Source organism: Scatophagus argus, chromosome 19, assembly GCF_020382885.2.
Source record: "Scatophagus argus isolate fScaArg1 chromosome 19, fScaArg1.pri, whole genome shotgun sequence".
Taxonomy (NCBI): Eukaryota; Metazoa; Chordata; class Actinopteri; family Scatophagidae; genus Scatophagus; species Scatophagus argus.
Genome location: NC_058511.1, coordinates 207,906 through 276,088, shown reverse-complemented (window position 1 = coordinate 276,088; position 68,183 = coordinate 207,906). Strand labels below are relative to the sequence as shown.

Here is a 68,183-nt window from a genome sequence, read left to right as displayed (position 1 = left end):
CGGGAACTCAGAACCCCTGCCCCCCCCCACTTCATAGGTTATAGTTTGGATTTTTATGGGCACTGAAACTTATAAACTGTGACTGAACAAAAAGCAGCTGCTCATGTAGAGGAAAGTAAAAAGGAGAGGCTGTAGTAATTATCCAATTATTATTGAAATGAGGTTTTATATCATCAGAGCTAGCAGCAGAACTTTAATACTCAAATCTGACATTCAACAACTTTTTGAGAAAGTGAAAGAGAAATAAAACTCATCTCTTCTGGATCGAGAAATTAACATATTGATGACTTTTTCCAAAATGTGCCCCCATCCATCACATTGTGTGATGATGGGATGAAAGCGGCTGTTCAATACAATATTGTCATGACTGCTGAGCACACTGAAGGTATGACTGCAGCAGGAGCACAATCACAATCACAAGCTGCTCTCCTCCCTCATGTTTTACTGCATGAATTTATCTCTGGTAACATCCGCTCGTGTTATCTGGGACGGTGTTGTCGTACATTCAGCCTCGATGCTGTTACCATACAGCAGCTGATTGTGATTCAGGCAGCCTGCTGGCAGCAGCAACTCACAGGTCAGGCAGCCTGATGCATATGGAATCAGGACTGTGTGATCTGCCTGCCATCAGTCTGGATCTCAGCTCGTTTCTGCCTCATGAATGTTTCATGAAGCCGCAGCGATTCCCGGTGTACATATCCAACTCCAATTATCACCCACACACCCTCCCTCTCCATCCACTACACTCCCCTCCAAAGCACACACACACACACACCTCCTCAATCCTGAGTCCTCGCTCAGCGACCCAGGATGTTTTTAATAATCTGTAATAGCTTGTTGTTTGCCCTGCATGGTGCTGCTTTTGGTTTTACTCTTTGCAGTTATGAGAATGATAAAATTAATTTGTACAGCAGCGATATGACAGCCCTGCATACAAAGCCATTAAAGATTAGACTGAAGTCTTTATGTTGACAGCGGAAGTGTTAAAGCTTTATCAAAGTGAAATGGTTGTTGACACAGAACTGAAGTTTTCAACAGCCTGAAAATATCAGGCTAATTAAAGATAATGAGCCGTCTGTGTATCTGTCTGTCACCTACTGCTACAAGCAACTAAATGAGTTTTTACTCATTTCATCACCCATCAGGCTTCCAGCGGCGCCGTCTGATCCCATCTCCCCTCCCGGACACCTCCTCTCTGTGCAGGAAGCTGGGGGGTCAGTGGGTGGACCTGCCACCGCTTGGTGGCACCCTGAAGGAGCCCTTTGAGATAAAGGTGTACGAGATCGACAACGTGGAGCGCCTGCAGAGGAGGAGGGAGGTGATGGCGGAGTCAGAGGTGAGGCCGACTCCATCTGCTCAGCTTTCTGTTCAGGAGAACCTTAAATAACTCTCAGAAACTTTCAGCTGGAGGTTGAGTCAAGTCAAGTCACTTTTAAATCCAAAGAGAGAAACAAAGCCACTGAGGCTCGTGGGTTCTGTAGTATTTACCATTTTACTCCACATGCCAAACCCAGCCAAAATGTTTAAATAAAAGAAGGAAGAACATTTTATGATTCATTGAACAACTCCAGCATCCAGTTATCTTCACCAGCATCACCAGTCCACTCCAGGCCTACCAGTTTATCATCGAGTCAGTTACAGTTTGGTCTTAATTGGTGTGGATGTGTGTGAAGGCTGGAGGAGCAGGCGGAGGAGGAGGGTGCAGTGATGGATGAAGGTTTGGCCTCGGCTCGTTGGTCTTCATAGCCGTTGCCTCTCTGAGCTAACGGATCATTAACCTTCAGTGTGTCGAGGGAAGGAAGGACATTAATTCAGCTGTAAGGAGATCTGATTTATTTTCAATTAGAGGACGATGAGCTGCAGTTGGTCTCTTAGAGACACAGAGAGTCTCAGAGTGCGATGTGTTCGATCAATTCTCTGTTTTCTCTTCTGTCTTCTCTCAGCAGCCTTTCCATGACGTTGAGAAGGTGAGCGAATTAAACCTTTTCTAATCAGCATATTTATATTTTATAATCTGTTGTTGAGCCTTAAAGTCGGATTCAGTTTGTCAGTGAAGAAAGTTCAACTTTGACTTCAATGCAAATCAGCTGAAGACTTCTGTCCCCTAAAATAAGCAGTTCAACACATCTGATAATCCAGCTGGTAATCTGATTATTGGAAAGGAGAAATAATCACTTGCTGGCTAATTTTGAAATTATTTAAACTCAACTCAGTTATAATAAAATTATATTTAATCCCTCTCTTTTTCAATATAAAATCTTTATCGGAATTTGTATTTCATAACAGAAAAATTATTTCGGTATTTTAACAAGGTTGCAACTGCCACATGCTTAGCAGCTAACTGACTAACCTGTGAGCCTCGACACAGTGTTAGCGGCAACAGCTAGCTAATTTAGAATAGGATTGTAAAGATCCTCAACCACACACACACACACACAAAGAGAGAGAATAATCAGAAGCAGAAGAATCAGAATCAGAAGCCTTTATTGTCATTGTACAAAGACTACAACGAAATTGTAGCAGCCTTGGAGCCTTGTAGTGCTGTTGTTGCTTGAGCTAACCAGCTAGTTTAACTTGCTATCTGAAGACATGCAGAGACTCGTGATTGGCTGAAAGGTGAGAGGACAGAGAAATCACATTCTGAAATAAAATGTGACATATAGTAAATGTAGGCTTTTGAAATAAAATATGACATAGATCGCTTTCACTTGTGGTAACCCATCTTTCCATCATTAATGAACGGAGTAAAGAAATGTTTTCATGGCTAAAGGTGTAGATAAAAATAAGAACAGAAGACTGCCTGTCCGTCTTCTCTTGAACACCTGTAATGAAGTGAAGCCAAGAGGTGACACTGATCCACCTGTCTGTCACCTGTTCGTCCTCAACTGGCCTTAATCCCCACAGATTAAGTCTACAGCCAGCAGATTAGCACCGATGCTAATTTTATCTCCAGCTGGCTTCTAATAAAATCCAGCAGTGGACACAGATTGAAGTCTCAGAGCAGGGTAGCAGCCCCTCCACCCTCCACCTCAGGCCATATGAACCACCCGACAGCCTGCTGAGTTTGGTTCCACATCGCAGAGACTCTGCAGGGAAACAGGACTGACTCTGTGTTCCATTTCCTTTGGTCTCCAGGGTCTGCTCTACTTTAACGCCCGGCTGAGGATGCTGGAGAAGAGGCAGCAGCAGATCAGAGAGCTGAAGAGCAAACACGAGAGGCTGAAGGTGGAGCTGGAAGAGGCCAAGAGCCGGCTAATGCTCCACCCGAGCAAATGGAGCAGAGAGTGTGAGTATTCCTGAACGCTGACGTTACTCCTACATTCACGCTCTCAGCACTGTAGAGGACGCTTCAGCGATGATCTTCTCATTGAGATCATCATGGGTCCACTTACTAAGGACACAGACATTCAGACACTGACAGAATTCTCACATTTGGGTCAGTTGCTTTTCTTTTCGCAAACACACTAAAGTTTCGGATTCACTGACACAACTCAGTACAGTCCCTGAAGGTCCTCTGAATAAACTGCTGCTTTGCTTCTGATCGCCCAATCTGATGCACTTTGAACAGATGGTCATCAATTACTTACTGATTAAACTTTAATGTCTGATATTTTCTTCACTCAGTCATTCGAAGTGTTAAATTCTCTGTATGTTTCGTGGAAGTTCTGTGAAACATTTTGTTTCTAGACGTTCACATTCTGAAATGTAACGTAGCAGCAACTTGCAGGTCGCAGCTGTAGATTAACTGCAGCTGAAGAGCTAATTGCTAACATGCTAACCAGATTACTTGAGATTTCCGGTTCTTCTACTGCTGAAATGGGTGAACTCATGTGCAGATCATTTCCATGATTAATCCTGAAAATGTAGTCTATAAAATGTCAAAAAAATGGTGAAAAACACTCATCATGGTTTCCCAACATGACGTCTTCAAATTTCCTATTTTGTCCAACTGACAGTCCAAAACCCACAGATTCTTGATCTGCTATGAGAGCCGTTTAGATGTTTTGACCTATCTCTTCCTGTCTATGTTCTCCCTCCAGTCAATGTGGACCAGGACCTGGACCGGGAGTCCCAGGAGTACCTGGAGGCTCTGGCTCAGGCCACAGTGGAGCTGGAATACTGTGTTAACCTCTGCAAATCCCGGGTCATGATGGAGACCTGCTTCGACATCTCTGTGGCGACAGCCACTGCCATGCCAGGAGGACAGCAAGAGGTGGCGGTGTGAGAGGAGAGCTGGGTGCTACACCTCCACCCTGCTGGCTTTCAGTGTCTCCATCTTCATGGTGGTGACACAGAAATCAGCTGTGACAACATACAACAAACAGTGAAACAGCACTGCAGCCTTCAGCTAAACAACAGAAGAAGCTGGAGAAGTTTAGAGCTGAATACACTCTGTGAAGTGCAGCAGGTTCTCATCATATCATCCATCAGCAAGGGAAGAGTTTGTGAAGAGAGACAAACGAAAAATTCATTGGTAAAATCAGACCTGTGAATAACTGGTTCCTGAGGAGACGGACTGCTGACGGAAACGTCCTGTCACAGCTGGTCCTGGATTAGATACCTGAAGATGCACTGGAAGTGCCTTTATATTTATTATCTGATTTATTCATTTCGAAGTTATTTTCCTTATGTACTCTTGTTTTCTATTCGTCATTATGGTGCTGATCTTCTAAACTGTTTGTGGTGCAAACAGTTGCTTTGATTTGGTGTTCAGCTGGTAAAAATCGCTTTCAGGTTTGCAGACTTCAGTCTTTGCTGCCCTCGACTCACACTGATGTCTGTGTGTCTTGCATGTTTCATGTTTGTCTTTAAGAGGGTCACAAATCAGAGCTCAGTGTGACATCCACGTTCTGAGGACATCCTCATTTCTGATGTCCATCTAGAATAAATGTCCATAAATCCAGACAGAAGAATCGTCACGTCTTTTCTTCAGTTTCACAGTGAGCCAGTGATGGTCAACATGCTAACGGTAGCTGCTAACAGGAGCTGCTAACAGCCGCTAACAGCAGCCACTAACAGGACCTGCTAACGGGAGCTGCTAACAGCCACTAACAGCAGCCGCTAACAGGAGCCGCTAACAGGAGTTGCTAACGGGAGCTGCTAACGGGAGCTGCTAACAAGAGCTGCTAACAGCCACTAACAGCAGCCGCTAACAGGAGTTGCTAACGGGAGCTGCTAACGGGAGCTGCTAACAAGAGCTGCTAACAGCCACTAACAGGACCTGCTGACGGGAGCTGCTAACGGGAGCTGCTAACAAGAGCTGCTAACAGCCACTAACAGCAGCCGCTAACAGGAGCCGCTAACAGGAGTTGCTAACGGGAGCTGCTAACAGGAGTTGCTAACAAATGCTGCTAACAGCAAATGTAGCCGTTCATGTGAGCAAAGCACATTTCAGCGCTCAAGTTTGTGCTAAAACATGAGAGACGACAGTGAGCTCAGCATCAACTAAATTTTGAATTGTTTATCCTGTGTTCAAACATTCTCAGGCATGAAAACTTCCTTTTTTAAAATCTGTGACGTCCTGCGTGAGTCTTTGTTCCTGTAACAGGAGAAGAGAAAACCTGCTCTTTCCTGACGGATTCAGCTGTGGTTGGATTTGTTGAGTTCTAATGATTTGTAAAGGGATGAGTGCATCGGCTGGTGTCGTACATGTGAATAAAGATGTTTTTGGTTTACTCACTCTGTGATTTGTGCTGCTCAGTCACAGCGTGGGAGATAATAAATGAGCTTTGATGTGAAATCAGATGCTGTCGTACTGATTGGAGGACAGAAACATCAGCCTACTGCTGCATGTTGTGTTTCCTGTCCATGAAGCTAAATATTCACTCACATGAGCTTTTGTAGGATTAAAATGAGAATAAAAATGAAACCTTTGAAAACTGTGACAAAATATTTGACATTTTTAGTCAACCAATAAAAACTGAAGCCTGACATGAAAGATGATTATCAAATGATTATCAAATGATTATCAAATGATTGTTTTAACGAGCTGCAGAATGCCACTCTGTAACTCCTGATTGGTCAAACAGTTTCATCCAGCAGCCAATCAAATCTTCAGAGGTCGGTTGATGTGTTTATGATGTCATGCCTCCATATGAACGTTACAGTTGAGTCAGCTCAGGTTTAACCCCACACAGTTAACAGTAAATTTACTAAATCAGCTTGTGCAGCTAGCTGTACTAATGCTAATGCTAGGTGAGCAGGAAGAGAGAAGGCTGTTTGCTATGAGATTTGGGCTGTTGAATCGCATAGCATCTGTAACTATGGCAACGGCACACAACAAAGATGGAGGAAGCTGAAGCCTCAAAACATTTAAATAATGGGAAAATGCAAAACAAAATAGTTAAAATGTCTTTTTTGTTTTGAGAGAATCAAATGAAAATCAGCATTTGAGCTAAAGTAAAAAAAAAGAAACAAAACTTCTGTCTGTAGGCGAACACAAACTCCAAGTGTGACGAGTTGAACAGGGCTGATCGCTCCGTTCAGATTTGTTTTCCATCTCAGTTGATGTTTTATTTCACATCATGACCAGGAGACATTTCAGTCCACTCTCATCTGATCTCAGAGCAGCAGCAACAGCAACTTTCAGGAGATAAACTGTAAATCTGCCTGCTGCTTTAATTCACGCTGGAAACACACAGAACCACTGAAGATGGAAAGTTTCAGCCAACGCCAGCAGTGGAGGAAAATCCGACAAAGAGCTGAAGGACCGAAGAGACGGACGGCACGACTTCACCTCAGAGCTTTCAGAAGATCTCGCCGAGACAAATCAAAGTCAGGTCCGCTAAAAGAGCTGAGAGTCGGTCTGAGAGTCTGACGACAAGGCAGGAAGGGTGAGAGAGCTTGACGTTCCAGAGGAAAACCCTCTTGTTTAACCAGAAATACATGTGAAGCCTCACCAGGAGGAAGAGCCTCCTCATCAGTTTGGAGAAACTGAGCACAGAAAAGTTTGAAGTCTTTGCCTTCAGGTCTCAGCCAATCACATCCTTATTAAAGCTCTGCTGAGCTTCCTGTTTGTCTGCCTCAGTGCTTCCCTCCGTTTCATCTCTCAGGAGTCTCTCTGCAGGTGACTGATAGAGTCTCTTCTTCTGCTGCTCTGATCTCTGTCTCCCTGCAGACTTCCTGTTTTCCTCTGTTCACTTTGCTGGCTGACATCAGAGGGTGAAGATGTGTCAGCCTTCACTTCCTTCCTGCTGTCAGAGTCTGAGACAATGAAGATGTCTTGACATGTGGGGCGGCTGAACTGAGCCGGAAGTCTTGTCTTGTTTGGTCCGGGTTCGGGTCGTGAGGGCAACAGTCTCAGCATGGAAGCCCAGACTGTCCTCTGCTACCACCAGGTGGGACACCAGGTGGTACACCAGGGGACTCGCTCCATCCTGAGCTAGAAGTCACTTATTAACCCTGAAAGACACTTTCTCATTTACTGATTAAAATATCAGCTTCACAAGGTCATCGTGAAGAACAGAGTGAGTCTGTGACTTCAGCCTGACGTTCTTTGGCTCATTAATCTGTTTATTTCTGGCCTAACCCTTCTGGGAGTCTGCAGCTATGAGCTTTTCTTTTCAGAGAGTTTGGATTCACAGATGTCTGACAGACTGGTTCTGATGTTATTTTTTAAGCTAAATTCAAATAAAATGGGAGGAATTTGTCATGTGGCACCAGACCACAAAACAACCACAGAACTGAACAGTTAAATGAATCAATACAATGTAAAGAAAATGCTCAGAAATTTGTACAGAATTTGGTTGGCGGCTCATTAAAACGTTCTGACTTTTATTTCAGCTATTTAAAAGTTCATCATGTGAGAGTCACACGATGAACTTTCAGCAAAATATTTTCAGTTGCTGAATTTCAGAGGACAGAGGACAGAGGACAGAGGACGTGCTCAGACACAGGGGGACCCGAGGGGGTCAGTTTGTCTCGTGTTGACTCTGCAGGATGTTTCTCTCTCTGGAAGTCACTGAATGTGATCTAACAAAGTAAAATAATGAAAATCAAATAACTTTATTGGTTGAGTCCAGAGCAGCGGAATTCGAGCAGCCTGTGATGCTGTTTCAGGCAGGTTTGGTGTTTCGCAGCCCTGCGGCGCCCCCTGCAGGTCACTGACGCTGTTTACGCCTGTCAGCTGAATCGCTTTGTCCACTCTGAATTATTGACTGATTTATGAATCAGAATCAGCTTTATTTGCCAAGTACGTGTAACCATACAAAGGATTTGACTTCGGATTTGACTTTCTCTCTGCTGTGCACCATACAAAAGACAAAACAACAAATAATAATAATAAAAAATAAAATATTTACAAGAAGAAAAAATGTATCAGGACGTAATTATGTTGCAGCTTTCTTGAAGCTTGCTTTAAGGGTGCGGCAGGGAGGTGCAGTGGTTAGCACTGTCGCCTCATAGCCAGAGGGTTCCAGGTTCGAATCCCGGTCTGGGCCCTTCTATGTGGAGTTTGCATGTTCTCCCTGTGCCTGCGTGGGTTTTCTCCGGGTTCTCCGGCTTCCTCCCACAATACCAAAAACATGCACATTAGGTTAATTGGCTGCTCTACACTGCCCCCTAGGTGTGAGTGTGTGGTTGTCTGTCTTTGTGTGTTGGCCCTGCGATTGACTGGCGACCAGTCCAGGGTCGCCTCTCGCCCGTAGTCAGCTGGGATAGGCTCCAGCTCCCCGCGAAAAGAAAATGAAAATGGATGGATGGAAATAATCAGGTCGATAATGAGAGATAATCAGACCGACCATCAGGTGACCTGATGCATGGCAGCAACCTGGACCAGTTCTCCGGGACCGCTACTAAAGCAGCTGCGTTTCACTTATGTTTACTGCACGTTTGTCTCTTGGAGTTTTGCAGGAAACTGAATGTGACGCTGAAGTTCAGTTCGTGACTTGTTGGTTACTGAAACCGGACGTGACAGCAGATGGAGCCGTTTGGTCATAAACTCGTCTGTTTGTCACGCTGGTCTCATTGTGTTGTGATTCTTCTTCACTTGAGAAGTGATCGTTTTGTTTTTGTCTCTCAGACTCAGAATCGGTTTCGTCTGTTTGAGTTCTTTTATTGTCTTTTCCTTCTTTTTAACCTTCGCCTTGTTTTCTCTTGGAAGTTTCTGATCCTCTTCTTCTTTTCATGATGCACTAAACTTAACATTTTGAAGTGTGAACAGACTTTATGTGCAGACTGCGTTATTGAATTTCCCTCGGGATCAATAAAGTTTCTGTCTATCTATTTTAAATCAGTAAGCGCTTTTCTGCAGCTTGACTCAACAAAATGGCTGCTTGTGTTTCACAAACATCATCATTGATTTTCAGTGGTGCGAGGCAAGTCGGTCCATTAATCGAGTTCTGAATCAGGTTTTTGTACGTTACTTGAGTATTTACACGTCCTGTTACTGGATACTTTTACCTCATCTCGGAGGTGTTATTGTACTTTTACTGCACTGCGTTTATCTGACAGCTTTGACTCTTCACACACTTTACAGACACGTGATCGGTGTGTAAAATCTGAGCAGTTTGTCTGAACCACATCCCTGTCGGTGTGCAGGGTCCCGGCGGCGTCCACACCCGGAACACGGAGTCCAGTGAGAGTCCGCAGCCGCCGCGCCCCGGCGGAGGACAGCAGGATGGAGGACTCAGAAGGGTCACTTATTAATCAAGAAACGGATCTGGTTTGCGTGTGAAGAGGAGGAAGGAAAACTTGAAGCAACAGAGAGAACAGAGGAGGAGAAAAGGGGCGTTTATTGTGTCGAGGAAAGACACAAGTGTGGACCTTCAGACGCGTGATTTTCTCTGCCAGGAGCGGGATCGATCTGATCAACACTCAGATGGACGCCAGCGAGGCGAAGGAGTCACAAAGATCCGCCGGGGGTCTTTGTTCACGCCTCGGATCAGCAGCTGCAGAGATGCCGCAACAGATCAGCGCAGAGAACTGCCTCGAGCTCCTGACAAAAGCCAAGAGCGACGGCGCGGAGGGCGCGACGCGACGGCTCTACCGCTACATGAGCGACCACTACCTGCAGGTGCTGCGGACTCCCGGCGTGTACGGCCGGCTGACGGCGGCCGAAAGGGAGCACATCCTGGCCCTGAGGATGGAGGGGACGAAGGTGATGGCGGTGGCCGAGACCAGCGAGGTGCACGACCGCGGGGGGAGACGAGAGGACAGCCGGCCGCAGAGCCCTCTGCTGTCCGCCTCGGAGGACGCCAGCCGTCGGCGGGTGTTCTACCTCCACCCAGAGCGCCAACAGTGGGAGGTGCTGACCAGCCTGCCGGAGGAGATCCCGGCTAAAGGCTCCGGGATGTGCACTATGTACAACTACCTGTTCGTGGCGGGTGGGATCGGCCGCTCCAAAGCGTCGGACCGGGTCTCCTGCTACAATCCGCTGACCGGCGCCTGGAGTCAGATCCGCCCGCTGAGCCAGCCCCGCTGCCAGCTCAGACTGGTCTCCATGGACGGCTACCTGTACGCTATCGGAGGGGAGTGTCTGTTCACTGTGGAGCGCTACGACCCGCGCGCCGACAGGTGGAGTCCGGTGGCTCCCCTGCCCAAAGGCTCCTTCGCCGTGGCGCACGAGGCGACGTCCTGCGGCGGGGAGCTGTTCGTGTCCGGCGGCTCGCTCTTCTACCGCCTGCTGCGCTACGACTCCCGCCGGGACGAGTGGGAGGAGTGTCCGTTCAACGAGAGCCGGCGGCGCTCCACGGACATGGTGGCGCACCGCAGCCTCGTGTACCGCTTTGACGTGGACCGGGAGCGCGCGGGGGTGAGCGTGTACAGGTACAACACCGTGGTGAAAGTGTGGCTCGGTGGGGAGTTTTTCCCCCTCCACGACCCGCTGCCTTTCCGCTGCGTGGTGCTCGGGGACCGGATCTACTGTGTCAACCGGAGCCAGACGCTGCAGTTTGACTTGCGGGGGGAGCGGGAGGAGTTCCTGTCGGAGGTGCTGCCCTCCCCTGCAGAGGCCAGAGGCGCCCTGGTGCCTTTCGTCCTGTCCGTGCCCCGAGACGAACGACCTGACCCGGGACAAGCCCCGTAGTCCAGGACTGAGACTGACTCATTCTCAGCTGTGCCTTTTTTGCTCCTTCCTGATTTCACCCAAACTGCAGACGGAGACTGAGAGGCTGCTGGATGAACTGATTTGTGTGTGTTGATCAGGACTGCAGTGTCATGAAGTCTCTTAGCCAATAGGAGAAGTCGAAAGAGTAAATAAAGACTGATAGAGGGGCTTACAACATTCAGACTTTAAAACAAACACACTTACATGACATCATCCTCTAAGCGGTGACGTCATTGTCCTGGTTTAGCTGGCTCTGAGAGTGTGTGCAGAATGAAGCCGTCGGTGACATCAGGATGTTCTTCTTCTATGATCACAATAAAACGAACTGAAGTCAAAGTGTGTTGAAAAGCTGCACCTTCTTTAACATCCTGCTCAGAACCTTTACTTTGAAAGGGCCTGGCGGAGAGTGTTTCCTCCTCTTGTGTCTAGGATCTCATCACTATCACCTGTGATGACACTTTTGACAATAAAGTTTGAATTATTATGACAAAAGTTTACTTTCACAGTTCAGTACAAAGCAATAACAGTACACAATCAAAATGAAACAAGACAAAGCTGTAATAAATCAGAAAACAATTATTTCAAGATAAAATCAGAATTGATGCAAGAGTAATAATGATAATAATAATAATGCAGTATATGAAAACTCCTTTGTAAGTTCCTGTCTAACAGAGCTGCAGTGTTTTCAGTCTTTATGTTCAAAGCTTCGCTGTGAGCACACACACACACACACACACACACACACAGGCTCCTTCACGTTACAGAAAGAAGTTAGCTTACATGAATGAGCTGACTTTGAGTTCAGCTCATAGCAAAGCTTCCCCTCTCAGACAGAATCAGCACTGATGTCCTGTTGGAAACCAGTCGAGTTCGGCCGCACGACATCACGTTTGGTCGCTGAGCTGCCACTCAAAAACTCATCAGCCAATAGGAAGGCAGTTCTGAAAAACCCACCCACATGACTTCCTGCTGTTAGACAGAAAACAGGACAAACAAAAGTACATCAGTTTAAATGATCACACCAACACTTTGTCTTTTAACTGCACTGAGACACACTTATTTTTGTTTGTCTTATTGGCACAAACTTGTTTCTACACACAATCAGGAGCTGCTGTAATACGTCCAAACTGTCCTGCCATCTGAGGCCTGTTTGACTTCTCGCTGAAGGTTGTGTCCTGCATGTTGACAAACGGTTTCCTTCCTCTCTGAGTTGCAGCAACAAACCGTCACAGGACGCTGAACTTACCAAACAACAGAATCACTTCAGCGCCTCAGCAGCACCAGCTTTGGCTGATAGTCAACACTGTAAAAACATCCGACTTAAAGCAGCAGTGACTGAGTTGATTTGTCCACTGGGGGGCAGCAGAGCAGAGCCAAACATGGTCTCCATCCTCTCCGTGATGAGCAGACTGATTCTGTGAGTTCAGTCATGTTTCATCCATCTTTGTGGCTGGTGAAGGAGATCAGTTTAACGCTCAATAATCAACATCAGTGAAAAGCTGCTTTAATTAAAACATTTATTCTGTACAATTAGCAGATACATCGAGACCAACAGTAAAGTTCCATTCATCGGTTTCAATGGGTACATTTAGCGATGTGAAAATACAAAACAGACCTCAAACAGGATACAAACTGAAGAGCAGAGGCAGGAAGTTACAAAGTAAAACACAAACATTTTGATGAAAAGGTGACACAGAGTTCAGTCTAACATATTAAGCTGACAGACTGATTCACACTGTGCTGCAAGAAAAGTTTTTAATCCTGATTGAAGCAGTAGCTCAGTGCTGCAGAAACCAAAAGAAGCCTTAAAAAATATCCGAATTATTCCTGCTGTACTTCGTCCTCTGCTTGAACAGATCCTCTCAATGTAAAATGGACATTCTGAAGTGGGCTAAAAGTCGTCTCCCCCAGCTGACATGGCAGCCCACGGCTCCTGTGTGTTTCAATCAGTGATGGGTTAAATGCACAGAAAGAATTTCGGTGTGTGTAAAAAATATATTGACAAAATAAAGTTTGAAGTTTGAAATGAAATCACGTTTCTCCAAATTTGGTGGCTTTGATTTTGTCTGTGTGATTTTCAGACTCGTACATACAAACCATTTTACAACCTACTGAATAATCTGAAAACAGCTCTTAAAAAGGTGACATTTTGGACCCACGACCAGGAGGCGAAGCCGAGGGCTGACACGCCACTCTGCCAGAAACCACATAAACACTCAATTTTCAAAATAAAATACCCCGTGCAGATTGTGTCCACACAGTGAAAACCATCAGCACAGAAGTCAAGTTAGCAAATCAACAAAATCCTGTCGACCTTCTGGCTTCAGACTCAAAGTTTCCTCACAGTTTGCGTTTGTCTGTGAGCTGTGAGCAGGTCACACTGAGTGATGCTTCCTTCTCACGTCCAAGAAGTAAAACTGCAGTGTTTCACAACGCAAAAAATAAAAAATATAGAAAGACGGACAGAACTGCCGCAGCAGAATATTTTCCCTTTTAAATCTCATCTTTTCAGAGTGATCTTGTGACCTAACTGAGTGAAACAATCATGACTAATAAATGATTTATGGATTTGAGTCAGGTTTGGACTTAAACTCAGCTCCAGAGGTTTTCGGGTTTAGCAGGGAGGCCTGTGGTCCACACAGGCGGATCTGCAGATGGAGCCGCCGAGCGTCGTCACATGGTGAAAGATGAGCCGTTGTCACTGGATCCGTCCACAGAGCGGCGAGTGGACACGTAGATCTCCGAGGTGACCCTGGAGAAGCGGCGCGGGGTGATGTACCTCTTCCCCAGACACCACAGGTCCTGGACGATCCTCCTGAAGTGGTTCCTGAACTTCACCCCCACAAAGGCGTACAGCACTGGGTTCAGGCAGCAGTGCAGGTAGGCAATGGTCTGCGTCAGCGTTTTAGCCACGCTCAGTGCATCTGACGCTTCGCACGAGTCTTCCTTGAAAATCTTGACGGTGTCGTAGAGGAGCGTCAAGTTGTAGGGCAGGTGGCAAGCAATGAACACCACCACCACAGCCAGCACCACCCGCACCGCCTTGTGCCGCTGGAAGTTTTTGGCTCTCAGAAGGGTGACGATGACGGCAGTGTAGCAAAAGATCATGATGAGCAGCGGCAGGAAGAAGCCCACAGCCAGCTGGGTGCTGGGGATGGCCACTTTGGTGTTCCAGGCTGTTGCTGTGTTGTTGAACCTTAACTCACAAACATGCTGAGGCCTGAAGTTCTCCTCTGCCTCCTCCTCATCATCATCGAACATCATGATGGGAAAGCCGTGGGACGGCTGGTACCAGTCGTAAAAGTGGAAGGTGGGGACGGACAACAGTAATGCGGTGGCCCACACGATGGCGCAGATGAGGCGGCTGTACGGCAGCGAGCGCAGTCTGAAGCTGCGGCGGGCCTGGACAATGGCGATGTAGCGGTCGGCGCTGATGCAGGCGAGCAGCAGCATGCCGCTGTACAGGTTGACGCTGTACGAGCCGCGCAGCAGCTTGCAGGCCACCAGCCCCATCGACCACGACGACAAGTCGTTGTAGACGATGAGGGGCAACGAGACCACAAACAGCAGGTCTGCAACGGCCACGTTGAGCAGGTAGACGTCTGTCATAGACTTGGTCCTCTTGTAGAAGGCGTACGTGATGATCACCAGGCTGTTCCCCACGAAGCCCAGGATGCAGATGATGGAGTGGACGTAGGGGCCAATCACCATCTCAACTCTGTTGTTGTTCTGGTGATAACAAGGGCTAGTCACGTTGCCGTTGTACTCATAATCTGATTGGTTGAGCAACATTTCCTCCTGCTGGTACATCATCTTCTGCTGTAAAAAAGACAGAAAAGAGACAGAAATTAAAACTGTGATGAACTCTAATGACTGCTGATTCACAGAACGAACGGCGACTGAGGAGTCAAACTGATTTGTCCTTATTATAGTTTTGTGCAGGTAAATGAAAGGAATGCAAGAAACACCAAGTATGTTAGTAGATCTCAGCTTTGTGTAGGTCAGACTGGTCTAACTGGTTTTTAGGGACCTGGTTACACAACTGTTGGAAGCACCAAACTGGTTAAAATGTCTTTGTGTCTCGTGACAGTAAGAAGGCTCCTCAGCGGAGCCAAGACGTCCAAACCCTGAGAGAAAATAGTCCCTCATCCGCCAAATGAGAACATGTTGAGATCACAGTTTCTTAAGCTTCACTGTTTTTCAATTCTTATATTTTCTTTAAGCCTAAAACTCTGAAGGGTGTTCATCAGAGACATCGGTGAGTCTCTCGGAGTTACCTCAGTTTTTCACTTTGACTTTCTCTTAGTTTCACAGAGTTTGATGTCAAAGCCACAAAACAAATCTTTGACATGAAATGAAAGTGGCACAAATGCCAGAGTGTTTGACGTGCAGGAGGCTCAGAGTTTGTTCTGCTGGTAAGCAGACGTTCCAATTGTGGTCGACTCAGATGGTGAACATGTTTGGGCTCAGGTGCGTGAAAGCTCGGAGGAAGTTTGCAGAAAAAGAGGTCAGTTCGTTCTGAAAGTTTGAGTGACCCAATTCATGTAGCGTGTGGTTTCATCTGTTCTCAGAGGTTTACATAAGCATGACTTGTGTCAGGATAATTATTATATAATTGTTCAGAGCGTCGCTGCTCCTGCTGAAAACATTCAGATTGTTTTTTAGGGAGATTTTCATGATTTCAGTTCAGTGGAAGAAGACGACATCTGGAAAACATGAAAAACAGAACAGAAAGAAAAAAACAGCTGGAAATTTAACAGGAAAAAGATTAACAGATTAACATAATCTCTTTTCCACTCCAGTCCGTCTGCTGATGTTCGAAGGTTCGACCTCCCAGCCGAACTGACGCACGCCAGTTTAACACCAGGAGAAATCATCAATGTGGTTGATCTAATTTAAAGGCCAAACTCCAAATCCTGAACGTCACTTCTAAACATATAGAAAACAGTTCAGAAAATGACTTCAGCGTGTCAGTTAGAAGTTAGTTTCCCCCTCAGAGATCCATTAGGTTTTATTGTGATCTATTATATTACATCGTCATTCATTTCTTGATCCGATTTTTTTTTTGTCACACCAAATCTGCAAAGCAACTAAAGCAGAAAAAATGTCAACAAATAAGTACAACAAGTAAAAGTACAACATGTACCCCACAGCCACAGTTCAGAAGCAGAGTTAGTCCCGTCAGTACTGAGCAGGAAACTGATCACTGATCAGTCTCACATCGTCCGGCCATCAGCAGCTAGACAGGCGGACATGTTTATAAAGACTCAGATTCAGACAGGCGGACAGGAAATGAACTACAAACGTTACACGGCTTTGTTCAGTCTGAAACAGGCTGAACTGCTGATCTGATCTGACTTTTCCTCTGGCACCAGCATCAGGTCAACATGTTAACGTGTCCAACACTTTGGTTTATGACCTGGAGAGCTGATGACCTCACATCAGCCTCTGCTGGCTAATGTTCATGCTAACAGGACGGGACGTCCACGTCCTGTTGTCAGATCTCTGTCACACTTAAGACAGTGAGGCCGACCAGGTGTGTCGATCTTCTGCAGGTACAAACTGATCTTAAAGGAGAAATAAAGCAACGTGTCAGTTCCTAAAAAGCCTCGTGTTCCTGCTCTCCACTTCTGCTTAGTGAGCACAATTCAAACTGGTCAAAGGCGGCTCAGTTTGTCCTCTCTGACTTCCCTTATTTCAAATGTCAGCTGAAGTCAAATAGGATGTAAGCCACAAACACAGCACCAGGACTAAGCCCACCACACGCCTTCAATCTGCTCATCAGCAGGTGGTTTCTGCACAGCACAGCTGAGATCAGATTCAACCAACAGACACCTGCTGTGTCACCTGTACAGGTGTCTGATCACCTGGCACACACATTGTTCGTGTGCTGTGTTTGCTGGCTGATGACACACACTGTCACTTCAGTTTAAGTAGCAGCAGTACATTAAGTAAACTGCGAGTAAAAGTCCTGCTTCATAACGCTGACGAGGCGTCACGGGATGAATGCCACGGGAAAAGAAGAAGAAACAAAAAAGTTTTCGGTTTCTGGACTTGAGGCACGATGAGAGACACAGACACTGACCTCAGATCAGAGGACACGAGAACAAACTATTTGTTGTAGTTTGTACTCAGCTGCTTTTCACAGTTTAATGATTCATTCTTTATGCGCTGAGTAAGTCAAACTAAAATAGGATCTAACGTTTCGTTGCTTCGATTTTCCTCCTGCGTGTTCACAGTGGTTTTCTAAAAGAAATTTTTTTAATTTTAATTTTTTTTTTATTTCTCTTTAATTTAGCTTTTAGTTCTCTGACATTAAGCTGTGCTCTTCACTCGTCATGACTGACACGTGTCATCAACACATCATCTTTTTAAACTGCACATGCTGCAGATTTTCAAGATAAAACGACAGAAATGCAGCAGAGTGTGATCTTATCTGACTCCAGACATCACGTTTCAGGTTGCATTCAGTCAGAGTTCAGCTCGTTTAGATTTACAGGTTCACACTCATCTGATCTCAAGCTGAATTTGGCTCCAAGATGAAAAATGATAGAGAAAAATAAATGAGGATGGTTTTACTGCAAGACAGAAAGAAAAAACACATTCAAAGAAAAAAGAAGGCTAAATAAAAGCATGAGGACTCACAGGTCTGAGGTGTGGACGCTGCTGCTGCTGATGGTGTCTCTGTGCTCATACAGGTGGAGGTGGAGGTGGAGGCAGTTGCACGACATCGATCACACGCTGAACACAGTGCAGATAAAGGGGAAGCGCGTTTCTCTCCTGTTGAAGTCTTCCTCTTTCATCTCTTCTGTTTGACTGAAGCTCATAATTCAGTTTCTTCTGCTATGATCTTTCATGTGGCTGAAAGTCTGAAGTCTTCTGTCTGACTTTCAGCGAATGAACTGAAAATTTAAATTACCGAACATTTTCCAAATGAAACAACAAGGCTGTTGGTCAGAACAAACATCCAGTGAAACAAACTGAGTATAAATCCATTTATTTGTTCAAACTGTACAGACTTAAATATTGAGGATATAAAGAGGTGCATGATGGGAAGTTCAGGCCACATCCTCCATGTAGTCAGCTCCATGACTCTGACTGAGCTGAGAGACACTGAGGTCCTGAGTGGTGTCCTCCAACTGCACAAAAGAGACCAGACATTTATAGAAGAAGAGAAGAAGAAGAAGAAGAATCACTTTATTGACAGTATATATATTTTTACATACACACACTGAATTCATCTTCTGCATTTGACCCATCCTTAGCTGAACACACACATGCAACACCTGGCAAATTACATGCAGTGAAACACACACAGGAGCAGTGGGCAGCATATTGGGGGGTTAAGTGCCTTGCTCAAGGGCACATCAGCCGGCTAATGGAGGAGGGGGGCATTTTTCACATTAATCACTCCACCACACCCAAATTTTTCCTGCCCGTCCGGTGGGGGAATCGAACCAGTGACCCTCCGATCACAAGCCGCTTCTCCAACCTCCAGGCCAATGTACGTCCAGATGTCAACATTTAAAGAAACGATACGTCCAGAGGTAAACATTTAAAGACACAGTACGTCCAGACGTCAACATGTCACATATTTTGGAGCTGTAATCACCTTGTCGCTGTTGTCAGGTCCCTCGATGGAAACTTCCTCGATCTCCTCTCCGATACTGAGCTCACTCTTCGACAGATCTGACCGATGACTGGAACAAACAAAATGCATTAAACCAAGTTTCTGCATGTGTTCAGACTGAATTCCTGCCTTATAGACAGCCATTAGTTTCAGTTCATTTATATAAAAATGTCTGTCTGTATGTCTGTGGAGAAATAATCTGTCACAGGTTATGTTCCAGAAGATATGACTGCCAGTGTACTGTTTACAGGTACAGTATGTATAAATTCTGTCTGTGTGTATTTTCTCTTTTGTTCTTATAGTTTGAGCTCAACTGTTCACTTGATTTGTCTCACTGCTGACTGACTGTCTGTCTGTGTGAAGCACTGGGACTTGTCCTAACAGCTCATGTCGTTCTGGCCTCTTCACAGGGCGGAAACGAGTTCACACTCAGGCTCATTATACTAAAGCTTCCACTCAGAGCTCAGCTGCAAATCTGCCTTTAGCCAAACAACACAAGTTCAACAACACAGGTGAAGTGAATGAAAACTTCAAACTCTTAAAACACAAATATGAAGCTCATATTGTCAGTCTTACCTGTTAAAGTCATCGTCATATTCAACATCTTCATCTGTGAAACAAAGTTTACAAAATTAATTTCTGAACAGATCAAAAGCCAACAAAATCTGGACAAATGACTTCAATGTTTGCAGATGACTCACATGTCTCACAGAAGAAACAATTCATCTGCAAGAAAGTCTCTCGGTTTGACAGTCAAGTTTGGTCAGGATTCAAAGGTATCTCTAAAACTACAGCAGGTGGCTGCTGCCCACTTAACTGTCTGCTGTAGCTCAGTTAGCCTGTTAGCTCAGTCAGCTGTAGCGTCAGTGGCCTCAGAGCTGGCCTGTGTCTGGACCGTGTCCAGGTGGGTGACGGGGTTCAGCCCAGTGTCCCAGTGCACACAGGTGGCCCTGTCTGAACTCTAAGAGAGCTTGTGAAACTCAGCCAACACGCTCCTTGTATTCATCACAGATATCTGTGCTACACAACACAGAGATGTCTCTGACAGAACGGTCTTTTTGAAATGTTTTAAACTCTCATTGTGGCCATATGATACAGACTACACCTTTAAAGTCTTGGACAACATAACAGTGGACCACATAAACTACAGAGGACCAAAGGACACAGAAGACATTCTGGGCCTGTAGAGGTTCTATGAGTGTGAAAGGTACCTAAATGCAGAGATCCATTTTTATCATTCAGGGTCTTGGAGTCTCTGACGCTCCTCTCTCTGGAGTCCGACGCTGCTGCAGAGACAAAAAATCCCCTTCGTTAGCGTCTTCTGATTGGTCAACAGACAATGACGTCTCTACAAGACGGGCGTGATATATGATTAATCCTCTAGTGCTGTCCTAAGGACAAACAGTACATTTGAGTTACACTGCAGATGAGCACCGCGATTGACTGGCGACCAGTTCAGGGTGAACTCTCTTGCCCACAGTCGGCTGGGATAGGCTCCAGTCCCCCATGACCCTGACGGATACGCGGTATAGAAAATGAATGGATGGATGCATGCCGATGAGCCATCAGACTGTGGTTGTAATGACACCTGCAGCCTCCAGGGGGAACAACAAAACGCTGAAACATTAGTGATGCTTTAGCTCTCACCGTTCCTGCTCTGGTTTTTGTGGGACATGCTGCTTCCTTCTCCTCCCGGTCTCGGACTCTCAGACAGGGACCCTGCTGGACTCTCTCTGGACCTGGACGTCTCCACCGTCCTAGGGGAAAAGACATCCAATGATGATGAAGTGGATCTGTGGACGTCTACTTTGGACGAACATAACAAACAATGACTAACTCTTGTCCTCTTGTCGTTTCACCTGAATGCACCTGCAGCGTTCAGGTCCTGCTCCCTCACAGACTGAAACCCTGTGATTAAAACTCTGCATCTCCAGTTTAAGCGTAACTCTGATTAGCTTGTTACGTTGGACCAACAACATCACGACCAACAAGCCACACTGATCATCACAGAGATAACACACAGGAAGAGATATGCCTGTAGCTCACCTGAGCTCAGAGGCCTGACTGTGTCCAGAGGGACGTTCGTCTCGCTCGTCCTCTGAATTACCAGCGAGGACAGACAAACTGAGACCAGAGAGAGAGAAAGGAGGGACAGGATGAGCAGATGCGAAACAAGACAAAAAGTCCTGTCCTCACATACGAGTCAAACTAGTCTTCACAGAGACAGTCGAGGACACACAGTGGACACTGACACAGTTAAACTTTCAGGAACGTTCTCTGTCGTCGTTTTTGACGTTTTTTTATGTGAGCGCCGCCTCAGGAGGCGTTCAGAGAGAATGGGACTTTGTGTTCCTGTTGCTCAATGGCGACACATTTTCAAGTCCTCAGTTTGGCATCGCTCCCCTTTGGCCCCTGAGTGTCTCTGTGTGAACAAGGCCTCAGACCACCACTGACCAAACAGTGGGAAAACTGATCTGATGGACACCGTGTGGACTCACTCGCTGAGGCTTCTGCCTCGTCTCATGGGGGACACAACTGGCCCAGAGAGGCACTCTTCCCTCAATATGACAGCACCGCCAGGTGAGGAGGGGGAACACACAAGTAGCAGGAAGGCAGGGTTGACATGTAAAGAAAGGACAGCGAGGACAAGTAGGAGGGATGAAAGAAGACAAGAACAGGAAGGACAATAGAGGACAATAAGAAAGAAGACAAAAGAAAAAAGCAGAGTAAGACAAGCTCAGAGGGAAAGACAGGACAAGACCAGGACACCAGGATTCAATAATCCAACATTCCTGTTCTGCTGTCACTTCCTGTATGCACCTCACAATAAAAGCACATTCACATGAAGGCAGTAGTGGGCCTTCATTGTGTGTTGCGTTCGCTAGGTTGCGGGTGAGACACGGGAAAGCCACGGGTGATTAGGTGATTAGTGGTAACAGGTGAGCAAGTGGGAGGTTCACTTACCTGGCTGAAGCATGGGCCAGTAAACAGTTGAAACGTAATAGTAGTAATCCAATAGCGGCAAACTAGAATCCGGTAATGAACGAGCACGAGCTATAAGAGGGTACGAGCACTAGTTTGGCATGTTGTCTCGTCAGGAGAGATGCGCCACCGGTAAGCTGCTGTTTACATTGTTTCAGCTGCGGTTTAAGTTTGTTGTTTGTGTTGCCGCTGTGCTGCCGTGATGCGGTTCATGTGTTTGACAACTGTTACTTTGGTCACGCTGATAAAACATTCTTAGCGGTCTGTTGATTAACATTGCCGGTTTCATAGTATCCGTGTCTGAATTTTGAATTGTAGCGCTTTCACCGTCACATGAGTACACTTCCTATTTTGCGGTGCTGGTTGGGTGACGTAGTTGTTTGTAATTGGTTGTATTCCCGCTCGCAATGCAGGCTGGGTAATGTAGTCAGTCGGTTAATACTAATAATGAATTGATATGCTCTGCTTTACTATTTATATTGTGCTATTTAAAATGCTTAATAATGCTTACTGATTATTGCAATTGATGGATATGTATTTATATGAATTCATACAGTATATTTAGCCTATATTTGTGTGTTTTTTATATATGGATATATTTTGTATTATTCAGGAGTTTATACAGTATGCTTACTTGGCTATCAATATTGCTGTTTACATCATAGCCTTTTTATTCTATAGGTTTATAACCTACTGCAATTTGTGGCTACTACTACCTACTGCTATTTGTGGATGTTATCAGTGGAATAATAACTTAAAACTGGAAAATCAAATAAAATAAATAAAGACCACAAAGAGTTATATCAACGTGTCCTCTCCTGGCGCCCCGTTCGGTGGGGAGAATCTCAAAGAACCGAACAGTTATAAACCGAGGCCCACTGCACTGTCTGTGAGTGCAGCAAAATAGGCACGGACTGCCTTATCAAGGAGGCTCAATCAGCTGACCGTTCACCTCTGTGACGATCCCCAAGTTTACCACTAGTCAAACTGCCCGTTGATTATGGAGAAAGGAGCAAGTCCACACACTAGTAGTGACAGCTCTCCAGTCAACAGAAAGGGAGGAACAATGGCAGACTTGGAAAAGCTTAAAAGTGTGCGTTCAAGAGCACAGGCATCATTCACCAGAAGGGCTCATACTCTCACCAAATCAGGACTCTTGGAACCGACTGAAATCCTCAGAGAATGGAAGATATTCAGAACGGACTTCTCTAGAGTCACAGACGCGGGCCATGAGTATGCTGAAGCCCTGAGGGACTCAGCTGATGAAGAGGTCATAGCATCTGCTGACCAAATTGATGAAAAGACTACTGAGTGTGAGAACAAGTTCCTTGAGGTGAAGAAAGCCACTCAGGAAACCTTCTGGACCGGCTACGCAGAGGAGGCATTTTTCAAGCAGGCTAAAACGGCTGATTCGGCTATCACTCTGGCAGAGGAAGAGGAGGTTAACCCTTTGAAGTCTATCAAGGACCGCAGGCTGAGGAACAGAGGTCTTGAAAGAGAGGTCACTGAACTCGGGGAAATGCTGATAGAGTGGAAGGAGTTGGTTCCTGGCTCGAAGGTGATTGATCTGAAGACACGCCATAGGGCACTGAAGAAGAGGGTCCTGGCATTGTCAGATAAGCTGGAAGAGGATGAGGCAGACCAAGTAAAGGGGAGAGAAAGAAACCTGGGAGATGATGGTAGTGTGGTTGGTGATCCAGCAAAAGATTTTTCTTTCCTCTCTCTCCCTGACATGTCTGCCAGTTTCAAGCTGAAGCCTAAAACAGACACAGGAGTGTCAGACATGAACACCAAGCCCCCCTCACAGCAAAGCAGTAGTCCAGGAATGACCCAAGGCAACTCTAATCTCAAACCTCAAATCAGCCTTGAAAGAGCGCGGCTACCCACTTTCTCTGGTGACATGAGGGACTATTACCGCTGGAAGTCCGAGTGGGAAGATCTACAAGACTTAGGTAACCCACATGGTGCAGAATGTATAAAAAGGTTCCACTTATTGAATAGTCTCCATGAAAAAGTGAAGAAAGACCTCGTCCTATCTAGCTGTGAATCCACTGTTGATATGTTCAAGCTGCTGGACAGCAAATATGGGAACAAAGCAAAAATAGTCCTATTAATCACCAATGAAGTCCAGTCTCTTCAGCCTGTTAAAGGAAACAATCCCAGAAAAACCATTGAATTGATCCAGGCTGTGGAAAGGGCACTGTACAACCTCCAGATTCTTGGTGAAGAGGACGCTGTGAAGAACCGTGTTGTTGCACAGTCTATCGAAAGCAAGCTTCCCAGCTCACTCAAGAAGGAGTGGATCATGCACAAAACTGACCCGGAAAACAGGTTCTCTCCACTGGATCACTTTGACTGCCTCCTGAAATTCTTAAAGAAGCAGGAGCAGATTCTTGAAGAGTTGGACCAGTTGGAGCCAAGCCCTGCAGAGAAAGGCCCAGTGGAGAAGGGTGCTGCAGATAACCCAGACAAGAGAGGGAGGAAAGCTTTCACTAAGTCCACGGCAGGTCAGAGGGACGACCATCCCAGCTGCACTGTCTGTGGAGATGATTCACATGCTGGCAAGCTATTTGCATGCAAAGTCTTTCGCGAGCAAGATCTCTCAAAGAAAAGAGCTACTGTGAAGCAGCAAGGGTTGTGCTCCAAGTGCTTGCGGCCCCACCCCAAGGATGGGAAAGGATGCACACCTAGGTACCTCTGCCCAAAACCAGACTGTCGGAAAGGAGGAGTGTCGGACCACAATTACCTTCTGTGTCCTAAGCCACCGACTCCAAAGAAGGACAGCAACAGTGAGGAGCAGAGCACCAGAACTGGAGGAAGGAAACTTGGCCTAACCAGTAAACAAGAGGAGTTTCTGGCCGAGCTTACTCCAGAACAAAGACAGAAATACAAGAACGCATTCTCAAACAAAACATCCTCCACCGTATGTGCCAAGGTCAGTGATGAACTGCCAGAACATCCAGTGGTGATGATGCTGATGGAAGTTACGACAAACTCAGGCTGCCTTATTGGCACCCTGATCGACCTCGCATCTGACACCAATTACATCACTAATGAAGCAGCTGATCGCCTTGGACTATTCGGTGAGAACATCAGGCTTATTGTCCATGGAGTTGGGGGGATGAAGAAAACTGTCCGGACCAAAAGATATTCCCTCCGGCTGAAGGTGAAGACATCCAAGGGGAAAGTAGCTGAGCATCGAATTCTCTGCTATGGCCTGGAAAACATTGCTGAGGTGACCCAACCCGTCACAGCCGAGCAACTGCATAGGTTCTTCCCAAATGTACCCAGAGACGAATTGGTCCGTCCCACAAAGATTGACCTCCTTATTAGCCATCGGGAAGGTCGTCTTGTTCCCCAGCCAATCAAGATTGTAGGTGACCTCGTTCTCTGGGACGGCCCGCTGGGAAAGACCGTCGGGGGAACCCATCCCGATCTCATGGAGACAGTTGACTTGGCTGTGTACCGCTCTGAAACTCACCTCGCGAGGACCATGAGGTCAGCCTCCATGGCGTATAAAGAAACCATCATACCTCAAGAGGAGGAAGGAGATGTGCTTGTCCAGAGCATCGCAGCCACCAACAAAGAGGTCGTCGAGTGGTTCAGGTGGGACAGCATCGGAGCTGCGTGCAGTCCTCAATGTGGCGGTTGCAAGTGTGGCAGGTGCCCCCCTGGAGGAAAAGAAATGACCCTCAAAGAAGAGCGCGACCTTGAAAAGATAAAAGGGTGCCTAACATACGTACTGGCGGATAAACACAGCAGTTCTCCCCATTGGGACTCAGCCTACCCCTGGAAAGCAGACCTCACAACACTGCCAGACAATCGGCAAGCAGTGGAGGCAACCTTCAGAAACACTGAGCGACGTCTGGAGAAGGAACCTGCGTGGAAGGCTGCCTACAAAGAACAAATACACGAAATGGTTGCAAGAGGAGCTGCCGCAAAACTCACAAAGGAGGAAATCAACAACTGGAAAGGACCTATATGGTATATCAGCCATTTAGTTGCGCCGAACCCTCATTCCTCCTCAACCCCTGTGAGAATTGTGTGGAACAGTAGCCAAGAGTTCCGAGGCATAAGCCTGAATGATCTCCTCCACAAGGGCCCCGATGTCCTCAATCCCATCAGAGGTGTTCTTCTGAGGTTCAGAAGTGGACTCCATGCTGCACTGGGTGACGTAAAAAAGATGTATAACTCAGTGTGGCTAAAAGATGCTGAAGTCCACCTCCACCGCTTCCTCTGGAGAGACACCCCTGAGGACGACATTGAGGTGTTTGCAGTGGTCAGAGTCAATATTGGGGACAAACCCGCAGGATGTATCGCCCAAGTCGCTATGAGAGAGACCGCCAATCTTCCTCAGTTCGCTGATATGCTTGAAGAACGGCGAGCTCTGACTGAGGATAGCTATGTGGATGACATCCTGACCTCCCATAATGACCTCAAGACGCTGGAAAGGATCACCAAGGGCGTGGAGGAGATTTTAAAAGCAGGAGGCTTCTTTCTCAAACCGTGGGTCCTGTCACGCCAAAGTGGGAGGAGTGGAGCCCCTGCTGAGACAGCTGCTGACTTCAGTACAGAAACAACTGTACCCAGGATGCTGGTACTACCCAACCAAATGCATAATGGGGAGAACAAAGCACTTGGGGTTGGCTACGAACCAGAAACGGACAAGCTTCGATTGCTGACGTCTATCAACTTCTCTAAGAAAAGAGGAAAGATGCGGACCGGACTGAATCTGTGTATGGAGGATGTCAGGGAAGGAACACCAGATCCCCTTACCCGCCGCATACTTCTCAGCCAGATTGCCGCCTTGTACGATCCGATTGGTCTCGCTTCACCAGCCAAACAGAAGGGTGTGATGCTGGTGAGAGAATCATTCCAGGAAGCTGGTAAGGACAAGGACAACCCATCTAAAGATACATGGGACGCCCCTCTCTCACCAAAACTTCGAGAGTCTGCAATCACACTCTTTGAAGAGTATGTGAGACTTGGCCAGGTCAGATTTGAGAGAAGCCTCACGCCACCGGGAGCCATAGGCCAACCAACAGGGATCACATTCTCAGATGGAAGTGAGTCCTCCTATGGAGCCGTGCTCTACCTGCGGTGGGAAACCCAGGACAAAATTGAAGTGAAGCTGGTGGAATCCAAGGCTAAACTCACCCCCCTCGATCAAAAGGGAGATGTGATCAAGGCAGAACTGTGTGGTGCGGTTTTTGCTACCCGCCTTAAAAAGTACTTTGAGAAGCACTGCCACATAAAGGTCAAGCAATGGGTTCACTTTGTGGACAGCCAAACAATCCTGGCAGCCATCCAAAAGGACAGCTACGGCTACCAAACATTTTTTGCTAATCGCATTGGTGAGATTCAGAAAGCTGGTCAAGTGGAAGATTGGAGGTGGATTGAAGGCAAGCTGAACATTGCTGACATACTTACCAGAGGTGCAACTCCTGGGGAGCTCAACGAAGGGTCAGAGTGGCAGCAAGGCCCTGAGTTTCTGAAGTTGCCCGAGACTGACTGGCCTATGAAGATGGCCAGTGAAATTACACCCTCTGCTGCTGAAGATGTGGCAAAACTACAGCGGAAAGCCTTCTCAGCGGTGGTTACCAGAGCCCAGTCAAAACAGAGAGCTGACCCCAACATGCCTGACCTCAAGGTAGAAGCCAAGTATGAAGGAGTCAATGGCAAACAGATACCACCCGCTGTCCCTGGTGCAACATCAGTGGAAGACAGACCAAGAAAGCCCTGGGCGGTTGGGCTAGTGCACCTCGTGGAGCCTCAACGCTTCAGTTCTTTGCCTAAGTTGTGTGGTGCCATAGCCTGGACTCGACGGGCTGCAGAAATCTGGCTGAAGGGACGCCAGACACCAGACTCACCAAAGTGGGAGGCAAGATGTCAGGCACCAGACTCACTAAAGTGGGAGGCAAACCAGCTTGTCCTGTCTACTGAGGAGAGAGCACAGGCCTTCCAAGACTTGGTCCTCGCCGCCCAAGATGGTAGTCACTTCCTAGACTCAACATTGAACCGCTTGGTTGTCTACAAGGACGAGACCACAGGAATCCTTCTCTGTGGAGGAAGAATCCAGTCCTGGAGGGAAGATGGTACATCTGTTCCTTTGATTCCATTTCATTCTTGGCTTGCAACCCTGCTGGCAAGAGAAGCCCATGACGAGAATCATGAAGGTGTTGCTGCCACACTTCTGCGCACCAGGAAGAAAGCATGGATTGTGCAAGGTCGGAGAATAGCAAAAAAAGTTGTAAATGACTGCATTACATGCCGCAAACTGAAAGGAAAAATGTGCCAGCAGATGATGAGTGATCTGCCGCCAGAGCGCTCCCAGCGTGCTAACCCATTTGAGTATACCACACTGGACCTCTTCGGCCCCTTCGAAATTAAAGATGCTGTCAAGAAAAGAACAGGGAAGAAGGTATGGGGCATAGTATTCTGTTGCATGGCATCCAGGGCAGTGCATGTGGACCTTGTGGACGACCAATCATCTGAAAGCTTCCTTCAGGCATACTTCCGCTTCGTATCATTGAGAGGCCATCCCAGAAAACTGTGGTCAGACAAGGGAACCAATTTTATTGGTGCTAAACCTGCCCTACAAGACTTGCACAGGTACTTGGCTACCTTACGGGAAGCATCCATTGAAGACCAGGCGGCCAAGCATGGAACAGAGTGGGCATGGAACTTTCATCCAGCTGACGCACCACATCGCAACGGGGCTGCGGAAGCTGCAGTTAAGCTCATAAAGAAAGCTCTCACTAGCCTTGGAGGGACGACAAGCTCACTCACCTGGGGCGAACTCCAAACCCTCTTCTACCAGGCAGCTAACCTCACCAATGAAAGGCCGATTGACGCCAGGGCACAAGAGCAAGAGGACTCCATAGAGTATCTGACCCCCAACACTCTGCTCCTTGGAAGGACCAGTCAAGGAGGAGATACAGGAGGAATCGACTTGTGCACCCATCCTTGGCGTCGCCTCAGAGCCATCCAGATTGGTGTGGATATGTTCTGGAAGAAGTGGAGTGAACTTGCCGGACCTAACCTCTTTGTTCGTCCAAAATGGCACCAGTCACAAAGGAATGTAGCGATTGGTGACATTGTTTGGATCGCTGACCAAAATGCACTCCGAGGCCAATTCCGGCTTGGACGGATCCTGGCTGTGTACCCCGACAAGAAAGGACTTGTGAGAGACGCAGACGTAAAGACCTGTGCAGGCCTCTCTGCCTCGTTGACTGCTGGGCAAGTCAAGAGGAACCCTCAGCAGCCAACAGCAGTCATCCTACGGAGAGACGTAAGGAGATTAGTAGTCCTCATCCCTGTGGAAGACCAGTGACCCCTGGACATCGTTAGCCATCAGTTCTGTAGGCGCTGCCTCAGAACCTCAACGCCCAAACCCCCGATTTTGAAGGCATTTGCTTCAGGACGTCACTGCCCCTTCTTTCTCTCTTTCTCTCTCTCTCTCCAGCTGTTTGGCACGTGTCTATGCTGCCATCGGCACCACTTGCACCATTCATGAAGAATGAAGAATACACACTCCATATGACCAAACCTGGCAGAACACTACACATCTGTCAGGGGAGGTGTCCGAACAGTGACAATGACTATCCTTCATGACAAGAATATTGTATGTGTGTAAAAAAAAAAAAAAAAAAAAAAAAAAAAAAAAAAAAAAAAATTGATGTATGTATTATGAGGTGTAATGTGATGTTTGTCTATGACCGCCTTGGATCACATGATCAGTCGGTCAAGTGGGAGGTGTTGCGTTCGCTAGGTTGCGGGTGAGACACGGGAAAGCCACGGGTGATTAGGTGATTAGTGGTAACAGGTGAGCAAGTGGGAGGTTCACTTACCTGGCTGAAGCATGGGCCAGTAAACAGTTGAAACGTAATAGTAGTAATCCAATAGCGGCAAACTAGAATCCGGTAATGAACGAGCACGAGCTATAAGAGGGTACGAGCACTAGTTTGGCATGTTGTCTCGTCAGGAGAGATGCGCCACCGGTAAGCTGCTGTTTACATTGTTTCAGCTGCGGTTTAAGTTTGTTGTTTGTGTTGCCGCTGTGCTGCCGTGATGCGGTTCATGTGTTTGACAACTGTTACTTTGGTCACGCTGATAAAACATTCTTAGCGGTCTGTTGATTAACATTGCCGGTTTCATAGTATCCGTGTCTGAATTTTGAATTGTAGCGCTTTCACCGTCACATGAGTACACTTCCTATTTTGCGGTGCTGGTTGGGTGACGTAGTTGTTTGTAATTGGTTGTATTCCCGCTCGCAATGCAGGCTGGGTAATGTAGTCAGTCGGTTAATACTAATAATGAATTGATATGCTCTGCTTTACTATTTATATTGTGCTATTTAAAATGCTTAATAATGCTTACTGATTATTGCAATTGATGGATATGTATTTATATGAATTCATACAGTATATTTAGCCTATATTTGTGTGTTTTTTATATATGGATATATTTTGTATTATTCAGGAGTTTATACAGTATGCTTACTTGGCTATCAATATTGCTGTTTACATCATAGCCTTTTTATTCTATAGGTTTATAACCTACTGCAATTTGTGGCTACTACTACCTACTGCTATTTGTGGATGTTATCAGTGGAATAATAACTTAAAACTGGAAAATCAAATAAAATAAATAAAGACCACAAAGAGTTATATCAACGTGTCCTCTCCTGGCGCCCCGTTCGGTGGGGAGAATCTCAAAGAACCGAACCAGAGATTCACTGTTCCTGTTTCCTCAGGCTCATCAGTAACGTCCTGTAGCAGACTCAGCTGTTTCACATTTCCAAATGTTTCAGTAAGAAGTTTATTTAACTTTAATAATTTAACTCAGCATCCCCTTACTGAGTTGTTCCCAGAGCTTTCAAAAGCCTTCATGAACCTCATGGGATCACAGGGACCCAAATGTTTTGCTATGAGGACCAAACCTGAAACCTCATGCTGGACCAAATCAAAACACCTCCTGTAGTGCATTGTTAAAGCATAAAAAAAAACTGACCGACTTCCTGTGCAAAGTGTCAGTCTGCTGTGCTCAGATTAACAAACAGAACTAATGACTCCAGATCCTACAAACTTTGACAGGCTGAACTTCAGATTTTTTTTAAATCCAGTTTTAATTGTTTTGCTAGCCTTACAGTGAACCGAATCTGGTGTGCAGGCCTCACTTTGGGCAACCCTGAACTGAACTCCTCTTGTGAAGCCTGTAGGGAAGGCCGTGATGTGGTCCAAAGCTCAGGATATGGACACAGTAAGAGGACCTCGTGTTTATCACATACATCACGGTGCAGAACGAATCTCCTTTCTAAAGAGCTTCATACTTTACTCTCAGGACCGAAGACCTCCTGACATGAAAACGTTGCAGTGTTTCTCTGCACGCACACAAAACATCCAGAGGAGATACTTACTCCTTCTGACGGTCTGTCCTTTGTGAGGAGTCCTGTTCTCCAAACGGAGAACTCGAGAGGCAGCAGACGGACACACAGGACAGACAGACAGAAATGTTGTGCACTCGTTTGTCATATATGTTCTGTAGTGACTGTTGTGTTCCATCTGTGCCACAGTGTTCTGTCTGATCTGTTTTGTCTGTTGTTACCAACACGTCTTAATAAAATCAGATATTTGTCAACTGTTGATTGAATGATGGCAGTGATGGTTTGAGTGAAAGTTCTCTGTGACTGCAGTGTGCCTCACTGATCAGCCTTCATTAATGAACTGCATGTCTTAAAGACATGCTTCTGTATTTCAGGATTACACTGATGTGTTCTACGTTCGGGCTGACGCCACACTCTCACGTCCGTGTGGTCAGAGTGAAGCCGACCAACTGCCGGGTGAAGCGTCACGTTAACAAGAGGTCAGGCATTATCTCATTCAGCTGTAGAGAGTCAGAGGTCAAAGGTCAGGTATCCTACCAGCCGTAGGTCTTCTGGGGTTTCGGCAGTGGGTCATCAAAGAATGAATCCCCGTCATCAGGATCATCGTCCAGGTTCAGGTCCAACAGGTCCTTCTTCACAGCGGAGGAGGAAGAGTTAACACTGCCGGACGCCTCACTGTTTCTGGAGACCTGCTGCTGGAAGTCTCCTGTCCCCAGAGATGTCCCGCACTCCAAGTCCTGCCCGATGACACAGAAGCGTGACAGACAGCAGCTTCAGATCACTGGATAGAGCTCAGACTCCACTCGGAGGCAGGCTGCCGTTAATCATCAGAGGAAAACAATGTCAGCTTAGACTAACAACATCTGTCAGCCTGATGTGTGGAAATACCATCTGGTTACATTTTTCGTCCTTTTATGAAATTTCTTGAATGTGTCCTCGTGTTCACACAAAAAGAAAGCTGTTCAAATGTGAACTGAATGTCCACAAAGTCAGCTGTTACCTGCTGTGAGAATAATCCACCTGATACCATGAGATCAGCCGACCTGCCTGTGCTTGCTGTTCTTCAGTCAGGCCTTGCTGTTTGCAGTCAGATAATCAGTGCAAGACCATCATCTTAATCATCTTCATCATCACTGGCTTCTGCTTAGTATTCAGGTCATGACATCATCAGTTTGTCCTCCTGCAAATTTCTTTACTAAGTTTTATCAGCACTGAGTTAACAGTAGAGATCAGTTGTTACTAAGTTTTTAGTCACTAACTGCAGCTGTAGCTGTCGTGTAGCTAACTGAACCACCTGACAGAGCTAACGTTAGCATGTTAATACCTGACCTGTTTAAAGAGGTCATCTGGAGTACAGCTGACACATCTGACCAGAAACTTCATGAATGATGTTTAAAAAGATTCACTCTAAAAGATTTTAAATCACATGTCACTTAAACAACAAAACACACCTCAAATTACCAAACGTTATGCTAACATCTGACTAAATGAGTGAACAACATCAGTTAGCTTAGCATAATGAGATATTTCAGAAGGTAAACTTTGTTGATCCTGATTTCCCTCTCAGTATAAACTGTTTGAACTGCACTAACTGTGAAACACACTCATTCCTCCATGTATCCAGATATATATAGCAGAAAGCAGAACACTCTTCTGTGTGGAAAAACTTAGTGCTAACAGATACCAACATTTACAAAGACTTAACTTTCAGCCTGTAAACTGTAGCTGTTGGAAGTTGTGCTAGCTTGTGATGCTACTGTGACTTCCTGTTTACCTGACTGACTGCTCTTGATTGGACCGCAACACAGATTTGATTTTAATTTTGGAACTGATTCAGTGAATCAGTGAGGACTTCCTGTTTGGTCTGATGGACTCCTGGGACTTGGTCCAGCAGAAGAGACAACAGATAACTCTGTCATGAAGTGCTAGAAGCAAAGGCAACCGAAGATCAACCGGGTATCTTTCGGCACCCCTCGGGGATGCTATCCTGTCTGCCATCACACCTTGGCTCACGTGACCACAACGACTGACATGATGGCACCAAGTGTCAAGGACCCTCAAGACCTCCAAGGTGACAACCCCACTAGAGGTTAAATACCTGGAACTCCCCATCAGTCTTAGAACTGAAGAAGCCTTTTGGATGAGAGGTGAAATGTCTTCAACAGCCTAAAGATATCCGGTCGCCTTCGCACTTAAACTATGACGACCCAGATGACTGAGAACCAACATCGACAAAGCTCTGTCATACACTTCACCGCTCTAATCTGTTCTGCTGTTTCCATTTCAGGGGGAAAAAGTCGTCCTTCCACACACTCAAACTGTACATATTTGTGTCTGCGTTCTGAAAGTCAAATCGTGTTTTCACTCCTACTTTAACTGGCAGATGAGTCAGAGTGAAACTGAAGAGGGTGTGTTGTCTCTGGGAAACCAGTTTGTAACTGCACAGCTGGCCAGAGAGATGAGTCGAGAGCCAAAATGATGATGTCACTTCCTGTCTCTCCCCAGTTCCACCAGTTTCAGTGGAAGCTGTCAATGAGTGTTTATTAGTTTTTAATGTTATTAATGACAGCTGTTGTGTGTGTGTGTGTGTGTGTTGTACGTCACAGTGAAAGCTTCTCTCTTATCAATAACATCCACTCCTTCACCTTCTGTCATCCATAAAGAGAGAAACTGTCTCCTCAGCTGCACTCATTCAGCTCATGAGAGCAGCTCACAGTCTTAGTCTTCAAACGTCCTCAGCCTGCGGTTACCTCAGAGGAACTAATGAGGTTGATTGTTGAGGTTTGCACATCAACTGAAATACAGATCTATAAAAGAACCTCTGCTCTGCTGTTACGTCTACTTCAGTCATGTTCCTTTCCAATAACACAGACAGACGGCTCATTCTGTTGATTGATAAGCTGATTGACAGCTGATCAGTCTGTGAGACTCAGCACTCCGACAGGTGAACGCATCAGGTCAGTAAGTAGAGGGGCTCGTTGTCACCACAGTTTCTGTGCTGTTACCTGTGCTGCTGTCTCACTCTGTCCTCTGACACTCTGGCCTTTATATCTGGGGATCTGTGCATGACAGGGAGACAGTGAGACAGGGACACGGAGAGACAGGGACAGAAAGACAGTGAGACAGGAACCCAGGGAGACTATCAGCTTCCTTAAATGTGACCATGTACAAGCTGTGAGTTACACTTCCAATCATTCCTTCACTCCTTGCTGTGGTCCATCCTGATCAGTCCTCAATGTGTCTACTCTGTGAATATCTGTCCTCATTAAAGAAGAATTCAACAATTCCTATTTGCGTTAACCTTCACTACACTGCGGTGATGTCACAGTGTCCTGGAGTCCACTGTAACATCACTGGAGGACAGCATGTCCTCCAAAGTGACAAGACAATACTTTGTAGCAAGAGCAAGTGAGCAAACAGGGCAAAACCGTGTGGCAGAGGACAGCAGGCGGACGCACCTTACTGACAGGCGGGCAGCTGGTCCTGTCCTCGGGACGGAGGCTCACATCAGAGTCCTGAACAACCTGAACACACACAAAAACACACGGACTCCCTCGTAAGCAACATGCACTCGGCTAAATGCTGACATGCTGATGCTCACTATATTGAGATTCTTTAGCTCTGTCGATGTAGCAGAGGTTGATAAGTTTCCATGTGGACCAAAGTGCTGCACAGGTTGCTCTGATCCACCATAACAAGAGACAGCTGGCAGATATCAGAAGTTTTCAGATCAGTTTCCTCTCCAGAGCAGAGACACATCCAGAGAGGGTTAGCCTAGCTTAGCATACAGACTGGAAGCAGGGGGGAACTGTTAGCGTAGCTTGGCTCCTAGTTTATCTGACTTCAGGTGAAAATCGGCTCTGAAACTCACCACAGCTCTGCACTCTGCAAAGAGACGCCTATAGAGGTCCAGGAACAGCTGGATGTCCACAGCTGTGAAGACAACAGCAGACATTACATAAATGAGCAGTGTGGATGCCAGCCTCATGCAGAGACAGCTGATGTCTCACTGTCCTCTCTGTTTCTTTATTATTATATATGGCCAAAAGTGTGTGGACACAGCTAATCAAGTCAAGTCAATGTTAATTCTTCAGCAGCCAATCATATTTCAGGCAGCATGACTCGTGTCTCTGTGAAAGTCTTACTTTTGCAGAAGGTTTTGTCTGCAGCTTTGAGCTCATCGGCAACGAACGTCTCCAACATGTTCCTGCAGCCCAAACACAAAATCCCATTTAGATGTCAGACAATTCTTTGCTCCAATAGCAGCTCAATGGAGCAGTCGACACACAGCAGAGTTCACCTCAGCAACGACACGGGATGAACTCACAGAACGTCCGTTTGTCTCTCAGTCAGTCAGTGTGTGTGTGTGTGTGTTTGTGCTGCAGACCCACTTGTTCACACTGGGGAACAGGTCTGTGAAAACTCTCTTCAGATCTTCTTTCAGAACTGAACCGCTCCCATCCTGCAGGAAGACAAACAACAACAGTCAGCCCTCACCTAGGCAGACTGTGATTGGCTCGAAGTTCGCAAATTTGGGACGTTCACCTTGTCATAAAAGTCGAACTTCTTCTGAGCGTGTGCGATCTGCCTCTGAGACGGTTCCTGTGAGACAACAGAGACACCTGAGGTTCATGTCAACAGAAAGTAACTTTGTTCAATTGTCAATAGTCAAAACATGTTGAATATGTGGGATCGCTTTAATATTTCATTTTCACATTCACGTCACTTCACTGCACACCGTGTACAGTTTAAATCCTGATGTTTTCTGACACGTGTGTGTGTGTGTGTGTGTGTGTGTGTGTGTGCGCGTCTGTTCTCTGTACACATTCTGTTCATCCTAATGTCCTGCCTGCAGCCCTCAGTCGGTCACCTCTTTCAGTTCTTTCCTGATCTCACCTGAGCTTTAAAGTTTTCACTTAAAGGCTCAGTGAAACACTGCACAACTCATTCAAAGTGCTCCATAAACGAAGCTGCTGCTGCAGACGATGATGATGATGATGATGATGATGATGTCTGTACTATGTGCTGTTTGTGTCTCCTGAGTTACAGCGGGATGTTGAGTCAGCCAACCACAAACTGCTGAGCACCAACACACACACCTGCTGACAATGCAGCCAACACAACTGACGGTATTACACCTACTGCAGTAGTGTCAGTACTCGCAGTATTGCAGTACTGAGCTTCAACAGCAGAAAGCAGAACACACTGAGATCAACAGGAAACCAAAGCTGCAGCTGCTCCAGTCAGTCCTACACACACACACACACATACACACTCACCTCAGAGATGTTCACACTTCTGTCTCCCTGTTGATGACAAAAATCAAAAATCAGAGAAAACTTCAAACACTGCTGACCTGCAGGATCACTCTGAAGTATTCTGACCCATTACTACAGTAAAAGTACAATCATACTGTAAAGTCAAAATCCTGGACCGAAAATGTTACTTCACCTACAGTATGTATTTAAAGTACTCAAAGCCCAGATCTCATCAGATGATTCAGACTCCACTGAAAACCACAGTCAATACAGCTGATCAGTTATTGATTGGTGGACTGATGGCTACAGCTGTATGAACTGTTGGGAACTTTAAGACTTTCTAAACTCCTCATGCGTTTGTGCACAACGGAACTAAAGCTGTCAGACAAGTAAAGTAAATGCGAGTCTGCTCATAGCAGCACCTGGTGTTGCACCTGATTGGCTGACGGTCTCACCTCAGTGGCTTTGTGTCGTCCTCTCCTGACAAGCTCCAGCAGGACGGGAGAGTTCCTGTTCAGCTCAGTATGGGACAGGTTCAGTTCTCTGCAGACCAGGTCCCGACTGTCCAGCCCATTCAGCTGCACGCACACAAGCAGAGAGAAGAAAGGGGAGCAGTTCAGTCCAGTTTCACAGCTCACCCAGTCACTGGGTCACTGGGCCCACCAGTCTACTAACCCTCCTGCTCCTCACCGTGTTGCCCAAAAGAGAAGAAAAACAAGAGACAAAAGACGACTCTCTGCAGCTGAAAGGGAAACATTTTCATGCTGCATTTAGGCCCCGAACTGAGCAGGCAAGTCGGTGTTTCTTTAAGTTTCATTTAGTTTCTTCTGTGATGTCCACGTGAGAGCAGAAGTCACTCATCTCTCCATCTCCAACAACAATTAACTTTATCTTTGTATCACCTGTCATAGAAACCTGCTGTTCAGCATGCTTAAAAAGGACTGAAAACACTGACTGAATGAAAAGGGAAGCAGATGAGACTAAAGGTTTAAATGGCAGGTGAGGTCTGTTTGGTTTTTATTGCAACAAAAAACTTGACTCACAACACAACTATTTTCTCCCACTGGTTTTCAGCTGGCCTGAAAATAGCACCCAAACTGATTGAATACCTGCACTGCAAGAGAAGGTGGCCAAACTTTCCTCTAACAGTCTGACTGAATTGACTGTGAAGTCAAAGTCACAGCTGACACGTCTTTGCATGTTGTGTCAACTGCAGAAGTGCAAACTCTTCTGTGTGAAAAAACTTAGTGCTAACAAAGAAAAAGTCACTGATGACTCGTTCGTTACGACATTAAGATGAGACAGCAGTTCAACACGGAGCAAACATAAAGTACATGTGACATTTAGACACCAATCACAATCACTGAGAGTTTCCTCAAAAGACACGTGTGTGTGTGTGTGGGGGGGGGTCACTATAGAAACAGGAAACGAGATGAACATTATGGCAGGGTGTGAACTAAGTCTGACAGCCACAAACCACAGAGTCGCACTGCGGTCACGTCACTCACCGAGCTGATCTCCGGCTGGAACACGGCCAGGCTGAAGTCCAGGTCAAACACCTGCAGGAAGTCCAGGATGAGACTGGCCACCAGGCGGCCTGCACACACACAAAGCAACGCAATTCACACTGTCAGGACTCCATCTAATGTGCCTCCACAGACACACACACACACACACACACAGTGTGTGATGGTGCAGCAGAGGATAATCACCTCATAACGTTGACTTTCACTGCTTTTCTACAGTCTCTAGTTTTTATTTCCACAGCAGTGGTTCCATGTTACAGCTCAAGAACTCAAAAAACCCCTCTGCTGGTTTGAAGCACCACAGCATCACCCTGTGGACACATACATGAACTACAGCACCTCCTGTCATCACTGAACAGTCTGTGCTTAACAAGTGGCCTCCATCCTGAGATAAGAGCACCCACACTACTGGCAACGTTCACGAAGATGAAAAATCATTTCTGAATAAAAAAATATGTGACACAGAGAAGAAACAAGATGACTTGTCCACAACAGACATTACATCCTGTAAACCACTGACAAAAACAAGCTCAGCAGGCTCCTACAAAGACAGAAAACCATGAAGTCAACACAGTATGAAGATCTTAAACAGCCAGTGACGATTCTTTGTTTGGGTAAAAAATGATTTACTTTGATTAATTTGATTACTCTAGAACATCCTGTGACGTCTGTTCACATGAATATGTGTTATCCTCAGGATTTCTTGGATGTTCAGCACAAATTTCAGCCCAAACCAGTGAAGAATAAGCAATCAGCGAGACTGAGAACACAACCAGGAAATTTGTTCAATGACATGAACTGGGAAGGGTGAGGTGAGCTGGTCTCAGCTGAGCCATGGGGATCAGCAGCTAACAGCTGGTCAAGTACAAAGCTACTGACCGTCTTTAGTGTTCAGACACTTCTTGAGGTTTTCGTTGACAAGAGGACTTTTGTTCTGAGGAGAAAGGAAAACACAGTGAACACAAGCTTCAGCATAACAAGAGCTCAAACAATGTGAAGTGAATGTTAGCAGTCACCTCCAGTTTGTCCTGCTCCTCCATTGCCAGGAACACTGCAGCCCTCAGTTCTGCCTGCAGGAGCAGACAAGAGTCAGACAGATAGGAAGCAGCTGATGACACACACTTCTAATCAGAGGCTCAGTTTGCTGGAATCTCAACAACAAGACAACTGCAACAAACACATCACCAACATCTAATATCTGACACCAGTAAGTAACAGGAAGTGTCCTCACTTTATATGTCCCTCTGATTGGCCCTAATTACAAAGTACCTTCAAGCAAACATTTTGGACATTCTGTAAAAGTCAGATTACTAAAATAAATTTAAGCTATTAGTTTCTGCCTTCTTTCAAGTGTTTTTAATGTGAAGAAAACTCACATACATCACTATGTATTACTTCAGTTTATAGCCCCATGTCTGATTAAACATCAGGGCCCCCTTTCTTCAAAAAGCACATTTATTAAAAACAAAAATAAACAATAGTGAACATGTTGGTTTATGATGGGAGAATTCAACAGTTTTATTCAGACGGTCAGAAAGGTCTTTAGGGAGTCTTTTTCGGTAAATACTTTGAAAACAGAAGCAGCTTCCTGTTGGTCAGATTTGTGTTGCAATCAAAAAGTGTAAAATTATCCTTCTTAGAGTAATATTTATTATGTTATTGGATTATTGATGCATTCATGTATTCGTCACTTTAATGCCGCAGTTGAGTCATCAACACTGTACCTACGGTGAGTACAGTTAACTACGACATTAGCACAGATAGCTAACGCTCACGGGTGCCTTTTAGCTAACAGTTAGCGACGCCGGAGATGCGTGAAAATCGTTGAAAATCACTGAATGCAATAAAGTTACAACAAAAACAGAAAAACCAGAACACCATTTAGATGAATGTAAGGTTATGTCAGAGTAACTTAATCGGCTGGCGTATCAATACCAACGGTTAAACTAATGTTAGCCTTTCCCAGCATTCGTGTCCGGCGGCGGCGCGACTGAAGTCATAACAAATGAAATGAAAGACCTTCAGCTTATTGAGGACCCCGCTGTTCTCCAGGTTCTGGATCAGCAGATCCCTCAGCTCGGTGTCGTCCTCTGTAGCTGACATATTTAGCTGAAGCTAACAGAAGCTAACTGCTGCTGTCAGGACAACAAACCAAAACAAAACGACACGGAAGTGACGGCTGCCCCTTCCTCTCGCCCTTCCTCTTCTTCTTCTACTGCTTGCTGCTTCTTCTTCTTCTACTACTACTATTACTACTACTGCTGCTTAATGTCAGCTCAAACAACAGCACATTAAACATTAAAAGCGTCTTCTGTTTGGTTGTCGGCCTGAAATATTGAGATACTGCTAACATTAATTAGATTCACAAGCTGTTTGTCATTTATTTTTAATTAGTTTACATTCTTATAAATATTTTCCCTATAACTTTATGAAAAAACGATGGGCTTTGGCTTCATCAGTTTATTATTGTAAAGTTTGTCATCTCTTTATGATGAAATGCATAACTGCATAACTACGTGCAGACAAATTTCACATGTCTGCATGATGCAATTTCCCTCGGGATCAATAAAGTATCTATCTATCTATCATGGTGAGCTGACCTGCTAATGAATTCTGTGGCCCACATGAAGAGTTTACTGGAGTGAATTAACCGGAAGAGCCAGGGTCTCTGTGGATTGCAGGTCACACAGCTTTGACCAGTCACGTTGTTGTGTTTGGTTTTCTTGGTTGTCCCGCGAGACTCCAGCAGACTCTGCTGGTCTTCCAGGACCAGCCTGCTCCTGCAGCAGCCCACGATTCTTCTTCTTTTCTCCTGATTTGGTCAACTGATAAATAAAACACCATCAACCTTTAAATCAGAATCAGAATTCCTTTATTTATCCCCGAAGGGAAATTCTTTACAAACTCTTTTTAAGGCCCTTTTACCCTTTTACCATTTTCACTCGTTTTTATTGAAGTCACATCACTGACATCAACACAAACAATTGAAAGCAATGAACACAAACAGCCAAGTAAAGGAATAAAAGGAGTGAGGATGAGGACGAGGGGCTAGAAAAGGGAGACAAAGGGAGGATAGACAATAGAGTGAGGAGCAGAGGGAGAGATGCTGAGACAAATTTTTCAGTTTGTTTAGATTAGAACAAGGAAGAGGGGAAGAAATTGTGTAGAAGGAGAGAGGAGAAGAATGAGGGAGAAAAGAAAAAGATGAGAGAAGAACGTAGAGGGGAACAGAATGGAGGAGGAGGAGCATTGAAGAGGAGAAAGAGCAAAAGATGAAAGGGGGAGGAAGAAGTAAAAGAGATGGGGAGAAGACCGCGGGCCATTAAAGGGTGGAGGGAGACAGACAGACTGAGGAGGAGGAGGAGGAGGAACAGGAGGAAGAGAAGGAGCATCATCAACGGCAGGACAGACAGACCGACAGACAGACAGGCAGACAGACAGACAGTCGGCGGAGCCTCTCAGCCGTTGCAGCCGGACACAGAAGCAGCAGACCCGGCCGCAGATACGGAGTCATGGCCGCTGAAGCCACCCGATCCACGGCCTGCACCGGCTCCAGCCTCCTGCAGCCGGTCAGCGAGATCACCAACCTGCCGCTGGACCAGGTAAGATCCGCCGGGACATCCTGCACATCAGCCGAGCATCGGCGCTCCGGCGCTCCGGGGCTCAGGGGGGTCCGAGGCGGAGATCCGCCGGCTGCCGGGTCGCTCACACACGGCGCTAAATGCGACACGCTCGGCCGGGAGAACAACAAAAAACGGCAGAGCAGCAAACGAGGCGAGCGATCGCACAAGGACGGGCTGTCTAAAATGGATGGAGGCCTCGTATCGGTGCCCTCAGTCCAGCAGTGTGCGGTGTGAACGGACAGACGGTCCATGTTTCTGTTGTTTATTTAGAATAAACACGACATAACACAAGAGTCTGAAAACACCCAACCCTTTGTGTCCTCGTGGTGTCTGAATTTATCTGATCTTTACTGCTCAGCACGACGCTGTTCAGGCTGGAGTAATTAAAACATTACCTTTTATTACTAGATTAGAGATTGAAAAAAAAGAGATAAAGTCATGCGACTTGAGTTTTTTCTTAGTATTCTTTCTTGAGGATTTCCATTTTCTGTTGCTTTGTACCTCATCTGACTGCAATGAGATAAAATGAAGTCTGAGTTGTTGTCATTTTCTCCTGCAAACTCTTTCCTCAAAGAATCAAGTCCCGTGACCCCTCAGATTTATCGGGTGACCCTCTGGAGGGGCCCACCCCTCAGGTTGGACTGCACTAACTGCATAAAGTAGTTCAGATTGTCTCCACAGTAAACTGAGAGGCTGCAGTATTAACAGTGTGATACTGTCACAGAGAGTCAGTCACACACAGAGGCATTTTACTGCAGTATTTCTACTACATGAAGCTGACATACTGAATTACTGAATGGGGTTCAAACTTAATGTCTCAGCTGTAAACACTTCAGTGATGTGTCAATTTATTGCTAGGATACAGCTGTGCTGCTGTCCAATCAAGAGCAGTCAGTCAGGTAAACAGGAAGTCACAGTAGCGTCACAAGCTAGCACAACTTCCAACAGCTACAGTTTAGAGGCTGAAAGTTAAGTCTTTGTAAATGTTGGTGTCTGTTTTGTGTGGCTACGTGGAGGAATGAGGTGTTTCACAGTTAGTGCAGTTCAAACAGTTTATACTGAGAGGGAAATCAGGATCAATAAAGTTTATCTTCCGAAATATCTCATTATGCTAAGCTAACTGATGTTGTTCACTCATTTAGTCAGATGTTAGCATAACGTTTGGTAATTTGAGGTGTGTTGTGTTGTTTTAGTGACATGTGATTTAAAATCTTTTAGAGTGAATATTTTTAAACATCATTCGTGATCATCATTCCTATGCTCATGTCATGATCCACCTGCTGACCATTTGCACTGTTCACTTCACTTACTTGCACTTCTTCCACTCCGTACTACCTCACTCTTGTACTACCTCCAGAACAATATTTATTTTACTTCATCTTATTTTGTTTTACTTTATTCTATTTATCTTATTTTATTTTATTATTATTATATGTTACTCGTTCTTATGTTTTATGTATGCGCCGATCACCAAGACAAATCCCTAGTAATGTGAAACCTCTTCACTTACATGACAATAAAGACGATTCTGATTCTGATTCTGAAGTTTCTGGTCAGATGTGTCAGCTGTACTCCAGATGACCTCTTTAAACAGGTCAGGTATTAACATGCTAACGTTAGCTCTGTCAGGTGGTTCAGTTAGCTACACGACAGCTACAGCTGCAGTTAGTGACTAAAAACTTAGTAACAACTGATCTCTACTGTTAACTCAGTGCTGATAAAACTGCTCTTAGTAAACACTGATGTTAGCCTGAGGCTAAGTTAGCCTGAGGCTAAGTTAGCATGAGGTTACCAGCTGTCGACTGAAAGTTCAAAACAGACACCAGATTGTTCAGTTTCTTGCATGAGTGAAATCTGTCAGATTGCTTTTCTGCTATTATTGATCTTATGTATTTATTGCTGTTTTGCGCAAAAAGAAGTTTCCCACATGTGTTGATGTCAAAAGAAAAGTTTTATTCACAATTTTTTTCTGATTTTTTTCTGTCTAATGGACAGAAGCTTGTAGCTGAAACGCTATAAATGTAAATAAATAAATAAATATCTCCTTAAGGTCTCATCTTTTTTCCCTCTCTCCCTGTCTGCAGGTAAACTTTGTGGTTTGTCAGCTCTGTGCTTTGCTGTCAGCCTTCTGGTTTCGTCTCTTCCTTCATCCCAGTAAAACCAGCCCCTTTATCAGACACGTGGTAGCAACTTTACTGGGACTTTATTTTGCTCTCTTCTGCTTTGGCTGGTAAGATGGACCTGATGGTGGCGCTACATGAAAAGTCAAAGGATCACCAGCGCTATTACAGTTCATCTTGAAGGGAACACAAATGCCCAGTTAATGCTCTTTGTTTTCCAGGTACGCTCTTCACTTCCTGGTTCAGAGTGGACTCACCTACGGCATCATGATCCTGACTGGAGTCGAACATATGCACAAGTACGCTTTGGAAAGTCCTCATGTCACTGGTTTCTGTGATGGAAATCACTCACTCAGATCTTTATCAGATGACTTTACATATGCAAAGTACGAAACTGTCTGATGTGGATGAGGAGGGGGGAGGAAGAAGAAGTAGCAGCAGAAATTAATTCAATTCAATTTCAATTCAGTTTATTTATATAGCGCCAATTCACGCCAAAAGTTATCTCATGACACTTTCCAATTAGAGCAGGTCCAGACCAAACTCTTTAATTAGGTTTAATCAGCTTTATTGACAGTATATATATTTTTATACACATACTGAATTCGTCTTCTGCATTTGACCCATCCTTGGTTGAACACACACATGCAACACCCGGTAAATTACATGCAGTGAAACACACACAGGAGCAGTGGGCAGCATATTGGGGGTTAAGTGCCTTGCTCAAGGGCAGATCAGCCAGCTAATGAAGGGGGGGAGCATTTTTCGCATTAATCACTCCACCACACCCAAATTTTTCCTGCCTATCCGGTGGGGGAATCGAACCGGTGACCCTCCAATCACAAGCCGCTTCTCCAACCTCCAGGCCACGGATTTTTTTTTTTTTTTTAATGTGTCCAGAGGTAAAAAGGAACCTCTAAATGCAGTCAGATTAAAGTCAGAGTGGACTGACGGACGTTCATACTGAGGAAAATGTTCATTTGCAGAGTGAAATTATTCATAGCATCAGACTGAATTCTTGGTCTACTACTGCGTCTCATAGCCTCCTCAGCAGGTGGAGTCGCTAAGTTGTCATGGAGACTATCTGTGACCTTTGACACTGCACTCACATGTGATGTCATACACCACTCAGAGGGCTTTGTGAAAATGCTCAATACAAACACCGAGGGACAGTTCAGGCCTGTAGGGGTCACTGTACTCGAAGTAGAATTTAAAAGATCAGTCATGTTAAACGAATGAATAGATACTGAAGGAATGAATCAGAGTTCGTTTTATTTTCAGGTACTGCCTCCTGGTGGCTCTCAGCTATCTGAGTCTGTGTCAGATCACTCGAGTCTACGTCTTCGACTATGGCATGTACTCTGCCGACTTTACAGGGTAAGACTGGTTCTCGTCCACACCGTGTCCACGTCAGGTCTGTCAGAATGGTGTCCACAGCTGGCTGTAAAGGGCATCTCTGCTCTCTGTTTTCTCTGCAGCCCCATGATGGTCATCACACAAAAAATCACCAGCGTGGCGTTTGAAGTCCATGACGGTGAGCAAGCAGCATGTTTTCTGAGCTGTCGGAAGGTGGATATTTTCAGTTTATTTTCAGTTTTAATATCTCTTGAACAGGAATGGCACGAAACGAAGAACATCTGACTCCAGGACAGAAGATTTTGGCGATAAGGTCCGTTTCACTGTGTTTCCAGCTGTGAATATCTCACTACAGGTTTCTTTGACAAAAAAGTAGGTTATTTAATGTTTTCTGCAACAGCGCACAGATTAATGTAGTGAAGTACAAAACAGTTTCAGATAATAGAAGTACAAATGTGTTGTACTTGTACTGCATATTTTGTTACAATACATTTAGTCTTGGCAATGTCCACCAATAATTACTTCATTTCACTCATCAATCAGCATCATCCTATCAATCTGCTAATCATTTCAGTTCTAAAGGAAAGTTTAATGTGCTGGGCAGATATACAGCATCACTCTCTACTAGTACCACAGCTCCTATTGTAAAAACCAGTGTGTGTGTGTGTGTGTGTGTGTTCAGGAGGATGCCCAGCTTGCTGGAGTACTTCAGCTACAACTGTAACTTCATGGGGATCCTGGCCGGACCCACCAGCTCCTACAACGACTACATTGCCTTCATTGAGGGAGATCCCCTTCGTCATAGAGACCAGGAGGGCGACAGGAAGGCCAACAGCAAGCTGAGGCAGAGCGAACCCTCTCCAAATGTACGACATGTGACACAGATACCTAGTCCTAGTTCTAGTTCCCACTTCAAAACTGAGATAAAATGAAGGAATTTAATTTATCAGTCAAATATGAATGAAAGCGTAACTGGAGAATGTGACTCCTGAAACTTACCTTCAGTTGGAGAGAGGATGTCTCCCTCTGACGGTACAGTGGTGTTATGGAGTGAAGCTTCACACAAGAACATTTGAGAAACAAGTTTTATTTTGTTCTGTCATTAACAGTGAAAGTGACGGTCAGACCTGTTGGAAATCAAATGGCAAAACTCTGTTTTTCCATTCTTAATGGGTAAACTGAAAGAAAGTACACAAGAATAAAAGTCTCTGTGTCCTCAGACGGAGGTCGTTCGGAAAGTGGCCACCTCCTTCTTCTGCCTCCTGGTTTTTCTGTCGGTGTGTAAAGTTTTCCCTGTGGAACGAAATGTTGATGATGACTTCATTGCCAACACGCCGTTCTATGCTCAGGTGGTCTACCTGTACTTGTCCATGCTGACCACCAGACCCAAGTACTACTTCGTCTGGACGCTTGGTGGGTGCCTGAAACTCGGCTCTTGCTTTCTCGTTTCTATTTTATACTCTTCCTTCAGGCCTTCTTCAATTTGTGGTTGTTTCTGTGTACATACATTTTTGTGTAGATGAAATATTTGTGCACATGAGGCGTACAAAATACGAAAGTTGCAAGGAAAAGCAAAATCCAACAAAAATTTCCTCAATACCACTCAAAGAGTAACTTATCTTAAAATCCTGTTTGAGCAGACCTGCAGTTGTCTCGTTGTGCTGTAGTGATGTTCAGGTGTACTCCAGGATACTGTGACATCACTGCTAGGTGTGGTTCCTGCTGTCTCAGAAAGCACCTGTTTCACCTGTCTAATGCCTTTCCTAATCTCCTTTTAACCTCAGCTGATGCTATCAACAACGCCGCTGGCTTTGGCTTCAGTGGTTACAACAAGGACGGCTCTCCCCGCTGGGATCGCATCTCCAACCTGAGGATCCTCAACATTGAGGTCAGAACTTGACAAACCGCATAAAGTGCTCTCGAACCGGTTTATCCTTGCTAAATGACTGTTAGCTTTGGAGCCCACTAAATCACTGTTAACTATTAGCTGTTAGTTTGCTGTTAGAGCCCGCTAAATGACGGTTGGCTTATACCTGAATACATTTTTGTTTTTGTGTCACAGTAAATATGCAATTGTTTTGGTACTGACCCAATAAATCAACTCAGATTCAGAATTCCTCTATCTTGTTACAGTTAGCCACCAGCTTCAAAGTTTTCCTCGACAACTGGAACATTCAGACAGCACACTGGCTCAAAAGGTCAGAACTTGCAGATATTCAAACTGTATCACAGGAGTTTTGATCCAAACCGGCCTGATCACACTTAAATGTAAACTCAACAGCAGCAGGCATGTGCTTCTGTTTGTGTGTTTGACCTCTGACCTCTGGTTGACAGGGTGTGTTACGAACGATGTCCCTACCATCCAACAGCAGCCACCTTCATCCTGTCGGCCATGTGGCACGGAGCTTATCCAGGCTACTACCTCACCTTCCTCACTGGCATTGTCATCACGCTGGCTGCGAGAGCAGTGAGTTTTCCCCGCTAACTGCTAGCTGTAGGCTAACAGTTAGCTGATGAACCTGCAAACTGTTAGGTGGTGAAGACCTCACGCTCAAGCATTAGCATAGCCTGTGTTTAGGGATCATGGCCATTATGCTGTGATGTTATGTCTGTGGAAACATTTTTGTGTGATAACAGGTTTCATGCTAACTAGCACCCTGGTATCACAAACATTTTAAATCATAGTTTTGCCTATGCCAACAGCTTAGCATGTTTATTTATTTGTATATTTCTGTTTGCAGCTATTTTAGTACAGTTTCTGCCCTTTCAGGTCAGACACAACGTTCGCCCATACTTCCTGCAATCATCCTCCTACAAACTGGTCTATGATGTCATCACGTGGGCAGCCACTCAGATCGCCATCTGCTACACGGTGGTGCCCTTTGTCCTGCTGTCTGTGGGTCCATCCATAAAGTTTTACAGGTCAGTAATTCAGTCAGTAATTTCCACTGTAGTCATTGTCATGCAGTATATCTGACGTGGAGGCAAAACCATATTTTGTTTCTCAAATGCCTACAAACATGGCTGCCTGAGTCCCTCATTTTGATTATTTCACCTTCACAACACCAACTGCGAAGAGCCATGTCTCAACACTGGTGACTATTCTATCAGCGGGAACCTGTTTGCCAAGGAATTGAATGTGACATCTATTTCAGTCGTGGATCAGCGGTTAGGGTGTTGGACCCGTAACCGGTGGATCGCTGGTTCGATTCCCCGTACTGGTGTCCATGGCTGAGGTACCCTTGAGCAAGGTACCTAACCCCCACTGCTCCCCGGGCGCTGCACGCGGTCGCCCACTGCCCCGGGTTTGCTGTGTGTGTGTGCACGTCACTTGGGTGGGTTAAATGCAGAGCACAAATTTCGTTGGAGTGAGTTCCCTCCAATGACGAAATACTGTATGTCACTTTCATCTTTCATCTATTTAAAGTCCTGTCCTACATTTTTGAATGTGGTCTTTGATCCCCTGAAGGATCTCCTCCTTTTCACCTATTTTCTCCTCTCTGCAGGTCCTGGTACTTCAGCCTCCATATTGGCTGCATTCTTCTGGCAGTGGCATTGCCGGTTAAACCGAAACATCTCCGCCTCAAAGACCAGCAGCAGAACCTTCTCCAGGAAACTCTCCAGCACCACCTGGAGGCTACAGACAGCTGCAGCAAGAAGGAAAAAAACACATGAGACAGGGGACAAAGAACAATCATGTAAAACATTAAATTTACATTAACCTGTACAGAAAGACGAGGAGGTGAACCGTATGAAACAGACCTTCCTCCCGTCTGGGACACTGAAACAAGATGGTCGTGACACCGTATTAAAATACTGTATTATTTGAATTCACAGGACGAAAGTAGTCTCTGTGTTTTTTACAAGGAAGTACAGTAGGATTTAAACTCCAAAATCCAAAAGAAGGAACACTTTTTGGGAGAGGTGGCAGATTCACAGAGATCTGTAATGATATGTATATAAACACATATACTGTAACGTCATGTGGAGCAGCTGTGTGTGGAACATTACAAACCACACTGAGCTGTCATGGCCACATGGTATTGAACTGACTGAAATTTCTTTCTAGTCAGAAGAAATTAGGAGTAAAAGAATGAATAGAAAAATTAACAAACGGATGACTGATCAAATATATGAATGAATTAAAGAAAGGTCAATTGTGTGAGAAGACAGACTGAGTATGTGGATGACTAAATGAGTTGTAGGAGTTGTATAAGAGTGAGGTAAATGAATGAAGGAGCAGTGCATTTGTGCATTAAGCACTGAATGAACATCGTAGCAGAAAAACCTTTTCTGCTACGATGTTCTGTAAAACCACCACATCACTGTATTGTAGAAATGAGTTTGGATAAAGTGCCAATGATTATTCCACACACTCGCCTTAGTTCGGTTTTTTATGAGAAAAGTGTTGAAACCTTGCAGGATCAGTATTTACTCTTGATGTGTGAATGGACATTGTGTTTACATTTGTAGATGTCAATTTTTGTCAAGCTCTTATTTATGTAAATTCAAACAGACTTTTCATGCAAGATGTGTGGATATTCAGCTTAAAGTTTCTTCACAAAATTAAAGGGAATGAGCTCAGACTCTGAAATTCAAATGCCATGATGTGAGCCAATACTGCTAAGATGAGGTTTCTCTTCCTTAAAATCCCCAAAACAGCAGGAACTGAACCCAGCAATTTTACCATTTGGCAGGTTGGGGCGTTTGACTCAGATTAGCTGACAATGACATCATCTTTTTCCATGACATTGTCTTTTTCTCATTAAATTTCCTGTGTGTTTCCCTGTTTCTGCGTTGTGTTTATTTCTTAATGAGACCTGTTCGAGGATGTGACATTGTTGATGAATGTAGAGGCCACAGCAGTGGTTTGAAATAATACGCAAAGATACATTTCTCACAGCAAACCGGCCACCCATCTGTAAGTTTGATATGTTTGTTTGTGTTTTGTAAATTATGTGATTAAACCTTTTTGACACTTGACATGTGTGTTCTTTTAATGGCTGTCAGTTTAATGGTCGATTTTCATTCCAGGCCTCACCTGTGGTCATGAGCTTTGTGGAGTGACCATCATGGAGACCAGCAGCTGAAATGAGTTTCCTTCAGGTTGGCTGGGCCTGTTGAACAGTAACCCAGGCATGTGGACAAACCCTGTTGTTCATCTGATCAGGGTGCCTCCTGGATGCCTTCCTGTGGACGTGATCCTGGGACAGACCCAGAAAATGCTGGAAGGATTATCCCATCAGGCTCTGAGATCCTCCAGGAGAAGCTGGAGGGGGTAGCCGGGCAGAAGGACTGATTGGCTGCTTAGAACTGGAAGGATGGAGAGGAACAGAAACAAAGAGAAAGAATTATGGCAGATGGATGTTTGTCTGTGGTGCTGGGGGCATCAACATCACGGTGGGCCAACTGTTCATTTCAGCGGATCAGCAAGTACTTTCACTGATTTGTTTGTTCTGAAAAGTGATCAACGGGTGGAGGTTTGGTGGAATAAAATGCACAAACTGTTGACCCGATGTAGTGCATGGCAGCTTTGAATCTGGTCTTGGACTTAAAAGAGCAGTGAAACAGGAAGATAAGACCTGTCCCATTACATACTGTCTGCACTTTAAACCCTAATAAACTGATCCTGGATCAGGCTGAGCACAGTTCATCCTCTGACACTTGATAAAAAGCTGACTCTGTAGTGTTTCCAGAACATGTTGCTTACCCAGCTTGGTTTAACAAACTTTCTAACAAATTCTGGTATGATACTGGACCTTGTTAACGCCAACAGGAAGACGACAGATCATTCAAAATACATACAAACAAACCATTTTAGAACGTATGTACATGTCAAGCATACAATTTCTTGCACAAACTACTTCTTGAAAATGAAATTCCATTGTGTGATATTAAAATCTAAAATATAACCGTAACCACCGTAACAACGAAAACAACCCTTGCAAAATAAAAGACCAGACACTGTCTTCCTGACTGGGTGAAAACAAAGCAAAGCACGAGTGTGAATGAGGAGAGGCGAATTCATTGTGATTGTTAGACTTTTGTTGTTAGCGAGGATGAACAGAATAATCATCAAAAAACTGCTTTTCTCTTGTGAATCTCTTTGGATGATTCATTTACTTCAGCTAATTTACCCTTTTCAAAAGTTATGCTTTTATTTTGACAGCCGCGAGCGGAAAAGCCGATATCATTTTGGCACGTTTGACGTAGCGGCGGGCTGCGGTCGGTTGGCAGTGTTGTCGGTCGGTTGTTGTCCTGATCAAGATGGCTGCTGTTGTCTCGGGAGGAGAATGAGCTCGGGCTGTCATCTGAACGCAGGCCGTGAAAACGAAGACAAATCCGCCGACAAACCGGCACCAACAACGCGGCTTCATCCGAACCGCTTAAACCGGATCTGATTCTCTTCCGAAGGTAAATTTGGTTCTTTCTCCTCGGGTTTTACCGTCAGCATCCTTCGCTGTCGTCGATGTGAATTTGATTGACACTCGTCACGTCGTCGACTCGACCGGAATAAATCAGAGCGGCGGTTTTGGTTCGGTTTCTGTAAACGACTGACCAGTAAAACCGTTAAGTTGATTATTGGACAGTTTGGTTTCATGTCCTGTTCTGAGTCCTGTTTGACCGCGTGAAGGTTATTCAGGTTACTGCAGTGAACCAGCAGCACTGATCATTAAAGGCAGCAAATTCACCTTCACTTCATGTGCAGAAATAATGTAGTAATGTTAATGTTACGTCAATACGTTATTTACATGTTAGTAATGAAGAGGGCGTGGCCTCTCCAGTCGGAAAGGCTCGTGGTGTCGTTCATGTGCAGCATTGGAATGACATCATCATCCTTTATAAACCGACTCTAAACAACACAATAAATGAGATTATATAAGAACGTTCTGCAGACATACTCCTGTCATATTAATATGCCAATTACTCAATTGATATTAAATATCGCTCACTTATTGAACAGTAACTGCATACAGTTCAATAATCCAGCTGTAATAACGCAGTAACGGTCATCACCTGAGGTCGGTAATGATGATGATTTTCTAGACCAAACTATTAATTGATCGACAGACAAAGTGATGTGTTCATGAATCAGACGGAAATTATGTTTCATTGCAGCCCTGCACTCTGTTATTGATCTCTTATTGGTACTGACTGGTCTCATTGATTGACCTAAACTTAAAAATCCAACTGGGTGTTGTTTGTTTAGTCTGTCAGACGCCAGATGAAGATGATTTTGGAAATGTCAACGCCTCAGTGCTTATGGTGTCCTGTGATTGTTCATTGAGGACTAATCAGAGTTTTGTGCCGTGTGGTCGCGTGCTGAGTCAGAAGCAGGACGTGCTGCCGAGTGGTCACAGAAGCTGAGGTCTCCAGATGAAGCTGGTCTTATGTGTGGTCCGCTTGAATGAGCTCTGCAGAAACCACCGCGAGGCTTTGGTGAACATGAAGAGACCGTGACGGGAGGCTGTTTCCATGGTGACAGCTGCTCCCCTGATTGGTTGCGTTTAGTGTGCTGTTAAACTGATCTCAGGAGTGGAGCTGAGTTCTGATTGGCTGCTGGTGTTTCCATAGTAACAGTAAAATCCGCACCTTCATCTCCCAGTTAATTGAAGTGTTATCAGTCATCCGGCAGTTCAGGGCTCTGACTTGAAAGAAGTACGACTGTCAGTCAGTCAGTCCGGCCGTCCGTCCGTCCGTCAGTCAGTCCGACTTGTTGAACATCACCGCTCGTGTTTTACTACAGTCTAAAAATACTCTGATACAAGTCCTGCTTTTCTACTGCAGTGAAGGTACAAAAGTATTAGCATCAAAATATACACAAAGTAGCAAAAGTAAGTGTAGGACTGTAATTATTGATACATGAATGTGTTCATCGCTTTGCTGATGTTGCAGGTGCAGGTGGAGGTGGAGGTATGGAAGCCTGATGTATAGTAATATCATTTATCGATTTATTGTAGTTTGTACTGCGTACTGTGCAGTACACAGTACTTGATTACGTTTGACCACTGAGTGGACTCTAAAACAATAAATGCTCAGACCTCAGATCTTTTCCAACCAATCAGGACTTTATTTACCATTCGAATGCTGAGACATTTGGTTAACACACACATACACACATTCACACACCGGTCACCTGGACAGGTGTCACTGTGGGCTCCCCACTCGTCAGGATGTCTTCCAGGTCCTGCAGCCAGACAGTCACTGCTGGCAAGACAAAATGACATCCGCATTGAACATTACAGGCTGTGTGTGTACTGTGCTACTATCTTCTGTCAGCAGGGGGCGTAGTGACAGGCAGCAGACATGGACACCACCACGTCCATCAAAATGACCACTCTGGCCATCCAGAACCTGTTCAGCTACGTGGAGGAGGAGAACCTGGCTGCCCTCAAAGCTCACCTGGACCGCTTCAAGGAGGTGGATGGACGCAGCGACGTACGTGTTCCTCGTCCTGATGTTTTCATCAGCACATCCCCCATAACCCCCTGACAACTGCTTCATTCAGTTCAAAAGCCGCCTGAGTTTTTCTCATTTTTCATCATCCTTCTTACTGTTGGACGACTAAGACGACTATGTGGACAGTATGTCCTCGTCTTATTCACTGTGTTTGTTTGTTGACAGAACGGGCAGACTCCTCTCATGCTGGCGGCAGAGCAGGGCAGTCTAGAGATTGTCCAGGAGCTCATCAGAAGAGGAGCCAACGTCAACCTGGATGACGTGGTGAGCAATGTTTCTGTGGACACGTCTGTCTCACAGTCTCAGTCTCACTGTCTCTGTTTCCCCCTCTCAATAATTCACCTGATTTATCCCGGTGAACAAAAGGAGCTCTCACCACCCTCTCTGCTCTCCTACGTGGACTCCGTCACCTCGAATGCTGTGGTTGCTAGGAGACAGACAGCGTTAATGACTTGTGTCCATGGTAACCTGTGTCTCTGTGTGTTGACAGGACTGCTGGTCGGCTCTGATCAGTGCAGCCAAAGAAGGTCACGTGGAGGTGGTGAAGGAGCTGCTTGAGAACAGCGCCTACATTGAGCACAGAGACATGGTGGGACACAGTGTGGGACATCTAGTGGGACACAATGCGGGACAGGCAGTGGGACTCACACAGTGTGGGACATCTAGTGGGACACAATGTGGGACATTTAGTGGGACACAGTGCGGGACAGGCAGTGGGACACAGTGTGGGACATCTAGTGGGACACAATTTGGGACATCAAGTGGGACGCCTGAGAGAAAATGATGGATTATCTGTAATATTTATTGGACACAGGTGTCTTTCAGGTTCAGAACTTGTGTGTGTGTGTGTGTCATCCTGTGTGTGTTGTTTATGTTGTGTGTGTGCGTTGTAATCAACATGTTAGTGTGCGTGTTTCAGGGTGGCTGGACAGCTCTGATGTGGGCAGCTTACAAAGGTCGAGAGGAGGTCACCAAGCTGCTGCTGGAGCACGGAGCGAACCCCAACACTACAGGACAGGTAACACACACACACACACACACACACACACACACACACATTGAGTGGCTCTTTATAAGTTACCCCTGTACTCTCTCCTGTAACTCAGCTCAACATCCCTGACAGGAAGTCTGCTTTTACCAGGTTTAATTGAGAAAAAATAATAATGTCCCTCTGTCTGTCTCTGTGTCTGTCCGTCTGTCTCACAGCAGTACAGCGTGTATCCGATCATCTGGGCTGCAGGACGAGGACACGCTGACATCGTCAAACTGCTGCTACAAAATGGAGCTAAAGTCAACTGTTCAGACAAGGTGAAGAGCTGAAACACAACAACAACAACAACTTTTGTTGTGTGTTTTTGTGTAAAACGCGTTTAGCTGTCACACACACACAGAAATGAACATTTTGAAATAAATGTTGAATTGAAGATGATTGAAGTTCATTGATTGAAGTGTGTGTGTGTGTGTGTGACAGTATGGGACCACGCCTCTGATCTGGGCGTCCAGGAAAGGACACTTTGACTGTGTGATGCACCTGCTGGAGAACGGAGCTGACGTCGACCAGGAGGGGGCGGTACGACTACAGTATTACTGCAGTATCAGCACTTTGTGTGAAGAGATGGTGCTGCTTCAGAAAGCTGAAAGTTTGTCAGCTCAGAGTCGAAGGTGTAGTGAGGCCTCAGTGAAGAAGAAGAACTTTGAGAGGCAGCAGATGATCTGGTTTCTCTTCGGGGTCTGTCAGTGATTTGACGGATCATTAGGGAAGACCTGAGTGTGTGTTTCTCTGCACGCAGAACTCAATGACGGCTCTGATCGTGGCGGTGAAGGGCGGCTACACCGACGTGGTGAAGGAGCTGCTGAAGAGAAACCCCAACGTCAACATGACCGACAAAGACGGAAACACGGCGCTGATGATCGCCGCCAAGGAGGGCTACACCGAGATCGTCCAGGACCTGCTGGACGCAGGGACGTACGTCAACATACCGGACCGGGTGAGACGACGTCATACAGCAGCGCAATGTCAGACATGTCCACGTCACATGACATAAATGTGGCTTCATGTTGCGGTGAAGGAGAGATTTCAGCAGCTTCGTCTTGTGTGTGTTCAGAGCGGCGACACGGTGCTGATCGGAGCGGTGAGGGGGGGGCACGTGGAGATCGTCAGAGCTCTGCTGCACAAATACGCTGACATCGACATCAGAGGACAGGTGAGAGCACATCGTGGCATCCGGTTGAGGACTCACAGCTCTACTGCGTGCAGTCACCGAGGTGATGTGTCACTCTGCTGCATTTCCAGGAGAATAAAACTGCTCTGTACTGGGCTGTGGAGAAAGGAAACGCCACCATGGTGAGAGACATCCTGCAGTGTAACCCCGACACCGAGACCTGCACCAAGGTGAGACACACCCAACGCACCTGACACAGCTACTGATGCTTAAGGCTAATAAAGGTGTGTGTGTGCGCAGCTTTATGTTCTTTATGTCCACCTAACAGTGAGTGTGTGGTTGGGTTCTGAGCTGCTGCTGCAGGTGTTGGTCCAGGTGTTACACCTGTATAGGTGTTTGAGCTTGTGTTTGGTGCTTCCTGTCTCAGGATGGAGAGACTCCTCTGATCAAAGCCACCAAGATGAGGAACATCGACATCGTGGAGCTGCTGCTGGATAAAGGAGCCAAAGTTTCGGCTGTGGACAAGGTGGGAACAGCGAGGAGACGGTAACCTTCCTCACAGGGACACACGTCTGGTTTCTTTCACGTTACCCTCCTGGTTTTCCGTCGTTTCACCCCTCGTTACAGCATCCTCTTCATCTGCGAGGGTTTCATTCATCAGCTCCACCTGCTGCTACTCTCGCCTCAGCAGGTATCAACATTTTTACTTTAATACTTAGTACCACTTCCTGTTTCTCTAGAAAGGAGACACGCCCCTCCACATTGCTATCCGTGGGCGGAGTCGCCGCCTAGCTGAGCTCCTCCTCAGAAACCCCAAAGATGGCCGTCTGCTCTACCGACCCAACAAGGCCGGAGAGACGCCGTACAACATCGACTGCAGCCACCAGAAGAGCATCCTCACTCAGATCTTTGGAGCTCGTACGTTCTTCAGCGTCAGAGTGTCGAGTGTGTCTGAGTTCGCATCAAGTGAGTGTGTTGACTCAGCTGTGGTGTGATGTGTGTCTGCAGGTCACCTGTCCCCCACAGAGTCAGACGGAGACATGTTGGGTTATGACCTGTACAGCTCTGCACTGGCTGACATCCTGAGTGAGCCCACCATGCAGCCTCCCATCTGTGTGGGTCTGTACGCCCAGTGGGGCAGCGGCAAGTCCTTCCTGCTCAAGAAGCTGGAGGGTGAGTCCACCCACACACACACACACACACACACACACACTCTCTGATACACACAGGACTCATACAGATACATGTTAATGTTCCTCCTCCTCAGATGAGATGAAGACTTTTGCCGGTCAGCAGATCGAGCCGCTGTTTCAGTTCTCATGGCTCGTCGTTTTTCTGTCTCTGCTGCTCTGCGGCTCCGTCGCTGTTGTCCTCGGCTTCACTGTTGACCCAAAACTCGCCATGGCCGTCTCCCTCAGCCTGCTGGCTCTGCTCTACCTCTTCTTCGGTAAGTTACTGTCCATGTTTACACGGGACAGGGTCTGACTTTGTCCTCTGTTCCTGTGGTGTGTCAATAAAGTTTTCTTGTCCCCACAGTGGTGGTGTACTTTGGCGGGCGCCGGGAAGGGGAGAGCTGGAACTGGGCGTGGCTGCTCAGCACCCGTCTGGCCCGTCACATCGGGTATCTGGAGCTGCTGCTGAAGCTGATGTTTGTGAACCCTCCAGAGCTGCCGGAGCAGAGCACCCGAGCTCTGCCTGTCAGGTAACGCCTGGGAGGATGAACCCGGGGGGGGGGTTGGTTTGGATCTCTTTCATTTTTTGATGTGAGATGTGATGATGTGATGTGTGCTGATGTGAGAGGGCAGTTGTGGCCTGGAGAAGCGGCTTGTGACCGAAGGGTCACCGGTTCGATTCCCCCACCGGACGGGCAGGAAAAATGTGGGTGTGGTGGTGGAGTGACTAATGAAAACCCCCCCTTAGCCGGCCGATGTGAAGGCACTTAACCCCCCAATATGCTCCCCGGGCGCTTGATGCTGCCCACTGCTCCTGTGTGTGTTTCACTGCATGTAATTTGCCGGGTGTTGCATGTGTGTGTTCAGCTAAGGATGGGTCAAATGCAGAAGACGAATTCAGTGTGTGTGTGTAAAAATATATATACTGTCAATAAAGCTGATTGTGATTGTTATGTCGTCACGTCTTCCTGCAGGTTCCTGTTCACAGACTACAACCGTTTGTCGAGTGTCGGTGGGGAAACGTCGATGGCTGAGATGATCGCCACGCTGTCCGACGCCTGCGAAAGAGAGTTTGGGTTCCTCGCTACGCGTCTGTTCAGAGTGTTTAAAACTGAGGAGACGCAGGGTAACGCACACACGCACGCACACACATTCACACACACACTCGCACACACACTCGCACACAGTGTACCTGAGCTCCTTGTTCCTCTCCGCTTGTTGTCTCAGGAAAGAGGAAGTGGAAGAAGACGTGCTGCGTCCCGTCCTTCATCATCTTCGTCCTCGTGCTGTCCTGCCTGCTCACTGGCATGGCGCTGCTGGCCGTCTTTAAGGTGGACAGCGAGAACCAGACGGTTAATGCCGTTCTGATCGCCATCGGCAGCGTGGTGGGTTTGGCTCTGCTGCTGAACTGCAGGACGTGGTGGCAAGTGACCGACTCGGTGCTGAACTCTCAGAGGAAGAGGCTCCACGGCGCCGCCAACAGGATGCACAAGCTGAAGAGCGAGGGCTTCATGAAGGTGAGCCTTTAAAGGGACATTCTGCTGTTTTTGCTGAGAGAGAATGTTGTTGGTGATACTGTAGTATAAGTGTTTAGTGATTCCGTGTCTGTACTTTTAGGTACTGCGTAGGTTCTAAGATGATTTTGGGTGGTTAAATACTATTTCTAAAATGGTATAAAATAAACTCATTACACTCATCATCCTAACTTTCTGTTTCACAAAACTTTAAAATGTTTTTTCTGTAACTTCACTGCTTCTGTAGTAGTAACTGATTTCCTGCTGCTCCTCACTGAAGGTGAAGAACTGGTTTAATGCGTTGTCATCCTGCAGGTGCTGAAGAACGAGGTGGAGCTGATGGCGAGGATGGCGAAGACCATTGACAGCTTCACGCAGCATCAGACTAGGCTGGCGGTCGTCATCGATGGACTGGATTCGTGTGAACAGGACAAAGTGCTGCAGATGCTCGACACGGTGAGACCACACGCAACATTTCCTCTCGATCAAAACGAAAAGTTTTAAAATCCGAGGCAGGAAGTGCTGAGTTAACATCGACAAATTAAAACTAAAAACAGAAGGAAAGAACAAGTAACAGCTCACAACATGACTCTTAAAGGTTGACCCCGGCCTCGACTCAGCCCGAGTCGACCCAGCTTGATATGACTTGGCTCCATCTGACTCGACTTGACTCAACTCAGATTGACCGAACTGGACTGGACCCGACTCGACATGATTTGACTGGACTCAGCCGTCTTGTCTTGCAGGTGCGCGTGTTGTTCTCCAAAGGGCCTTTCATCTCCATCTTTGCCAGCGACCCTCACATCATCATCAAAGCCATCAACCAGAACCTGAACAGCGTCCTCAGAGACTCCAACATCAACGGACACGACTACATGAGGAACATCGTCCACCTGCCCGTCTTCCTCAACAGCAGAGGACTGTCCAGCGCCAGGAAGATGTGTGCTGCTGCTCCGGCTAACGGGGACGCCGCCAACGCTGACGGTAACGCCGCTGTAAATACTGCAGAACGTCGCAGCCGATGTGGTGATGAACTGCCCTCTCACATTTGCTTCTGTGCTGAACTGTCTGCAGGCTGGCACGAGGAGCTGGACAGGAAGCTGTCGCAGCACAGTCTGGGAGAACTAACCAAGTTTGGCAGCAAGACCACACTCAACCGCAGGGTGAGAGAGAGAGTGTGTGTGTGTGTGTGTGTGTGTGTGTGAGAGAGTGTGTAAGAGAGAGTGTGTGTGAGAGTGAGTGTGTGAGAGAGTGTGTGTGTGTGAGAGAGTGAGATTGTGTGTGTGAGAGAGTGTTTGTGAGAGAGTGTGTGTGAGAGAGTGTGAGTGAGTGAGAGAGTGTGTGTGTGTGTGAGAGAGAGTGTGTGTGTGAGTGTGTGAGAGAGTGTGTGAGTGTGAGTGTGTGAGAGAGTGTGTGAGAGAGTGAGAGAGAGAGTGTGAGAGAGTGAGAGTGTGTGTGAGTGTGTGAGAGAGTGTGTGTGTGTGTGTGAGAGAGTGTGTGAGAGAGTGAGAGAGAGAGTGTGTGTGAGAGAGAGTGAGTGAGTGAGAGAGAGTGTGTGTGAGAGTGAGATTGTGTGTGTGAGAATGAGTGTGTGAGAGTGTGTGTGTGTGTGAGAGAGTATGTGAGAGAGTGTGAGTGTGTGAGAGAGAGTGTGTGTGTGTGTGTGTGTGTGTGTGAGAGAGTGTGTAAGAGAGAGTGTGTGTGAGAGTGAGTGTGTGAGAGAGTGTGTGTGTGTGAGAGAGAGTGTGTGTGTGTGTGTGTGTGAGAGAGTGAGATTGTGTGTGTGAGAGAGTGTTTGTGAGAGAGTGTGTGTGAGAGAGTGTGAGTGAGTGAGAGAGTGTGTGTGTGTGTGAGAGAGAGTGTGTGTGTGAGTGTGTGAGAGAGTGTGTGAGAGAGTGAGAGAGAGAGTGTGAGAGAGTGAGAGTGTGTGTGTGTGTGAGTGTGTGAGAGAGTGTGTGAGAGAGTGAGAGAGAGAGTGTGTGTGAGAGAGAGTGAGTGAGTGAGAGAGAGTGTGTGTGAGAGTGAGATTGTGTGTGTGAGAATGAGTGTGTGAGAGTGTGTGTGTGTGTGAGAGAGTATGTGAGAGAGTGTGAGTGTGTGAGAGAGAGTGTGTGTGTGAGAGAGTGTGTGAGAGAGTGTGTGAGAGAGTGAGAATGAGAGTGCTGATCATGTGACCTGTGTATCCAGGACACGTACCGGCGGCGTCAGGTGCAGCGCTCGGTGACTCGTCAGATGTCGTTCGACCTGACGAAGCTGATGGTGACGGAGGACTGGTTCAGTGACATCAGCCCACAGACGATGAGACGGCTGCTCAACATCGTCTCCGTCACAGGTCAGCAGTAAACCTCTGCAGGAAGCGACTTCACACGGACTCTTTGACCACGAATCAGAAATGTCCACTTCCTGTGTGTGCAGGTCGCCTGCTGCGAGCCAACCAGATCAGCTTCAACTGGGACCGCCTGGCATCCTGGATCAACCTGACAGAGCAGTGGCCCTACAGGACATCCTGGCTCATCCTGTACCTGGAGGAGACCGATGGAGTCCCGGACCAGGCTACCCTCAAGACCATCTACGAGAGGTCAGAGGTCACCTTCTAATGTGTCAGACTCCAAGCAGCAGGAGCAGGTGAAGTGTTCTGCTCTGACAGAGAAACCCGAACCTTATCGGTCTTTTCTCTCTCAGGGTGTCAAAGAACATTCCGACCACCAAAGACGTGGAGCCTCTGCTGGAGATTGACGGAGATGTTCGCAGCTTTGAGGTCTTTCTGTCTTCACGAACACCCGTCCTGACAGCCAGAGACATCCGGACTTTCCTGCCCTGCACCGTCAACCTGGACCCCAAACTGAGGGAGATCATAGCAGGTAAGAGCACTTGAACTATTGCTAGTACAAGGTGGGAGGTCACAGCAGGTACTCCATGAAGGACCACCACTACTGCTTCATTCTCTCTGATCCAGATGTTCGTGCTGCCCGGGAGCAGATGAACATGGGCGGGGTCACGTATCCGCCCCTCCCCCTGCAGGAGGCTCAGCCACGCCCCACCTCGGTGTACTCTCAGGTGTCATCGGCATGCTCGCCCTCCGCCTCTTTCAGCGGGCCCTTCAGCCAGCCAGCAGGGGGCGTGGTGTCCCCGCAGCCTCACAGCAGCTTCTACAGCGGTATGGCCGGACCGCAGCACCCCTTCTACAACAGGGTGAGTCCGGGCCCGGCACACAGACACCCAATGATGTCAGTCTTATTGACAGGTGACAGGTGAGTTCTGAGGGTCAGCCTCCAGGGTTTGTTGGTCCCTGACTCACGGTAAGTCAGGTCTGGTTCACTTTCTGTTATTGTTTGTGTTTCCTGACATTTTGTGTTTCAGTTTGATTTAGTTTCTGCTGTGTCCAGATGTTTCCAGCCCTCCTGAGTTTTGTGGCTCAACAGTCCAGTTTGGTCTCTGCTTTGTCTGAATCATGAGAACAGCTCAGAGCTTTTCTTTTAAAGAGCCAGCAGGTTTTTCTTTCATCCAGGACCTGTCCAGGACCTGTCCTGAATGTGTTTAGCCTAATTTAGTACATGGAGTTCCGGTTGAACCTCTTTGTGTTTGTGAGACCTGAAAGCAGCAGAGATTTGCTGTCTGATTGGACTGTTGGTTTTTTTGAGTTGCCTCCTTCTTGTTGTCTGACGTTGAATCATCTCCATGAACATTATTTTGATTTTCTGCCCCTCCCCCCTCAGCCATATTTCCCCCACCACCTTTACCAGCTGCCACGCCCATTCACGGCCTCCTACCTACCACACCTTCACCCACGCCCACCACCTAAACCCGCCTTCAGCCGGGACGTCTCAGCAGCTTCTGTAAGTACGACCAGCCTGAACTCGTTGCACCTCCGGTCGAGAAGGGGGGCGTCCATAGTTTAGACCTGCGGCACCAAATCATCCACCTCACCAGCTTTTAGTCTCCGGTTTTCTTACTCTTTTCTTCTGCTGCTGCTGACGATGCCGAGCTCCACATCTCCTCCACTCGTCTCTTCTTCTGTGCTTTTTGGGACTGTGTGCCTTCATAAACGATGACACTTGTTTTTAATGTAACAGCAGCTGAATTTTTTTATTTCTTCTTCTTCTTCAGAGTCTTTGAAAATGAAATCAGAGAAAATCAGCAGTTGTTTCTGCTCTCTCCTGCCCATCAGCCATCTGTGTGTTCCAGATGTTTTCTTTCCAGCTGTTTGTTCCTCACCTGTCTGTCTGTCTGTCTGTCTGTCTGCAGTGTAAGGTTTCATCTTTGAAACGGATGCAGGTATTGAACCTTCCCTAATATCACCGTTCTTCCTTCCTTCCTTCCTTCCCTCCTTCCTTCCTCTGTTCTGTCCTCCGCTCAGCTCACACACTCACACTAACTCCTTCTGAAATGTTCTGCTGACTACAATTCCCAGCATGCACCTTACCTGCCTGGACTAGCCCGTAGCCTCAGTAGAGGTGAACATGTTTGTTCGGTTTGACCTTCCCAAAAACCCCGTCTCATCCCTCCTGTCCCCTGTCATCACACAGGTGTCCCACACTGTCCACTCCTACATGCTGTAAAAATTGTTAAAAGTTTGTGACGAGCAGAATAAAACAGGAACAAGATGTTGAGCAAAAACTGACTGGTACTGGATTCTACATTAAACCAGAGTTTTAACCCACAGCTAAAATACGAATGAGCCTCCAGATTCAGCTCAGGACACACAGATCAAACCATCTGAGTGTACACATACACAAAACAAGCCAGCCAAGCTGCCAGAACAAATCAGATGTTTACAGACGGTGCAAATCTGTATTGAGATGAAAAGGAGTACGAATGTAGCAAAATTAGTGCAGCTTTTTTGGCAGCTCTGTAACATCTGCCAGAGGGTAACAGTTCAAACGGGTGGTGTCCAGGGTGAGTAGGGTCCTGGTGTTTTTAGCCCTACAGGGGCACGCTCACTTTACCTTCATACATTAAAGCTTTTAGCATTTAGCGCAGCAGGTTTTACTCGACATGTGGAAGTACTGCTCTGCTTTCCTGGCAATCAAACCGGCTCATGTTTGTGTGCAGGGTTCGGCCTCTGTGGTGTCAGGCGCGCCGGCCGTCCTCCTCAGCTCCATGACGACGGAAGCTGTCTGTGAGCGAGTGCGACAGATCGAAGGCATCGACCAGGGCATGATGGGACAGTACAGCGCCACCATCAGGAAGGTCAGTGACACCACTTCCCACGGCCAGGAAATCCTGCCGTCACATCGGGCTGATATGATTTTATGTTAAAATGTGTGTATTTCATCTGGTTTCAGGCCAACGTCAACGGCAGAGTTTTGTCTCAGTGTAACATTGACGAGCTGAAGAAGGAGATGAACATGAACTTCGGAGACTGGCAGCTCTTCAGAGCCATGGTCAGTCCACACAACTCTCCATTTTCTTTTCTTTCACGACTGTACGTTAAGTTTAATGTGGCAGTTTAAGTGCAGGATGTCAGTAACACAGCTATGCTAACATGCTAACTTAAAGTACAGCAATACATTGTACTACAGGTTGTGTATTTGTATTTGTAATGAACTGAATTTTTTTTCAGTTAAACCTTTAATGTTACAGATGATGTTAGCATAACATGCAGACATTAGCAAACTAATATTAGCAGCCTAATGACAACTCAGGGTCTACTGGCTTTCTTTCTAATGTTGTACTAATTTCATGTCCAACGTTTCTGATACATTCAGGAATAAAATGATGAAGAGAAATGAAATCTAAAAATATTTAGTGTTACAGACTTTATTGTCGTTGTCTCAGTATGTAGACATTTTAGGGTCTAACCCTCCTGTCTTTTCCTGCCGGCTGCAGGTCCTGGACATGCGTAACATAGAGAGTCAGGTGCTGCACGAGGAGGCTGCCAGTGAGCAAGGCAGCATCGTGGGAGGTCACAGCGAGGCGGGAAGGCGAGCGGTGGCTCCGCCCCGCGCTGGTGTTGCCAACCCGGACGCATCACCGATGTACAGCTTTAACCTGAGCTTCGAAGAGCTGAGCAATGTGGGACTGGACGATCCAGCGAGACACGGAAACATGCAGTGGATGGTAAACAGCCCACACAGAAAGAATGACCTTTGACCTTTGCTGTTAGGTATTTGTGATGATGGTAAAAGTGAAGATGCTGCAGAGTCCCAGTTAACTGGAGGAAGTTTCTTCAGACAGTGACAAATTCTTCTTCTGTTCTCTGTCTGTCCTCAGGGTGGCGCTCACCGGACTGCCAGCATGACCAGCCTGAACTCCCAGGAGTCCTCCAACGACATTGGCAAGCTGACAGACAAGCAGCAGGCTGAGTACCGCAACGCCTACCAGGAGTACATTGCCCAGATGGCTCAGCTGGAAATGGGCGGCAGTGGCGGTGAAAGGCCTGTCCAACCACTGCCAGGACAGTTCATGACATCGTCATCAGAGGACAAGAGCAAAGAGGAGGACGGACGTAAATCCTTCAATAAGAGGAGCAGCGGAAAACCGGCGGTAGACAACACTGACTTTGCCTCCAATGGGGATGCACTAGACCCCATCACAGAGGAGGATGAGAAGGGCGACCATGGATCCTCCAAGTCCCTGCTGACCCGCAAGACCTCAGCTGAAAGAGGCGGGCTGTTCCAGGGCGCCTCTGACCTGAAGCTGAAAGCCGGCAGTGGGCTGCGCTACCAGAAGCTGACCAGTGATGATGATGAGTCTGAGGAGTCCGATAACGCTCCCCTGCTGAAAGATGGAAAGAAGGTCGACCCTAAACTTCCGGGTGGCTCGCTGGCACTGAAGGGGAAAGACTACCTGTCAGATGCCATGTTGGACAAGAAGGACTCGTCTGACTCGGGCGTGCGCTCCAATGAAAGCTCGCCCAACCACTCGCTGCAGGACGAGGAGGCAGACCTTTCGCAGCTGGAGAGGTCCAACCTGATTGAGCTGGATGAGGAAAGCCTGGCCCGGAAGCGAGGCCTTCCCAGCAGCCTAAGTGGCCTGCAGGACCCTGCTGTTGCCCGCATGTCCATCTGCTCCGAGGACCAGTGCAGCCTACTGGCCAGCAGCCCAGAGGAGAGTTGGCCCTCATCCAAGAGCTACAACCTGAATCGCACACCAAGCAATGTGACCCTCAACAACAACACCAACACCCAGCAGGGCAGTCGCCTCCACCAGCCTGCAGAGGGTTCCACCTCCTCCTCCAACCCCACCTCCACCTCCTCTTCCAGCGATGTCATCATCTCGCCGAGCTCCGGGACCACTGGCACCTCCAGCAGCAGCAGCACCACCAGGCCAGGCCCAAACAACGAGAACGTCCGAGTGGTTCACCTGAAGAGGGGGCTGAAACCCGGAGACCCACCAGAGATCTGCACCGTGTCCTCCGACACCGTCACCTTCGGCGAGGAGCGGGAGAGCATCCTGTAACCTCGTGGTGACCTGTGAAGAGGAGGAGAGCACTGAGGGTCCAACCAGGAGTCGCTTTTCAGCCTTCTGAACCAATCAGAACTTGTTTTGTCTGCCTGAGTCCTTTTCAACATTTTAAAGGTTGAAAAACAAAACGTCAGCCATCATTTGGATAAAACTAAATTATTTTAGACCTGAAAATGTTAACAGCTCGGAGTCGCAGTCGGTAACGTGAAATTTAACAGGTTGTGGGAGGTGAAGAGCGGCTGCTGGCGGACTTGTCGTGTTAGCTTGTAGTTCAGTGCTCGTTTGCATGTTCACAGCCGTAGTCAGCACGTGAAGTTCAGTAGTTTGTAGAAACTTTATTTGAACGAGAAGCTCCTGTCTCATGTTGTGATTTGACTCATTGCCTCCAAGGACAGCTGAACATCACAAATCATTTGTTTTCAGTATCAAATAAACACCAACCTGACTTGTGCACAGCATCAAACGCACAATCTAAAGAGACGTCTCCAAGAGCGAAGGGCATCGTCATCGATTTTGTTCCCTGCAGATAATCACACATTCTTACTGTTTACTCTGAAGGCCAGTTTATGGAGAATATCTGTCGTTTAGGAACAACAACAATTTATGTTCAACACTTGAACTTGACTTGAATTGTCAGCTATGAAGCGAAACCTGTTTGGGCGGCCCCTTACGGTTCATGCAGGTTTCCTCCTGCATCTCTCAGATTTCCCCAGAGGTTTCTATAAAACATCAACAGAAGGGATAGAAGGTTAAAGAACGAGCTGGACAACAGAGGAGGAACTGAGCAGGGAGGTGCAGGATTCTGCACCCTGTCCTTCTGGGCTAAAATCAGTTCTTAAATCCTAAATCCTTTGGGACAAAGTCGAGGCGTGAATGAGTGAAAAGGAAAACGTGAGTTGACTGCATGTTGCTGCTCTGGAGGCTATGATGAGCTGCTGCACTTTTTCACACGCTGAACTCGTAGATTGTGGAGGCAAAAGACCTTCTGTTTGACTCTGAAAAACAAAAATAGTAACAACTTTGTTATTAATCTCATTCCTGCAGCTGCTTCTGCAAAAGAAAAACACCAACATTTTAGACTGACTTTGGAAAACAAAAGCTGATAAATTAAGAAGGAAATGAGTTCAGTGTGTCAGAACGTTCTGTCAGTGACCAGTATTAACTCGTGTCAGTTTACAGTGTTTGCATGGATGTGTAGTCGTTCAGTGGTCGTGTTTCATCGTCCAATCAGAGCCGAGTGCTGCTCGGACAAAACGAGGCATTCAAAGACGTCGTCGTGAACTGTAATCAGTGCTTCTCGGTTCCCTCTTGTTTGACAGATCAGATGTTCAACTGATTAATGGAGAAATTAAATTATAATAAATGAAATGTTTGTACCGCAGACAGGAAAGAACTGACGTGTGAAGTTTTGAACGAAGTCCATATCGGAACAGTTCGGCTGAAGGAGAAGTTTTGAAGTGGAGTCAGACCGTAAAGCAGCACATCAACTGATGGTTTCAGTGTTTTCCTGTCGTCTGCATGTTGATGTTTCCTCAGTGTGTCGTCGTTTCAGTGCTCTCCAGACCCCAATGGCTTTAAATCTGTTGTGGTGAACTAAAATAAAATAAAATCCGCATGTTGAACTTGATGCTTTCTGACGTTTTTAATCAAATCTTTTAATAAAGATTATGACTTCATTCAAATTATTAATTCAGTTCTGTTGTTGCTGCTGCCATACACTGAACTGCATCACGGGACGTTAACTTAAGACTACAGGGAAGTAAAAAGCCCAGAATCTGATGGAAATACTCAAGTCGTGTTCAGTCGTCCTCTCATTTCACCTGCATGGGAAAGGTTTGGTGATGAGAATAAATGGACGGTGTGTCAGACCCCTCAGGCTTTTAAAATGAAGGGACAAGTTGAGTTGAGTCAGATTTGATGAAGCTGTGGACCTGCAGCTGAGGGATGACACTCGGGCAGGAACGTTTCAGACAAACAACAAAAGGCTGTTGCGCTGCAGCGTTCACACAGCATCTTCTGATAGGAAAATGTCTCGGTGAGTCCGAACAGTAAGACGTGTCTGCGGCTTAACTGAATGTCAGCCAGTGGCAGCTGCAGTCCACGTTTTGCATTTTCTAGCTGCGTTTTGGGGGATCAGAGCGATGCTACAAAATGCTGATCACTCACAACGATAAGATGCAAAGTGTGAGGGCGGATCATCGCAGGGCTCACACAGCTGAACTCGTCACAGCTGCTTCGCCTGTGGACGCCTTGAGACTGCAGTCAAATGAGACATCACGGCTTCAGGAAAGGTTCGGGACGGAGACGCCTGTCCAACACTGTGGTCCCGTGACTGTCCCGGTCTGATCTGGTCCCAGGTGTGGAGCTGCAGGCTCCTCTTCATCATCCTCATCGTCATCACACAGCAGATAACAGCCAGAAAACAGTTTAACTCCACCACAGTACAGTAGTACACAGAAGTACAAATTTATTGAGTACTAATGTACTGTCCATAGGGTACAGGTTTGTTACTTTACTCCAGTACATTTCAGAACATTTCAGCTG

General features: G+C 46.5%; 7 protein-coding genes across 21 annotated transcripts in view; 5 read left to right on the top strand and 2 right to left on the bottom strand.

The window, feature by feature from the left end:
* The window catches only part of LOC124050569 (kinesin-like protein KIF26A), a 36,093-nt gene extending 30,418 nt beyond the window's left edge, over positions 1-5,675 (top strand). For 2 of the 4 annotated variants that reach the window (XM_046373253.1, XM_046373250.1), the window contains 4 exons: positions 1,146-1,336; positions 1,944-1,967; positions 3,136-3,286; positions 4,041-5,675. In XM_046373253.1, the coding sequence (XP_046229209.1) occupies positions 1,146-1,336; positions 1,944-1,967; positions 3,136-3,286; positions 4,041-4,225 (551 nt within the window). In that variant the 3' untranslated portion in view covers positions 4,226-5,675. The remainder of the gene's footprint in view (positions 1-1,145; positions 1,337-1,943; positions 1,968-3,135; positions 3,287-4,040) is intronic. The other 2 variants (XM_046373251.1, XM_046373252.1) reach the window with 2 other exon arrangements.
* A 3,077-nt stretch (positions 5,676-8,752) lies between these two features.
* Positions 8,753-12,175, top strand: LOC124050570 (kelch repeat and BTB domain-containing protein 11-like). The gene has a single exon (XM_046373255.1). It carries the CDS (start codon positions 9,818-9,820, stop codon positions 11,021-11,023), a length of 1,206 nt encoding a protein of 401 aa, XP_046229211.1. The 5' UTR covers positions 8,753-9,817; the 3' UTR covers positions 11,024-12,175.
* Positions 12,176-12,214: 39 nt separating this feature from the next.
* ccr6a (chemokine (C-C motif) receptor 6a) lies at positions 12,215-17,892 on the bottom strand. Its single transcript, XM_046372627.1, has 2 exons — positions 17,690-17,892; positions 12,215-14,863 (listed from the first exon to the last, which is right to left on the bottom strand). The coding sequence occupies exon 2, from the start codon at positions 14,855-14,857 to the stop codon at positions 13,718-13,720; it is 1,140 nt and encodes a 379-aa protein (XP_046228583.1). The 5' UTR covers positions 14,858-14,863; positions 17,690-17,892; the 3' UTR covers positions 12,215-13,717.
* Positions 17,893-18,025: 133 nt separating this feature from the next.
* cep43 (centrosomal protein 43) lies at positions 18,026-40,059 on the bottom strand. Of its 7 annotated transcripts, none has more exons than XM_046372621.1 (20): positions 39,845-40,059; positions 38,842-38,895; positions 38,705-38,759; positions 37,808-37,896; positions 36,755-36,877; positions 36,321-36,347; positions 35,587-35,643; positions 35,433-35,503; positions 35,187-35,248; positions 34,913-34,974; positions 34,500-34,565; positions 34,047-34,100; positions 31,579-31,778; positions 31,075-31,125; positions 20,721-20,798; positions 20,322-20,431; positions 19,886-19,960; positions 19,251-19,284; positions 18,657-18,744; positions 18,026-18,183 (listed from the first exon to the last, which is right to left on the bottom strand). In XM_046372621.1, the coding sequence occupies exons 1-20, from the start codon at positions 39,926-39,928 to the stop codon at positions 18,103-18,105; spliced, it is 1,521 nt and encodes a 506-aa protein (XP_046228577.1). In that variant the 5' UTR covers positions 39,929-40,059; the 3' UTR covers positions 18,026-18,102. The 7 variants fall into 7 exon arrangements, with proteins under 7 accessions (XP_046228577.1, XP_046228575.1, XP_046228576.1 ...); XM_046372619.1 differs by lacking the exon at positions 31,075-31,125 and adding an exon at positions 21,173-21,232; XM_046372620.1 differs by lacking the exon at positions 31,075-31,125 and adding an exon at positions 21,173-21,232 and having other exon boundaries at positions 19,886-19,957.
* On the top strand, positions 27,896-29,270 carry LOC124050275. The gene is made up of 2 exons (XM_046372628.1): positions 27,896-29,017; positions 29,078-29,270. Exon 1 carries the CDS (start codon positions 27,946-27,948, stop codon positions 28,987-28,989), a length of 1,044 nt encoding a protein of 347 aa, XP_046228584.1. The 5' UTR covers positions 27,896-27,945; the 3' UTR covers positions 28,990-29,017; positions 29,078-29,270.
* A 1,051-nt stretch (positions 40,060-41,110) lies between the features above and the next one.
* Positions 41,111-49,924, top strand: mboat2b (membrane bound O-acyltransferase domain containing 2b). Of its 4 annotated transcripts, none has more exons than XM_046372960.1 (13): positions 41,204-41,427; positions 43,533-43,678; positions 43,790-43,867; positions 44,850-44,945; positions 45,047-45,102; positions 45,183-45,237; positions 45,607-45,790; positions 46,145-46,337; positions 46,709-46,812; positions 47,058-47,122; positions 47,259-47,391; positions 47,695-47,846; positions 48,431-49,923. In XM_046372960.1, exons 1-13 carry the CDS (start codon positions 41,338-41,340, stop codon positions 48,597-48,599), a joined length of 1,521 nt encoding a protein of 506 aa, XP_046228916.1. In that variant the 5' UTR covers positions 41,204-41,337; the 3' UTR covers positions 48,600-49,923. The 4 variants fall into 4 exon arrangements, with proteins under 4 accessions (XP_046228917.1, XP_046228915.1, XP_046228916.1 ...); XM_046372962.1 differs by lacking the exon at positions 41,204-41,427 and adding an exon at positions 42,069-42,433; XM_046372961.1 differs by lacking the exon at positions 43,533-43,678 and having other exon boundaries at positions 41,111-41,427; positions 46,274-46,337; positions 48,431-49,924.
* A 1,236-nt stretch (positions 49,925-51,160) lies between these two features.
* Positions 51,161-67,266, top strand: kidins220b (kinase D-interacting substrate 220b). 3 transcript variants are annotated; one of them, XM_046372957.1, is made up of 29 exons: positions 51,161-51,338; positions 53,208-53,363; positions 53,550-53,648; positions 53,875-53,973; positions 54,304-54,402; positions 54,591-54,692; positions 54,856-54,954; positions 55,175-55,372; positions 55,490-55,588; positions 55,678-55,776; positions 55,974-56,072; positions 56,287-56,464; positions 56,555-56,719; positions 56,814-56,993; positions 57,083-57,248; positions 57,693-57,844; positions 57,946-58,235; positions 58,548-58,688; positions 58,979-59,216; positions 59,307-59,395; positions 60,420-60,564; positions 60,648-60,810; positions 60,915-61,093; positions 61,189-61,424; positions 61,949-62,068; positions 63,285-63,422; positions 63,518-63,616; positions 64,062-64,292; positions 64,446-67,266. In XM_046372957.1, the coding sequence occupies exons 2-29, from the start codon at positions 53,232-53,234 to the stop codon at positions 65,631-65,633; spliced, it is 5,223 nt and encodes a 1,740-aa protein (XP_046228913.1). In that variant the 5' UTR covers positions 51,161-51,338; positions 53,208-53,231; the 3' UTR covers positions 65,634-67,266. The 3 variants fall into 3 exon arrangements, with proteins under 3 accessions (XP_046228913.1, XP_046228912.1, XP_046228914.1); XM_046372956.1 differs by having other exon boundaries at positions 53,205-53,363; XM_046372958.1 differs by lacking the exon at positions 61,949-62,068 and having other exon boundaries at positions 53,205-53,363.
* The last annotated feature ends 917 nt before the right edge of the window (positions 67,267-68,183 follow it).

Bases quoted from the DNA above. Each gene is read 5' to 3' on its own strand.
- kidins220b (XM_046372957.1), top strand. From the start codon at position 53,232: ATGGACACCACCACGTCCATCAAAATGACCACTCTGGCCATCCAGAAC. The intron at 55,373-55,489 runs GTGAGACGACGT...GTGTGTGTTCAG, and splicing joins ACGTCAACATACCGGACCGG to AGCGGCGACACGGTGCTGAT. The intron at 64,293-64,445 runs GTAAACAGCCCA...GTCTGTCCTCAG, and splicing joins ACGGAAACATGCAGTGGATG to GGTGGCGCTCACCGGACTGC.
- LOC124050275 (XM_046372628.1), top strand. From the start codon at position 27,946: ATGTGCCAGCAGATGATGAGTGATCTGCCGCCAGAGCGCTCCCAGCGT.
- mboat2b (XM_046372959.1), top strand. From the start codon at position 41,126: ATGGGGAGAAGACCGCGGGCCATTAAAGGGTGGAGGGAGACAGACAGA. The intron at 44,946-45,046 runs GTAAGACTGGTT...TTTTCTCTGCAG, and splicing joins TACTCTGCCGACTTTACAGG to CCCCATGATGGTCATCACAC. The intron at 45,103-45,182 runs GTGAGCAAGCAG...TCTCTTGAACAG, and splicing joins GGCGTTTGAAGTCCATGACG to GAATGGCACGAAACGAAGAA.
- ccr6a (XM_046372627.1), bottom strand. From the start codon at position 14,857: ATGATGTACCAGCAGGAGGAAATGTTGCTCAACCAATCAGATTATGAG.
- LOC124050570 (XM_046373255.1), top strand. From the start codon at position 9,818: ATGGACGCCAGCGAGGCGAAGGAGTCACAAAGATCCGCCGGGGGTCTT.
- cep43 (XM_046372619.1), bottom strand. From the start codon at position 39,928: ATGTCAGCTACAGAGGACGACACCGAGCTGAGGGATCTGCTGATCCAG. The intron at 37,897-38,704 runs GTCAGTAGCTTT...GTGTGTGTGCAG, and splicing joins GTGTCTGAACACTAAAGACG to GCCGCCTGGTGGCCAGTCTC. The intron at 35,249-35,432 runs GTGGGTCTGCAG...TTTGGGCTGCAG, and splicing joins CTGTTCCCCAGTGTGAACAA to GAACATGTTGGAGACGTTCG.